The sequence below is a fragment of the Thalia democratica genome, unplaced genomic scaffold, assembly GCF_965202585.1.
Source record: "Thalia democratica unplaced genomic scaffold, ktThaDemo2.hap1.1 HAP1_SCAFFOLD_480, whole genome shotgun sequence".
Classification (NCBI taxonomy): domain Eukaryota; kingdom Metazoa; phylum Chordata; class Thaliacea; order Salpida; family Salpidae; genus Thalia; species Thalia democratica.
Genome location: NW_028139527.1, coordinates 1 through 65,630, shown reverse-complemented (window position 1 = coordinate 65,630; position 65,630 = coordinate 1). Strand labels below are relative to the sequence as shown.

The 65,630-nt window shown below is 26.0% G+C and overlaps 2 protein-coding genes across 5 annotated transcripts; one reads left to right on the top strand and one right to left on the bottom strand.

The window, feature by feature from the left end:
* Window positions 1-4,509: 4,509 nt before the first annotated feature.
* Window positions 4,510-18,902, bottom strand: LOC145846489 (serine/threonine-protein kinase DCLK1-like). Of its 4 annotated transcripts, none has more exons than XM_082953247.1 (14): window positions 18,784-18,902; window positions 15,108-15,201; window positions 13,568-13,772; window positions 12,573-12,706; window positions 11,402-11,605; window positions 10,394-10,516; window positions 10,043-10,142; window positions 8,426-8,637; window positions 7,565-7,819; window positions 7,265-7,384; window positions 6,867-7,021; window positions 6,340-6,465; window positions 5,865-6,123; window positions 4,510-5,595 (listed from the first exon to the last, which is right to left on the bottom strand). In XM_082953247.1, exons 1-14 carry the CDS (start codon window positions 18,846-18,848, stop codon window positions 5,434-5,436), a joined length of 2,214 nt encoding a protein of 737 aa, XP_082809373.1. In that variant the 5' UTR covers window positions 18,849-18,902; the 3' UTR covers window positions 4,510-5,433. The 4 variants fall into 4 exon arrangements, with proteins under 4 accessions (XP_082809373.1, XP_082809372.1, XP_082809374.1 ...); XM_082953246.1 differs by having other exon boundaries at window positions 6,340-6,476; window positions 6,875-7,021; XM_082953248.1 differs by lacking the exon at window positions 18,784-18,902 and adding an exon at window positions 14,510-14,557 and having other exon boundaries at window positions 6,340-6,476; window positions 6,875-7,021; window positions 15,108-15,187.
* A 12,207-nt stretch (window positions 18,903-31,109) lies between these two features.
* On the top strand, window positions 31,110-60,763 carry LOC145846491 (spectrin alpha chain, non-erythrocytic 1-like). The gene is given in 49 exon segments (XM_082953250.1): window positions 31,110-31,199; window positions 31,541-31,696; window positions 32,247-32,372; window positions 33,434-33,578; window positions 35,109-35,176; window positions 35,301-35,443; window positions 35,652-35,802; window positions 37,138-37,323; window positions 37,576-37,704; window positions 38,224-38,366; window positions 38,652-38,832; window positions 39,002-39,193; window positions 39,327-39,482; window positions 39,793-39,982; window positions 40,222-40,403; window positions 40,649-40,765; window positions 40,911-41,037; window positions 41,178-41,300; window positions 41,694-41,854; window positions 41,990-42,142; window positions 42,211-42,342; window positions 42,443-42,591; window positions 44,172-44,406; window positions 44,755-44,967; window positions 46,928-47,019; window positions 47,140-47,227; window positions 47,536-47,874; window positions 48,093-48,241; window positions 48,401-48,525; window positions 50,259-50,439; window positions 50,959-51,100; window positions 51,816-51,950; window positions 52,901-53,038; window positions 53,218-53,465; window positions 53,527-53,634; window positions 54,594-54,723; window positions 54,901-55,076; window positions 55,377-55,569; window positions 55,638-55,874; window positions 56,210-56,349; window positions 56,460-56,649; window positions 56,762-57,104; window positions 57,208-57,290; window positions 57,431-57,597; window positions 57,868-58,010; window positions 58,068-58,125; window positions 60,214-60,299; window positions 60,302-60,360; window positions 60,561-60,763. Coding segments are annotated over 49 exon segments (7,524 nt in total). The 3' UTR covers window positions 60,687-60,763.
* The last annotated feature ends 4,867 nt before the right edge of the window (window positions 60,764-65,630 follow it).

The following is a 65,630-nucleotide window of genomic DNA, read 5'->3' as shown; positions in this document are numbered from 1 at the left end:
TCTACATAGGGAGTTTTAAGCATTCTTACAAGTGTTAAGGAATAAAAATTAATGTTTCTTTTTCGGAAAACCAAGAATAAATTTTTAAAGTACGAAGGTAGAGGAGAAAATGTACCGCTAGGCGGTAATTGTCTCTTTTTTTACTTTCTTCTTTTTTCTCAAGCGAGTATAAACTCAATAGGCTCGAGTAATTTACAGTTCAGTACAGTTCAGTTTTTCTAGTTTCTACTTCATTGAGCGGTCTGAACTCAGTGCAGCTTTTTGCTGCACTTAAGTTTTAATGGTTTCAATCTTGTTGAAGTTATTTCGATTTTAGAATGTTTTTTGAGTTTGGTTTAAACATGTAGTGTTTAGTTTCTGTTATTCTAGTGTAATGTTGTACAGTTTTTTATCATCTTTTCGTTTCGCAAATTCATTGTAAATATATTCATGATCACAAATTCGAACTCAGTTTAAATTAAGTAACTGATTTATTAAACATTTAGTAAATGGTAAGTAATTCATATTAGTTTATTTAAACAAATACAATTTTAAGCGTTGATAGCGACAATTTGAAAAATAATGATAAGCTTGAAAAAATTTAATAACGTTATAAAACCTAGTTATATAATTCTGTTAAAAATAAAAATTAATTTAAAAAAAATTTACTTTTGCTATAAAACCATGTAAAAAAAGAACCAAAACTGTGCGTATTTGGAACTTTTCTGAAAAATTTATTTAAGCCCATGTTATAAAAAAAATTTTTTATAACAATTTTGAAAAAAAAATTAATAACTTTTTAAAAATCAATTTAATAAGTATGTTAATAATAAAAAAAATAAAAAAAAAAATTTGATGAAAAACAACGTAAAGTAAAAAAATGCTAAAAAACATTAAATTTTTAAAGGGGCCCCACTACAAAACTAATACCCCAATTCGATGAAAATTATTGTAAAAAGCTAAGTAAAAGCACGTTCTTTAGAATAAAAAAAGTTCCAAGTTAGCATTAAAGAATTTGAAAATAGTTGGTTTTAGAGTTTGGCTAAAAAATAAAATTACAAAAAAAGCCAAGTTCACCCTCGTTAATATTTTAGGTAAAGTCTTGAATTTTTTTTTTTTTTTTTTTAAGCTATTTTTAATTAAATTTCAATTTTTAAGTTTTATATAAAAGAGAAATTTACGTGATATAGCTGGTAAAAGTAAATAGGAATAAATAACGTTTTCTGGTCTTGAGCAAAACATAAATAATCTATTAATGTCTCTCCAGAGTTATTTTTCAGGAATTAAGATTCAAATATGGACAATAGATTAATCCAACTAAAATATTTTTACTGCTTTTAATATTAAATCATACTGATATTTATAACCATATTGATCCAAAACTAACACAGATAACATTTTTATCCTGTCTAACTGAATATGTTATTGAGTTTTTCACATATAAATTTATCCCCAGTATTTGACATAGAGTTAACAAAATTTAAATTGTATCGGACTGATGATTAAAAGTTTCTATTGATTTAAAAAAATGTTACACTGATACCTATTATGTTAGGAATAATTTTGTATGATGACTCTAGTTTCTTAAGCTTCCATTTAAGCTTCTTAAGTTTACATGTATCGGAAGCCAACAACCTCTTTACAAAAGATAAGTTGATTTTTTATTATACGACTAATAAATAAAAATATTTATGTCTAACTTGATTAAATAAAAAAAAATTACAGTATTAATTACATATTTACTTTTTTTATGACTAAAATAAATAAGGGTTTTAATTTTAGTATTAATATTTAAGCTAAATGGCATTTATTTTAACAAATATTATTTATAAACCATAACTAGTTTTTTTTATCTTTATCGTTTCTTATAGTTTTAATATTATTCAATTAAAAGGTAAGGAGGAATATATGAGGTCTGCAAGACTTTACTGAAGACATGAATGTGAATATTACTTCAAAAAAACCAGTATTAAAAATGATCTTCAACTGTTTTTATACCAAACGAGGTACCTCTCACCAGACCAAAGAACGCAATACTCAAAAAGGCAAAAGTTTTTCTTAGAGAATTGAAAGTTGACACGGTAGAACAAAAGATTGTTTACTCTAATAAGAAAATGTTTTCATCAGAAATTGCTGTTAACAATCTAAATGACGAATTGTTAACAAAGTTTACGATTTTGTAGTCATTGATGACTCAATGAGAATAGTCTACTGCCAAAAAAAAGTCGTTTTATTTTGTGGAGTATGACTGGAGTCGCGAAATCTTGTAAATCACCTATGATCTTAGAGCAAAGCGTCAGGTATAAAACATATTTCTAAATTAACAACACTTCCGTTTCGATATTTGAAAGTACGAATAAATTTTTGATTAGCCTGTAATATTTCAGTAAAGATATAGAACGATAACAGAACTGAAAAATAATTCAAAATTTGTGCAAATGTGATTTTAAATATATTTGGACACTACCTCATCGCCTGATTTAAACTTAATAGTTTTTTAGTATTTTCTTGTAAAAGCTTGGCTCTTTTTTATAATTGTTGATGACTTATAAACATCCCTCCTGGGTAATAGGCTTAAAATATGTTGATAAGTTAAAAGTTTCCCGTTTGGATATTTTAGAATGAAAATTTGAATTATAATCGAAAAAAAAAGAGACATCACATTGAACAAAAAATAAATTTATTTTAGCTTTACTTACTTACAAAATGCAAAGAATAACTTCTTAAATGCTATTTCCTTTAAATAAAAAAAATCCCAATGCGGCTATTTCACAATGGTCTGAAAACGAGGTTCAAGCGGCCATTGACTATAATCAATTAATTTTGCTGAAAAAAAATTAAACTAAGTGTTAAACATGAATAAACAAAACTTGATGTCTTTGTTTAAAATTGGTTTTCTTATTTTTCAGCTTTAAGTATTTAAAAAGTTATGTAAGTTTAAATCCAACCAGTTTTTACCTTTGATGGTTTAAAAACTATTAAAAATTCTTCATAGCTTTTGTCAAAAATTGTTTGCAGAAAGTTACAAGAAATACTTGTGAAACTTATTTAGAATTTTTTTTAACCATTTTTCTTAAGTTCGGTTTAATTTGTATGGGAAACTACAATAAGTTGTTTAAAAATTTAAAACTTTTTTTTTGCTTTTAAAATTCGATATTTTTTCAAAAAAAAAAAGAAAATAGGCATCAAATTATTGCTTGTATAAACCTAAAAAATAGTTGTCTGCCTAATGATAGATGTTTTTGTAAATTTGTATATAGAATCCTCGTCATACTTGCTAAAACTTAGAAAAAGGATATTTCAGCAATATGCAATTAAGATATTCTTTCCAAAAAATACCCTTCATTGCCCTAAATCAGGGTTTCCCAAAATAAGCCAAGTGGCCCCCTTAGGTGCCATGAGCAGAAAAGAGGGGCATGAGCAGTAAAGGGCCACAGGGGGCCTATGAGGTCGTAATTTGAAACTTACAAAAGATATTCCGGAGTTGATGATGAAGAGAAAAAAAAAAAGATGTTAGGCGATTCTAATGGTAGTTTTTTGAGAAATCTTTTTAAAGGGGGCCATAGCTTTTTTAATTTCTTTAAAGTGGGCCCTTTGAAAAAAAAAATTGGGAAATCCTGCCCTAGATACACCAATAAAGTTTTCGAAAGAATAGCAGTTTTTAAATGAGAGAAAAACTAGTCTTTTTTAATTTTCAAAGAATTTTAATTTTTTTAATTAACAATAAACTAAAGATTTTTTTTATAAAAGCTTAAAGGTATATTTTAGCAGTTGCTGTAGGCCTTAATTTGAGGTTTTTTTTCAATTTACTTTTATTAACATTTAAGCTTACATAACTTCTAGTATACTTAAAGCAGAATATAACCAAACTCAATTTTTAAAAGAGGAAGCCCAGCTCTAAACAACTCAATAATTCTCTTGGTTTAAGTCACTAATATGGTAAATTGCCACTGGCCAGCCCACTGTGTATTTATTTTAATCAGGCACTTAAATTTTCATTGTTTATGAATAAATATACTATGCTTCTCCAAATTTCAGAGTCGTAAACAAAAAATGCATTTTTCTTTAGAATCACCAAGTCTTGTATAAAGGTTTTATTTAAACAAAAAAAATAAATTGACGATTTGTAGAATACCTGTTAATCAGCTGATCAACTAAATAGGTCAACTAAATGAATTTAATAAGCGAAGTTACGCGGCAGATTACTGAGCTTACAAACTAAAAATATTTACTACAAGTTTTTTTATCAAAATATTAAAAATATTATATTAGTATGTTTATAAAAGAACTCTTAGAATTTTCATAGTTTGAAATAAAATTTATGTTTGATCAAATACTTACTGTAAAAAAGTTATAAACTTGGGTGAGGCAATTATTTTCATAACATTTTTTACTATTTTAGTTTACCATTTTTTTAAAATAAATAAATTGATTAAAATAAAAATATATTTCGAAAGTATAAATAACTAAAACTTTAACAATAACAAGTAATCTAGCATCTCAAGCAATGATGTCACTATCAATAATGATGATGCAGCCATTTAAATAGCTGCGATAACTTTATTTACAGTATTTAAGTAGTCATCACGGAGTCTAAAAGAAATTGAAATATTTGAAATTAAATGTAGTTTAGTTTATATTGGCATTAAAAAATATAATACGTGTTCGAACATGCAAGTAGATAAATAGAGCTTACTGGTTACAGAAGTTTCAAATAGCTTGTGCTGTATTTTTGTTACATCATCTAAATTTCACAATTAATTTCTCAAACAACTACTTTATAAAGACTATTGCAGATAAGTTCTTTGCTGAGATTACAACAAATTTAGTTTTCTAGTAGTTATGGACAGTAATAATAAATTCATTTTCAACTTATAAAAAATTGTAAACATAAAAAGTTCAACTGTGTGAAAATTAAAGTTTATTAAAAATGATATAAAGATTTCAAATAGTAGACAATCATTTAACTTGATTTTAAGGGTTAAAAATGATACAACATGCAAAATTCAACATATAGAAACAAAATTTGACAAAAATATAAATTAAAACATGTAAACATAAGAACTACATGCACAAAGGTAAAAGTTCAAAGCAGCATAGTTCTCAAAAACAAAATCACTGTGTCACTTCCATATTTCAATGTGTGCTTAAAATGTCGCCAAAAATCATCAATGTAAAAATAGGCAAGATATTCAAAAACGGGACAGATTTCTTTTAGGCGATAAAACAAAAACTACTGCTTCAAATTAAAGTCACAAGTTAATTTAATAATCTCGAGTCTTTTTTACTTCAATGCAGTTTTAATAGTTTGGTTAAATTAAGAAGAAACAAATTTTTTTTTAGAAAGCTAACTAAAGAAACAGTTGAAAGTTATACTAAATAGAGGATGTCCAGGCTTTACAAAACTTAAAAAATGTATATACAAATCGTTACTAAAATAAATAATTTTTTCTATCAAGACTTGGCATCATCTTTAAAGGTTTTATTGTTTTGTTGCAGTTTTCTGGCGCGACTGTTGACTCGTTTCTTTTTGGGAAAAGTGGCTGGGGAATTCATTTGTGGCTTTTTCGAAGATGACGCCATCATTTTTCTCACTTCACGTTCCTGGTGCCTGATCTGTAGACGATAGTAATTTATAGATATATAACATTTCTTTTTATTTATTATTTATACCTACTTGACGAAAAAGTTTGTTATAATTAAAATCTGTTTAAATAAAATATCGAAATTTTGTTTCCTTGTGTATACACAAGTTTATTAACTATAATTGTTCAATACAAAACTAAAATAAGATTAATAAAAACAAAAATAAGACTAATTTAAATATTTGTTGTTTACAAGTTATTTTTAATACTCAACAAAAAAGTTTGGTCAACACAAATTACCTGTATGAGCCACTGATTTGCTAGTAATTGTCTGGCGGTTGGCCTCTCCGAAGGTTGAGATTTCAGCATGAGATGGATTATTTGAAAGGCCGATGGCGAGACATCTTCCCAGTGCTTCGTCGGATAATCGAGATTGTTTTTAAGGATTTCGTCGAAAAGTTGCTCCTGATCGTTGTTGTTGGAGCGAAACGGAGGATATCCGCACAGCATTATGTACGTGATGATTCCTGCCGCCCATATATCCACTTCTTTTCCGTATCTAAAATATATTTGCTTAATAAGTTAAAAAACTTATTTTAAAAGGATTTTTTGATACCGATTTAATTTTTTATACTAGAAAATATACACAACTTAAAACTGATGATAACCAAAAAATATAATTGAATGGTATAAAAACAAAATCTGATTAACAAAACATTAATTCGTTAAAACATTTTTGGAACAAAAATATTTTCTTTATTTTTGAAAAACAAACCCATTGTTAATAATAATTTCAGGAGCCACATAAGTTGGTGTACCGCAAACAGTGTACAAAGGATTATTGATAATGGTAGCCATTCCAAAATCTGCTAATTTCAAACAACGCTTGCCAGTTGACACACTAGTCGACACCTATGGTATTAAAAGTAGTTAAACCTAAATATAAAGCTTACTCATTTTGATACTTATTTGCACATAATGGTAGTAAAGTATTTTTAAGTGAACTGTTCCTGAAACTTTTATCCCGTTTTAACAATCTGATGTAAATTTAAATTAATTTTACCGCAGGAAAGTTATTCAGAAGGAAACAATATAAAACTATTTATAATTGTATATTGGGCAACTAACTTACTTTACTCATAACTAATTTTTATGTAAAATTGTTCATATTGTTCACAAAAAGATATATTCTAACACAAGCTAGAATTTACATGTAATATACAAAAACATTTTATTTTTTAAGAAAGCAATAGATATATATATATATAGATATACTATTCAAATACTACAATATGATTGAACAAACATACGAGCAAGTTTTCTGGCTTGACATCACGATGAACGATCGACTGGGAGTGAAGGTAATGCAGGGCCGACATAATATCGAACAAGTACAATGACGAGTCAATTTCTGACAAATATCCTGCTGATGATATCACCTCGAATAAATCTCCACCCTGGCAGTTACAAAACTTATTTGTAAAATATTAGGTGCAAAAAATACTTTCTTGCATTAGGTAAAAAAAAAAAATTAATAGTATACTTGCTAGCTTTCATAAACAAAAAAAAGTATATTTGTGATAACAATTTATGGAACAAAATTACATTTAAGAGCTTTGAATGTCAAATGATAAACAATATAACACATAAAATGATTTTAATTATTAAATTTTATTATTAATTTTTAAAACATAACTTACATTGGCATATTCAAGGACCATGTAAATGTCATGAGGAGTGGTCAAGTCTCTGATCAATCTTATAATATTTTTGTGGCGAATTGATCTCAGCAAGTTTACTTCGTTTATGGCTAAATTTTCCTTTCAAATAATTTCTTTATTGATATGTTATAACTATCACAAATACAAACATCAGTTTTAAATACATTTATTAAACAATTTCAGTACTAAAACACTATTTTTATACTAATTGAAATTTTAGTCTACCACTTGTAGATTAAAAATCATCAAACTTAGTTCATTACAACCTCACACACAAACCTTGCCTACATATTTCGATCTGTCCACAATTTTCAGTGCAAACTTATTTCCATTATTGCGATCGAAACACTTTCTCACTTCAGCATACGTGCCATCGCCAATCACTTCTCCAACGTCATACGCCGAATTGACAGCTTGTGGCCACTTGCTGTCGCCCTGCAAGCTGTTGATGCGGGAGGTTACCATGGAAGCGACGTCCTGGTTGACTGTTGTCATCGGCGAATTGCGGGCTGATTGCGATGAACTCATCATTCGCTATGCAAAGTTAATAATACATTATTTACTAAGTTAAATTGTTTGATTAACAATCTTTTGAATTAATGCAAAAAAAAAAAAATTACTTAATTAATCCTTATTTAAATTTAAAAAAATTATTTGTATAAAAATTTAAGATTTTTTCATTAATTATCCTTTAATTTTACTGAGCAGTTATGATAGAATGAGTACTTAGTAATTACTATAATATTTACTATGTCAAAATAAATTCTAAACATTTAAAAATTTCAGTTTAATACAATACTATAATTAATTTACATATGATTCAAGTTATTTTATAGATGGACTAAAAATAAAACTGTCTAATTTAGAAAAAACTAAAATAAAAATTGGCTCATTTAATTTTATTTTGTAAACTTTTTCACAAAGCTTATTTTTAATGCGGCATTTGGCTACGAAAACGTTGTTTGCAGTACAAAGTATGTTCAACTAAGCATTTAAAAAATAACTTTGATATGGTAACTTACGGTGTAATATTTAATCTTTCATATAATAATAACAAACATGTGAATTTCTTAAAGAGTTCAAAAATAATTGAAGATCCAAGACAAAGTGTAAAAGACTAAACTAGTAAACTGCAACAACCTGGTTGTGTTTGTTTTGTTGGAGCTGCTGTTTATACAGAGCGGAGTGGGATGGCATACTTATGGGTCTCGGGTTCCTACGTGGAGTTCCGTTGCTACCCGTGAAAACTTTGGAGCTTGTCTGACTTGAATTTGAATATTTTCGTTGCAGTTTCACCCGTCTTTTGTCACTGCTCGATGGCGTGTTGGAATAAGGACGTATTCTTTGCACTTCTGAAAGTTTCTTATTATAAATTAAAAGCTTAAAAAGAAAAAACCAAAATGTTTGGAATCATTCAAATTATCAATTTGTGCTAATTACTGGCAGTACAACAATAACTATTTTTTACAAATAAATATTTTTTCATTAACATGTTATTTGATTTTTACATTTATTAGTTATTTAAATAGGTTTTCTAAAAGGGAGTGATATCGTCCTCTTACTTTGAAAACTTGGATAAAAAAAGAAGTACTTTATATAACTAGTAAAAGAACAGCTACTTATTAGTCTGCTTATGATCAGTGAATAATAATATATAACATAAAATACATAATTTACAATAAAAATTTTAAAAACTCAAATTTGTAAAATAACCTAAACAAAGTTCTAATTTTTTTGAACTTTTTATATACAGGGTTGCAAAAGTTTTTTTTTCTAGTTTTTTTGTTTATTTTTTGAACAAAATTAAATTTAAGGTAAAAAATGTCTTAAATAGTATAAAAAGATTGAAAATATACTGTAATGCTACTTTAAAAGTGCTTTATATTGAATAAAACTCTTAAGAATACATAAAAAATTATTGTATGTGATAAAATTTTTTGTATATATTCTAAAATTCATTAATTTACATGTAAAAATAGTTAAAAACTCTAGGTTTTTCCAGGTTATTTACAATTTTTGTTGAAAATTAGTTATTTGCCAACCCTGTATATATTCTAAAGTTTTAATTAAAAAAATAAATTATACTATATTTTAGCTGAATTAACAGCTTTCCTCTAAACACAGCAGAAAAAAAAATTGTCTTTGTAAAAAGTTTACAATCAAATTTTAATTAACTTTTTATTGTAAAGTGTTAAAAACTTAATAAGTTAATAAGTTTTTACAAGCTTTTTGTTTTTTCAAATAACTAAAAGGGTTTTAATATATAAAAAGTTGAGAACTTTATAAGGAAGTAGTTAAAAAAATTATTAACTTTTAATTCTCCTTATTAATAACCAAAGACGATCATGCAGCATTAGTCATAAACTAAACTTAAACTTGATACTTTTATACGAAAACTAAACTTTTTTAATTGCATAAAAATAATTACCTAATTAGCACTAATTTAATAGTCAATCTCTTTATATTACTAACATATAAAGCATAAACTAAAAGGTTAAGAATAGAAATATTGTTTTCAGCATAAATTTTAAAAAGTTGTATTAAAGCATTAAATTTTTTTTTGCTAATCTAGAACATGCATTTTACAAATAAGTGAAGAGAAAAGTAACTTTAATGCTAACAATTGTTTGTAAACTAATCAAAAAGAAACTTTTTATTTAAATAAAAAAACCAACAAAATTTAATTTTAAACGTTACTGTTAACTAAGAATACTTTTTAGTTAAGGTAAATTTAAAACTAAAGATGTTAAACTAAACCTTGAGGAACGACAATAAAATCATCTTGAGAAGTTTTTTCATGACTGCCATATGCTATAAAAGTTTCATCTTCACCGAAAAAATCTTGCAAAGACAATACCTAGTTTCAAAAAGACAATGTTACAAATAAAAAACATTTATTTAATACTTTGAAAGCACATTCATAATTTTTTTAACTTAAAAAATCTAACCTTATAAAAGTATCTAAAAATCGAAACAAAGACAACTTAATGTCCATTACCAAGTTTTATAAAAGTGTTAAAATCAAAATCTTTTATCTATTAATTTGTTGTCCAAAACAATCATAAACATTTTACAGTTTTAACAAATAAAATTTTAAAATATGTTTACCTGTTTTCCAGATAACATAAAAACCTTTCTAACAGCACCACTATCTAATTTGATTTCTTGCGTGATATCATTAAACACTTGTTCTAATGAGTGACATGTTTTCTTATTCAATAAAATACGAACCTTAAATAAAAATCTTTATAAACAAAAAAAAAACTAAACTACAAATACTTCTTTTAAAAAAAATAGTGCTATAAAAATTTCAATAACTAAAGTTTAAACTTGTTAGGAGCGTTAGTTAAACATTATTTTGAAATTTATTTACTTTACAAACTACACTAATTGTTTTAAAACAGATTTATTTAAACTCTTAAAATCTTTTAACAATATAGTTAAATCTAAAAAAAATATTTTCATTAAAGTATTTATTATCTGGTAAAAAACACATTAATATAACAATGAAAACTCTTAAGTTTTATGAAAGCTAGAATAATTGTGACGTCACATATAAAGCTTCTTTATACTTGAGAAGAATTTGCATGTGGCCGCTTTAAATAAAAATTTTACTTTGGAATTCTTACAGTCACGAACAAGGCAACGTTTGTTAAGTTTAAGGTTCAAATTCAAATATTTACACTGCTTTGAATTTCATACTTCGAAGTGAACTTTAAAAAACTTTTGTTTTGGATACTGACATGTAAACAGTTGTGTCGTTTAAATAAGCGTTAGAAATTAAACTAGTGTTATGAAAAATTAGAAAATATTGAATATTTCATTTATATTAAAACTTTTAAAATATCTAAGTACGTATTTCAACTAACAGCAGCATAACATAATTTTTATTTGAAAATATTAAAACTTTATTATAAAAAGTATTTATTGAAAAACAACTGAACTAATAAAACTACGATAGTACTAGCTTATACGACTATAACTTGATAAAAAGCGTTATGAATTCGAATTAAAAAAGTGAATAGAAATAGTAAAACAAACTTAGTTTATCTATAAAAAGTAGCATGAGTCTAAAATTATAGGTTTTTAACTGTTTCAAACACTCCAATCACTAACGGATTTTCTTGGTTTTATACCATTTCTGATTACCGTAACAAGTCTAGGTCGAATAATGTCCCTGTCAAAGTTCTGAGAAAGACGCTGTTGGTTGTTAGGAGCGCAATTTCCTTGTTGTGAAAGTCTCGACAAACTCCTGTGTAGCTGCTCGTGTGATGTGCAACTTCGCATTTCGTGTTCATTCATCTGAAACGTCCTATATGCCTATGACGTCATAACCATGCTCAATGTTTATTTTGAGAAAAATCAAATTATATTGAAAATTGTCAAATTATATAAAAATCTTTTAAATTTGAGTTTGCAAACATGTGAAGATAAAAAGATAATGTAACAAATTTGTGACTTCAGCTACGCTTAATTAGATTAAACTATTAATTTCAGCTGCATTTAACACATGGTTTAATAAAAAATTTGTAGACGTAAAAAAAGCTTTAGTTATCAAGTACTTTGTAACAAGCTATTAGTCAAAACCTTATACTTGATAAGCTTTGAGTAAATAATATGTAAAAGTTATTTTTATTTAAATTCAAAAATGTTTAATTGACATCGTTTTAAGAACTTTGGTATTTAAAAGTGTAAAATACCTTACATGATTTATTTAAACAGTTTATTGTCTTATAAATATTCATTACAACACTTAAAACAATAAGATTCAAACAAAGTTTAGTTGTAAAAACAGGTAAATTATTTAAATACACTATTTGTTTTATCTTATCAAGTTAAAAAACTTTTAATTCCTAAAAAGCCTACGATATAAAAACAATAAAATTAGTTTAAATAACTTTTATGGTTTTTGACATAAATTTTCTAAAGAAGTAACACTTTTATATAAAATAACATACTGTTTTTAACTAACTAGCATATAATTTACTTGGTTAGTTATAAACACTTTTTAAATAAATAGTACTTTAATTTTTAAACTCTTAAAAAAACAACAGACAATAATTTACAAAATTTTTCAACATAAGATTGGTGGCTAAACTAAAATGTTAAATTATTTAACATTTTAGAGTTATGACAAGCAAAAACAAATAAAATAAAAAGTGTATACTACGCTTTTCTTTTACTTTATTTAAACATAAAACTTAAAGTATATAAAATTATTCCAAAAAGTTTAAGAAATTGAATAAATGTCTAAGTTTTGACTTTTACACAATATAGTTTTACAAACTTGATTTTTTCCAATGTTGATGTTCATAGAAGTAGAACTGGCAGCGCGAACGTTAGTGCACCATTCTGGCGTTACTTTGTTGCCATAATCAACTCTTTTGTATGAATCAAAAGACGAGCACACATAACTTGCTCCTGTACAACCAATTAGGAAGCATGTAGTATTATGAAAAATGATCACGGCTTTTTAATATCAAACATAAGATTAAAGCTTCTTATTGCATTTATGAACACTATAACAATAATTTAAGTCAAATTATCAAACAAATACATCATTATTAGTTAAGTATTTACAACAAAGTACTCAACTCACTACCTCTAATTTCTCAAAATGTACTTTAAATTTTAACTTACACATAAAAGTATTCAATAGTTTGCAAAAAAAAATAGGAACAAAAATTTGATTTAGGTCAAACTACTCGATAAACTAAATCACACATTAGTTAAGAATTCAAAATGTGTAAGATGTAAACATTAAGTGACAAACACGTTTAGCTAACACAACTGATTTAAAAGTAAAAACGTATCTAAAGAGCTGTGAGTATACTTAATAACTCAAAAACAATTACTAAAAACAAAATAAATAAAACAGTGTTAAAGCATATTAGTAAAATATTGTAAAAATTGACAAGATTCACTATATTGAAAAACTATTATTTACTTTTATTCTTTTTTAATAAAACTTTGAATTTAAAAAATCTTATTATAAAATAAAAATAGTACCTCAAATATTACTAAGTTTTGTTAAGTTTTTACTATTTAAAAAGATTTATAAAGAACTACTGGTGATTTTCTTTTTATAACAGCCTATCAAAAAAAATCCATATAGAACAACTAACTTATACCCTTAAACATGTAAAAAATTAAAACGTAGTGACTCATACTTAATACTTTATCTACCAAAGCTACAATCTAAAGATAAACAGCTTATACAGTTTACAAGAATTTAACTATAAACCATGCGGTTAAATTTGTTTAAAATGTTTTTAGTCTTACCTTCTTGTAAATGGTCCAAGCTGGTAATTTTGTTCTTGCCATCCGAGCTAAATACAAATCGAACACCTTTAGGCAAGTTGCCAGAATTATCAGATAGTTTTTTTGTTAGGTCCATCAGTAAAGAGTCAAAAGTTCTGAATCTGCCAGACGAAACTGCCAAAACTATTCCTTGATGAAATTTGTCTCCATTGCGGTAGAATCTTACCTGTAATATACTAATTTTGGCTATTTTTCTCATAACTAACAAACTGATGGTGTTACGAAATTTGTTTTTGTCAATACCGTTTAAGAAACTATATTTTTATGAAATTTATATATTCATTATTACTTATTTTGACTCTAAAGTATAAAAATTATAACTAAGTTATTTTAAATGTTTACATGACTAAAAAGATACCATGTTTTACCGCTTATTGTAGTTAAACTCAAAAATAATTTAAATACTAGGAAAAACTTGTTACTCACTTTCAATATTTCAGTATAAACCTTTTTATCTCTTACAAATATATTATTTATTAGTTTATTTAAATGATAGTTACGAAAATTCTTAGAAATGCTTTAATTTTTTTTAATGCTGTTCTAGAAGTACTTTACTTATATTTAAAATAACCTTATTAAAAACAAAGGTTTTCATTATTATTTAAGAAGAAGATTATGTAAACAAATAAAGATAATACAAAAACAAATTAAATTATTTAATTAATTCAACAATTAATTAAATTATCTTTTAAAAACTTAATTTTTTTTTTAACGATTTACTTAGTTTCAGCTTTAAATTATCAAGTGTTACATTAAAATATGTACCTACATCTATATTTTTTGTTTAAATTTCTAAAAAAATAACAAACCATTTTCTTTTATAATTCTTATAATAAAACTCTGAGTATATCTTAAAACGCTTTTCTTAACCAACAAACTTAATTAACCAAACAAACAACAAACCATTAGATGTAAGTGAATGTTAAAAAAACTTCAAGGACCACTTGAATGCTGTTGAAAGAAATCAAGAAGTAAGAGGAAAAGTAAAAACGTTAAGATTTAAATTCGAGAGAATTGGAACAAATAGATTTATGCTAAAAGAATATTAAAAAACTTAATTTATATCTAAACAAATTTGCAGTAAAAATTTACAACAAATAAATGATAACATCAATATTTATATAGAAAAAATTTATAATACAGAGATTAGGTTCATTTTTTAAATACTAGTAGTACAAATGTATTTTACATCAGATAACTTAAACAATACCATATTAAAGTTTTTTAAAACTTATTTAAATAAATCTTTTCCATAGGATTAGTTATATTATTTTTAATCTTCCATTATTCTATATATTTACTATACATTTTATAGTAACCATATTTCAGGGATACCACTCTTTGAGGCAAAAACATGCGTAGTGATCAAAAACTAGCCTGATATGACCTGAGCTTAAACAAAAAAAAAACAATAATAATATAAAGAGAAGATGACATTTAATTTTTTTTTTCTTATAAACGCAATTATTTATCAACTCTTAAACAAAAATGTAAGACTTACTTTTATTGATCTTGACTTTTCCAAGGCTTTCTGTAAAGACTGTGTTCTGTACAAACCAGGTTTACTGTATGATTTTCCAGTTGTTGTGCTTGACCTGAATTAATTTTTAATTGAAAACCTATCTAAAAATAATAATCTGCACACTGGTTTTAATATATGCTATTTAAAAAACATAAAAAACGCCAATTGAATATTTAAAAGTGAAAAAAAAAACATCTAAAATCATTTAAAAAATTTGTTGGTAATGAACTTTTATGACTAAACTTCAATCAAGTAGTTAGCTAAAGTAAATATCAAATTTATCAAAAAGTTTTTGTATCAAACAGAAATAGCAACAACAAAATTGTTCAAACCAAATACAGTAACCTGCTAACTAGGTACGCACTTTGAAAACAGTTTATAAGTGCATACCTAGGATACTTTGGTCTTTAATTACCTACAACAAGCCTAATACAAACATGTTTTATATGTTTGTATATTTATATTTAGATTCAGCCCAAAGTTTTTTAATCTTTTTTTTTCCTTGTACCTTTAAAATTTAAATTGTACATATAACTAACTAATAATTAAAAAAAATAAAGCTTTATGAAAAAAGAGAAAAAAATTATTTATATTTATTCAAAAAACATAGTTTACGGTTATAAATTGTACTCGTGCTTACTTATTATTTTTGAACTCTTTGCATTCTAACTGGTTGTCTTAGTAGAAAACAACAGTAAAGAATAAAATGGTGTGGTGCTCATAGTAGACTGTGGTTTCTACAGTTGATATTGACAGTAGCGGATTTAGGAAAGAGTGTTTAAAAGTTTAATTGATTTTATAAGATTCCTTTTTACTTATTTTATTTTTATGTATTTATCATGGTTACCACAATCTCAGATCACTCATGCTAAATGTTAATTGCACTGTTCATTATTTTCTTTTTAAGTATTTTCTATTCCTATGCTTTAATCATGTCTATGCAAAATTGAATTCCACTGGTTGTTAATTTTGTAAAAAAAACTTTAACTTGTTTTTTATTAATATTTGATGTGATATACAATTTCTAAGTTCATAACTTATTTTCTGGTTTCTTTAGTTTTTATTTATCAAAATTCTATACAATATAATTTGTTTAAATGTATAATAGTTTTGTTTAAGTAACTTAAGGTTTTTTTTTTTCAAATTAAAACAAAATGGCATTTTGAACACAGTGTTTTTCAGCTAGAAAGTGAATACCATACCAGTAGGGCGTACCTAAGAAGAGTGTACCTAGTTGACAGGTTACTGTAATTAAACATTTAATGTATTTGTTATCTAACTAACATTTTTCCTATGTGGCTTTAAAAAATAGCACTTATGTTTAGTGATCTACCAGATCCTATATTTTAGGATCCGGATATTTATTTTAATTAAAGATCCAGTCTGATCCGAATCTTTTTTTTATTTTAAGTTCGGCCAGAACCAGATGTGAACCTTATTTTTAAATTAGGATTCTAAATGTTTTAAGTTTTTATGTTGTTTTAATAGAGAACAAACTTAAAATTTAGTTATTAAAATACCATTAATTAGTAAAAAATGTTTAATACAAATATTATGTTAAAAATCAATCTTATTGTCTAAATATTTTTTTGAACACTAGGAAAAAACGTTTAAAAAAAATCTAACAATACGAAATCTCAGTTTTAATGTTAAATTTTAAGCTGCTACTTATACGACTAAACTTTAATTTTGTACCTTGTTTGACACTAAAGAAAAATGATTTAAATGTTAAAATGCTTTAAAAAATAACGAACTATATTTATTTTTTCAACAATAAGCTTTACATTATACTTTTATTTACAAAAGCTCAAACTATAAGATGAAGAATATCTTCCATAGCAACTGTTTTACATATACAAAAGTAACTAATTTATTAAATAACATTTACTCATATCAGCATTAAGCTACAAAGAAATCTAATCTTATTTTTTAAGTTGAGATGACGAAATAAAAAAAATTTTGCCGGTTTTTTGAAGCCATCAGTTCTGCTTTAAATAGTACAAGTTACCAGCTTCTGAATAAACCTTTCAGTATAAACAAAGATGGTAGTTCTGAAAGATACCTTCTTGCAAACCTGGAACAAGATGTGTGTACGTTTTTCTTGTTTGAGTTTCACCAAAATAAGACTTCAGCTTCTTTAACTTCTTCAGGAGATAAATTTTCTTAAGCCAAAAAAAAATATGTCTCAATCTCTTGATCAACTGAATATTGTTGCTCACTTTCGTGAGTGTTTGCACTTGTTTCCAATTTAAATGTAGAATAGAACAAGAAAAAATTTTTGCAAACACCAATTTTAGGTAGTTGAGATTTAGGTTATTAGGCGGTACTAGAGGAACTTGACCACTTTGACCAGTCTCACAACAACTATGACTTTTTTACTTCTGGTTTCAGTAGTTTTACAACCTTTTGTTTGAGATTAGCAGAGAAAATTCAAGTCAATACCATGGATCAATAGCTGTTGTGAGTTAAAACAAGTCGTTATCATGAAGGTTTATTCATGTGAGATTATTAATAGTATAAAACCTTCTTTAAAAACCTCTTCTATATTTTCTGCAAAGGTTGTTGAGCTACTTTGATCTAGACGTGGTGAACTATTAGCTTTATGATTAAAAACCTTTTCTAGTACTGCTGCATGCGGGATTACACTTGACAGCAATGCGTTGTTTTTACTACACTGCTGTGTTACTATGTAAAAAGATTCAAGCAGTTCATAAAGGAGGCTAACAAGTTTCCATTATATCAGCTGTAAAAAAAAATTTAAGACTAAATTTGTTGTTAGCCACATAGTTCTGGACATATGTTTTAGGTTTTTCTAATCTTTTCAGCATTAGGTAGGTTAAGTTCCACCTTGTTTCAACATCTTGCACAAGTAAAAAGGCTTTTTGCATTTACACTGATGAACGTAAAGTGACCTGGATTTTTTTTTAGTTTCTCGCACACTGTAGAAGAATGGTTTAAGTGGCCAATAGTTTGACAAGCCTTGGCTATTAACACACTTATTTCACTTTCTGAAAAAATTGAACCTTTAATTATCAGTTGAAGCATGTGAATGAAACAGGGTGCTGTAGAGGATTCTAGCAACAACATACGAGCTTTCATGTTATGGGCATAGGAGGTAGTTATCTCAAAAAACGTTGGAAAAGATAGGTTTTTTAGTGATTTCTAGTTATTTTCTGTTTAGTTTGTGCCTTGCATAAGGAACTTGTTGTAGTCTCCAACTTTGACAAGCTATATCTCAAAAATTATTTTGAGTTTTCAAAATCTGTATAAAGCAATCTGTAGCTTAATTAAAATAAGCCTCCTCCCCTGATCTTTTTTTTGAATTTAGGGTCCAGCCAAATCCTTTTTTTTAGTTAGGATCCAATGGACCACTGGTTATGTTTTAAAATAACACAGGGTTGCTACTAGTTTTTAGAAATTTCTTCCAGGTTTTTGAAAGTACACATTTTTGGGTCTATATTAAATTTATAAAAGAACTATAAAAATAACTACCAAATACAAAGCACTAGTTTTTTTTTCTCTCAAATAATACATATAGCATTGTTGATATTAACATCAAATTATGGTGTAAATTTCAAAAATGAATGTTTAAGTATCAAAGTTATTTTTTTAATAAAAGTAGTAGTTAAGTTTGTTTGTATTATAAACAAAAAACCTTCTGGGACGATTGTAGCTTTTTGTTGGTGTTGAAAATGAGCTATCTCTACTTGATAGAGTCATCTTATCTGCTTTTTATCAATTAAAACTATATACAATCATAAAACAATTATACCTATAATTATAAAAACTAGTTTAATTTATTAGGTAAATTATTCTTTTTTTACAGTGATAACAAAAACTATGTAAATGTTTTGATCATTAATAAAAATAATTCGTTACATATTAAAAAAAAAAGTTGTTTCATTTTATTATATACATTAAAGTATACATACATTTTAAAAACAAAAAATAAATACTACCCAACTATAAAAGACTATTAATCATATTTTAGTCAGTTTTTTAAAGCACTTTATAAACTTACAGTTACTTTAAAAGAAGTAAAAACAAAAGCAGACAAACTGTAAAGAAAAAATTCTCTATAGTTTTCTAATTTATACCTTTATCTAAATTACAAACATAATGAATATAACAAATGCATGATAAACATGTATAAAACAAGTAACGTAGAAGATCATAGTCAAAAAATAATTACATATACTGTTCTTATTTACTTAGACACAAGTTAATTAGTTAACTATTAAAGTTTTTTTTTTTTTTTTGGGAATGTTTATTCATCAAACCCTAATAACAATAGCTTAATAAAATTCACATAAATAAATGTTCAATTTTTTTTATATAATTTTAATAGAGATCCTAACAAAACAAGATTGTAAAAAGATAACAGTAAAAACAATTTGCAAAGTTCTTGATTTATTAAAGTAAAATTGTTTCAATATGCTATACTAATAAGATTGTTCTACAGAGTTTTGAAAATAATCACTTTAAAGAATATAAAATTGGTGTATATTTTCTATAAATGTATACATATATAAACTAAAATTATGAGTAAACAAGTTTAAGCTAGTACTTATACTTTTACTATGAATCTTAGTTGTCTATATTTTATTTTGATGATTAATCTGTTTTATGATTATATTATTTAATTCATTTAAAAAAATTATAAGTAATTTTTTAAAGTAATATTGCACAACTTTCATTTAATCTTTTAAAATACTGTAGTTTTATCTCATTAATAAATGTTTGCAAACTGATAATTTAATGAATTGATGTTTATTGTAATTAAAATTAGTTATTATATGGATTACTTTATATTTTTACTTTATTATTTAAACCAAGGATTGGCAGGTCTTAAAAGGAACATTTTTATGTGCTTAAAAGACATACCTTTAAAAATACAGACAATAGATTATCTTTCAAAGATAACACTATTTTTTTTTAACATTTATTTTAAACAAAATTTTACAAAATAAGTCAAAATAAAACTTTGCCGACCCCTGATTTAAACAGCATACAAAAAAGTTAGCTGTTTTTTTACAAACATTTTCCGTAACTTTTGTTGGTCAGCACCCAGTTGAGCTTCTAACTAGTTTAAACAAATTAGCCTATAACTTAAAGGGATTAAAAGAAAGTTTAACAGAACTTAATCTTCTCAAACAATTCAAATTATTCATTCAAAACTACAGAAAATCAAAAAAAGCTTTAGTGAAACTTTCTTCAAATTGTCTTAAATTCTGCACAATGTGTTTTTGTGATAATTGACACATTTAAAAAAATATACAGCTAAACAAATATTGCATTTTTTAAGCCCCATACAGTTTATATTGAGGTTGTTTTTAGAAAATCAAAAAATACTTTACTTACGTTTCTTTAGACTATCTTAACAAATTTACTTTTTTTTGTTATATTTCTTAAATGCAAAGTTTTTCCAGCTAAAAATTCAAAGTTACTATTTTCATACACTTTTTAGTGGCCACTGGTTGGCATAATGGCATTTTTTTATTTCTAGAAAAAATTTCACACCTAAGCATAGATTATTTAGTAAATAATTATTCGACACTACTCTTATAGTCAAAATGGCAACTTGACTATTAGTTGAATTGACATTGTTTTAAAGCAAAAAAAACATACAAATATAAAGTTTAAAATATGAGGCAGAAAAAATTTGGGAACTTTTAAACAGAGTTTCCGCTATTTTAGGCAATAAAAAACTGAGTTACCAAAAGCTAAGAAGAATTTATTTAAAAATCTAAAAAAATTTGCATCTTTAGTTTAATTATTTTATATCCAGTAGTGTGCATATAATGCTGACAGGGAATTTAAGATTGAAATCTGTTTAAATATATTTTTAATAAGTTTTGTTCTTTTTACAAACTTATTTTTTCATCATTAAATTTTTCTGTCATGAAATTATAAGTACAAACAAAACTTAAAAAGGATTTTTAAATGATGAAAAAAGCTTTGCAAAAACTTTTACTTAATATTGACTGTACAAGCAGAGTTGTCAATTTTTGTGTCAAAAAACCTTCCCTATGTAACCTTAAACTTCCCTGAGTTTTTTTAAAATCCTTAATTTTTTTTTGCTTCTGGCGCAAATTACTAGTACCTAGTGCTCATTTTTCTTCTTTAATAATAAAAGAAAGGTTGTATGTGTATGCTTCTGCAATAGATGATTACTCAACTTATGAAAAAAAAACTATTTTCATAAATTCAATGTTAAAAGTTTAGATTAAATGAGATCAAAAGAAAAAAAATGTGCACAACTTTGAGTAACTTGTTAGTTAACTTTATACATAATAGAAAATAGTTTAATTTTTTTGACATTTTAATAGGCATACTTTAATTATTCTATAATAATAAGTTCCACATAAAGTACTTTTTTAAATGCATACATAATAACTCCAATGTATGTCTTTTCTAGCAACTGTAATGAATGCAGTAAACAAAATTTAAAATCTTAACATTACTGCAAAAAAAAATAATCTTAAGTTTATCAGCTTTATCCTTAGCAGCTCTTCCCTTATTTTATAATTTTTTCATTGATTCGGAGTCAGATTGTTTGTTGGCATCTGCAGTATATTTGTCATAGTCTTCATTTAAACATTTGAGTTGCTTTGTTAGTTTACTTTTTTGTTCTCCTAACTTGCTCAAAGCATCACCTTTATTTGGAACATCTTTAACAAAACGCTATTGCTCAATATATGCTAAATATTGGGCCCTGAAAGATTTTACAAATTTTGATAAGACAGAAATTGTTCCATTGTGCTTGGTTTTACTCAACACTTGAAACCACCAAGTGAAGGAAAATCATAAAGCTTGAATCCCTAAGCAAATATCTGCCAACGCTGCAACAAATAGTATATCAACAATCCAATAGTGTGAACATTGGTACCAGTGGGAGAATAATGGATATTATATTGTTCAATTCATAATATAGTATAAAATAAAGATACATTTGTTTAAAAAAAATACAATTAGGATTACATGAAAACAATAGTTTTTTTTATGTATTAAATCAAAGTATTGATAAGTTATTAAGAGAAATAAAAATGTGACTGCTCACAACCATTTTCAATTGATTGGTGTGGACACTGTGGAGAATGTCCATTAGCTAAAATAAATAAACTTTTACATTGAAAGCAACTACGTATTTGATAAATATGGTACAACTTTTAAAAATAGTTTTTTAATTAGGACAAAATTTATGATAAATATTATGTATGAATTTTCATTACATAGTATTATTTAAACATAGTAAATAACATGTTTAGAAAACTGTTATAAACAAAGCAAAATGGTCAAATACAAGTATTGATCAATCGCACTTGATGAGATATAATCGGCAACTAACACTTTCTTTTCAATCAACTTTTTCCGATTAGTTTTCGATCTATAAAATTTTTCCACCTACTCAATTCCGATTTTATTTTTTCTCATCCGAGTTATTTTTATCCTACCGATTACTATCTACTAAATCTACTGAATCGACCGATTACCATCTACTAAACACGACCATAGATTTTCAGAATACCTCAATTTTGAAAAGAAATTCGAGGTATTCTGAAAATCTATGGTCGTCTACTAAACTACCAAATGAATTATTTCAAAACTACCTAGAAAACATTAGTTGTTGCAAAAGGTAGAGAGAGTATGACTGTATTGTATAAGATTGAAGTTTTTTTTTAACATAAAAATGTCTATCAAATATTAACTCTTTAAATAATTAAAAAATATTTTTTTTATAAACTAAATGTTTGTTACCTATATGTGTTGTAAATCATAAAAGTTCCTAAGTTTTTATTAAATAAAATAACTCAATAAATTTTATAGTAAAGAAATTTACTGTTTGTACATAGTTTGATTCATCATTTGTAAAAAAAAAATTCTAGTTAAACTCTAACTTTCAGTTGTAGCTTTCGACAACTATATAAGTTTGTTGTCTGTATAATATAAATTTATTTGCAAAGGTTTCAAACTTTGACGGTATTTTAAAACGTACAAAGGTTTATAGGGTTTTATAAGTTGGTATTTTATCTACAATAGCTTAATTGCAAAATTTTTTTAAATATTTAAAATCTACATATCTCATATAGAAAAGTTAAAACCCCTAAATATTCATTCAAAACAAAATACAACTAATATATTTGCTGTAAACTTTTTGTAGAGTAAGCGCTTATACAAAACACTTTTGTAAATAATTTGAGAAAAAAGCAAGTATAAAAAAAAGTAAAAATTTTAGCGGGAAATGCTTCAGATAGAAATAAATCGAATGAAGAAACTGCTGGAAATTGACTGGAATGAACATTAATAAACGAAAATTATTCTAAAAATAGAAGAAATTAAAGTTATTTTTTTGACTTGAAAATTTTAAAACACAATAATTTCTTCGTTTTCTGATCTGAAACAAAGTGTTCACAAAGTTTAATTACTTAATGATACAGATGAAATAAAGTGTGTTTTTTTTTAGTTCAGGCTAATCGGGTCGGTGCTATACTTGCTAGAATTAGATTTTGTCTTAGTTAAAGCTGTAAAAATGAGAAAGTTGTTAAGCACGCGCTGTAGTAAACAAAAATAATAAGTTCAAAAAAAGAGAGAATAAGCTTAAGAAGAATTTAGCAGTGCAGTTTTATGTATTTCTCAACTATATATTTCCTTATTTTTAATCAGTTTAAAATGTTTGAAAAACGTTTGTTCATTAAACATTTCTCTATAGTTTTTTGTGATTGCTTTTCTTAGATCAAAATTGATTAGTTTTAGTAATAAAATTTATTAATAACGATTGAAACATTGAAAATAAATTATTTGTATGAAATAGAAAAATATACATTTTTTATGGTAACTTAAAATTTTAATTTAAAGATGCTTGGTTAAATTTAAAACAACTAGTTCAATTTTATTTAAAATTAACCAATTTATAAAGCCTTTTATTGTACTAAGCGCGATTGTTAACAATTGTTGACCAACCTTAAATAAAGTTTTATTATTATTTAGTAAGATAGATTTAAAATGCGCTTAAATTGACTTGTTTCTACAAAACAGTTAATTAAGTTAAAACAAGAATAAATAAGTGCTGGTTTTTAAATTTTGTTCATGAAAAAAACTTTAAACAATATAAAACTATTATTTTACTAACTAACATATAAGTGGTTAATGTTTACAATTTAAAAATTATCGTATCTATGAACTTACAATTAGTGATCTACAGAATTCAAGATCCGAAACCGCCCGGAACCGGCCATCTTTTGCTTAGAACCGGACCCGGTCGGATCCTAATCAAAATAAAAGATCTGGAACCGGATCTGGCCGGATCTTAATTTAAAAAAATATTCGGAACCGGATCCAGCTGGATCCTAAATTCTAAAAAAGATCCGTACCCGGAACCGGCCAGATCTAAGTTGAAATTTGGCCGGGTCCGTATCCTTTTAGTCTGGATTTGGAAAGACTTCGTTTTCCGCGATCAGCTTCTTTCAGTTTTGTATACTCAGATTATTGTGGTTTGAATATTTAATATATATAAAACTAGTCAAGCGAAACAGACTAATTAAACTTAAGTAAATCAACCATTTGTTTAAAAAATGCAAGTACATACAGCATTTTATCAAAAAGTTATTAAGTTCTCATCTTAATTATGACCATTGTTTAATCTACTTTTAATGAAATTTAAAAAATTTTTGGAGTACAGTATATTTTTTTACTTTTATTATAATAAATTTAGAGAAATACGATTTGGTTCTTCTTTAAAATAATTTGTTAGAACAGGGTTACACACAGTCAGGGTTTTAAGGATAGTTTTGTAAATTTATGATTTTTTTAAGTTTCAGAAAATATATATTCTAGATTTTAATTTAAGCAAGATTTAGTTGAATTTAATTTATTTCTTGTAATTTAACTCTTTGTAACCATATTTTTTGATAAAAACTTGAATCTTAATAATTTTGAAAGGTTAAAAAATAATTTTGTAGCATTTCATAAAACTCAAGATGACTCAGTACAGTACCATTGGCAAAAATATTGGCAACCCTGTAGAAATATTAAAACAATCGTATTACCTTAAGCATAAATAATTTTTAACACTTAATTAGTTTATTTCTACTCAATTAAAAATGTCAATTGCATGGAAGTTTTTAAACGTAAGTGAGGAAGGCCCTGTAAAACTTTTAGTTATTGCAATACACTCATTAAAAGAGGTAATACCAATTCGTACACCCCTTCTTTTTTACTAAAGCATTTAAAATAACATCAAAGAGTAATGAGGATAGAAAATAATTATCATCATCCAATAAAGCAGTCCGTTATAGTTCGTCCCGAAACAAAAGAAGCAAACAGCAATGAACCAAGCTAGTATTGAGAGTTAACGCTCTGTTAAACAATGGAAAATAAACAATCAAAATGCAATCAACAAAAAAAATATAAACATGATTGCTACGGACAACCAACCATTTTCAATTACTTGCGATCAAGGTTCCACAGACCTGTTATCTGCTTTAGAGTCAGGTTGTTTGATATCGAGCACTAAATACTTCACTGATACAATGCTTCCTCAGACTTATGAAAATTCATGATAACGACTTGTTTTTACTCACAATAGCTGTTGATCCACGGTATCGATTTGACTTTTTCCCTGCTAACCTCAAACAGAAGGTTGTAAGGCTACTGAAATCACAAGTAAAAAATCATAGTTGTCGTGAGAGAGGTCAAAGTGGTCAAGTTCTTCTAATACCGCCTAATAATCCTAAAGCTCAAATATCTACAAACGATGTTCCCAAAAAATTTTGTCGTTCTATTCTACATTTAAATCGCAAAGAAGTGCAAACACTCACGAAAGTGAGCAAAAATATTCAGGAAATTGAGATAGAAATTAAGTTTTTTTTTGCTAAGGAAATTCGTCTGCTGAAGAAGTTAAAGAAGCTGAAGTCTTGTTTTGGTGGAACTCAAACAAGAAAAAACACACACATCTTGCCAGATTTGCAAGAAGGTATCTTTCGGAACCACCATATTCTGTTTATTCTGAAAGGTTAATTCAAAAGCTGGTAACTTGTACAATTAAAAGCAAAATAAATTAATTCAAAAAACCGGTGAAAAACTTTTATTTCTTCATCACAACAACAAGATTAGGTTTCTTGTAGCTTAATAGTGCTGATATGAGTAAATGTTATTCAATAAATTAGTTAACTTGTATATTGTTTACTTGAACGATAAAAAAGCGTTTAAAGTTTGGTCTAAGGACCTGGTGTACAAAGGAACCTTTCGGTTATCGAGTTGTTCACCACATGCTTATAAAGTTTCTTACGAGCTATTGCACATAGTTTTTTTATCATTTAAGTATACAAATCTTTAGTAATAAACAATCAATTAAACGAAAAGAAAATGAAAGAAAATAAAACTTAAGGAAAATTAACTGAATTTTGTGTTTAACAATGTACTATGAATCTTGTTTAGTAACATATGAACTAAAAAATTTATATACAACTTTAAATTAACTTTTAAAAGTAGATAAACAACACTAATAACAAACGTGTGAATACTTGAATTATAGGTTACAACTTTTTTAAAGAAAGTAAAATGTAAAACTCTGAAATTAAAAAAAAAAAAAAATTATAAGTATTTTTGTTAAAAAGGTAATTTTTATTTTATTTAATAGTTTAACTTTAACACAAAAAAAATTTTACATTTGATTAGTTAAGTAAACTATTGTAGTATCTTTTTTAAGAATTTTAAAGAAGTGAGTTTTAAAATAACTGAAGTTAACTTTTTTAAATATGAAAATAAATAGTGTAAAACTTATGCTTTTATGAGAAAAAAAGATAAAAACTACAACAATAATGATGTTAACAACAATGTTTCCTTCAATTTTTAAATATTTATTTTATTTTCTTTTTTTTCAATATTTTTCCAAGTCTAAAACTGTAATAATAGAAAGCTATAGCAAATATGTAAATATATGTTAATAGTTGCTAAAGAAGTTGTTGTAAGTTAAAGTTTACTGTAAACCCATCATAAAAAAAGTTCGTTATTTTTTTAAGGCATTGTAACAATCAATTTTTTTTCTTACGTCATACAAGTACAAAAGTCGATAAGTAGCTTTAAATTTAACATTTTAATTGAAATTTCGTAGGGAGACTTTTTTTTACAACCTTCTTTTTACTAGTGTCAAATAAAACATACAGACAATAACATTATGTTATTTTAAAGAAAGTATTTGTATTAAACAATTTGTACTAATTATTTGTATTAATATAACTAAATTTACAAGTTTTTTATTGAAACTGCATAAAACTTAAAACATTCGGGTTTCGAATCCGTCCGGATCTTAAATTAAAAAAAACAGATCCGGAACCGGTCAGATCTTAATTGGAAAGATTAGATCCGGAACCGGATCCGATTGGATCCCAAATTAGAAAAAAGATCTGGAACCGGCCGGATCTTAAATAGGGGATCCGGTAGATTATCACTTAATATTAATGTATTTTTTAACCTTTTTTTACTTGGCTGAAGATGCGTATTGAACGCAGAAACAGTTGTTATGAGTAAAAATTTTTTGGGTATTTTAATTATATATATATTTATTTGTTTTTTTGCTTTCTCAATAATGTATTTAAGTAAAACAATTGATTATAAGTTAAACTATTTTGTACTCAGACTACTAATCAAGTTTAAGACCTAAGTAAAAGTTAAAACTTAGCAACAAAATTTAATTTAAATAACCAGTATTTCTAAACCAGACTTGTTTAATTTAATTTTTTTAAATTTAAGTTGGCTTTAAACAAAGCATTGATAAATTAAACAACATAATTTTTAATAAAAACATACTAAAAGAAAATTTAATCTAAGGAAACTTAACCATGACTTGCTTTAAGTCATAGATTTATCTTTGTTTTCAGAATCTTACAAAATAATATTTTTAGTCGGTTATAAAGCAAAAAATAAAGTTCTTTTTAATTTGATTTTCAGAAAAAAGCATAAATTCTAAGTATACAAATTTAACCTATTATTTAAACTGAAAAAAAAACTTGCAAACTATTTAATGTTTTTAAACAGTTTTTTTTTCTAAACAAAATTTCGACATAAATGTACATTGTACACTGTACTGTACAGTTAACAATTTTCCAGTCAAAAGATCCATTTGATAACAAGATTGTGAGTATTTACACAAATTTAAATTTTGTTTATTACACATACATACATTATTTTACAATTGTTTTACACTTGATACTTTATGAAACCAAATTATCATCACAGTAATATTATTGGCGCAAAAGTATTTTATGTCATAGTCTTATGTTGTTTTTATCTAAACGATCTCTAAAAACTGCTGGCAGTGTTTGAGTTTAAACTGTTTATTCAGTATTAGTATTTTCTAGTTAAGTATTAATAACAAACTTAATTCAAAAATTTTTCTGATGGTAGTGTCTCAATCAATTTTAACAGAAGTAAATAGAAAACAAACGTTTTTATTAATAAAGCTGTAATAGTGTCATACTGGACATCATTTTAGGCGTGTTACGTTTTAATTTCTTAACAACAAAGCTCTTGAACAAGTTTTTGACTCTAAATGTATATTAAAAGATAAAAACTTAATAATCGTTTGTATGTTTTAACTTAAAATCTCATGCTCAAGTTTTTTTGTCTTTACGCTGATCACCACAATGACAAGTTTGATTTAGAGCAGTGGTTCTTACAGTTGGCACCTGCGCACAGTAGAAATAATTTAACGTTAATAAAACGTTTAATAAGGTAAAAAAACTGTTTTATAAATGATATTAATTTAGTATTTGTTATTAGAAAAACTAATGTTAACATAGGTTAATAGTTCTTGAAACGTTATATATTCAACATGACACTCAAAGATTAGAAAATGGATGTTTTATCATGATATATTATATTTTAAAATATACTAGTCTAGTGTGTACAGAATTAAATGTTCAGTATTTTACTGTGCACAGCTTGTAAAAAGTTTAAAAATCTTCATCGTATACTACGCAAATGCTTACTTAGCTTAATAATGGTTTATAAAGTTTTTATTTAGTTCACTAATAACAAAATGTTTGGTACAAGTATTGTAAAGTACTGAATAATGACGAAAATAACAACAACTAATTACAATTAAAATCGTCAAATTGCTTGTAAGTTTTAATGATTTTAGATATTTTCTAAAATTTCCTAATAAATTTTTCATATAAAATTATTTCAAAAACTAAATTTTGTAACTAAAATAATTAAAAATTTTGCATTAAATTTTTACTTTGTTACAAAACGCTTTTAAGTTATATTTTAGTGTTACTATATTTGAAAAGTAGCTTATACAATTTTAGTAAAATACTATACGAGATAACTTAAAAGTTGTTAGTTTAGATAGTCAAAAAATACACAGAATTAGTTGTGAAGACTTGTGTAACTTCGAAATAAATAAAAAACAAAAAATATTAAAAGAAAACACTTGATTTACTTTTTTTATAACAGTGTTAAAGTGTTAAAAAGTATGTAATTTCAGATAGTTTTTTTTAATATACATTTACCATTTGTTTTTTAAAAACACATCCTTTAAAATTTTTAAGCAATATAAAATTTAATTTTTCAATTTATACATAAAACAAACCAATTTCAAACTACATTTTACTATAAAGTAATTATGTATTGCCTTTAATAAAAACCATCGGCTAGCGATAAAATACTTTGAACGCCGTTTTTGTACTTTTTGAATTAAAAACTAAAAATTTTACTAGAGCTGTTTTATAATAAGTTTTATTTAAAACAAATACTTGTTTTAATTAGTTGAAACTTGACAACAATTATTTTGTTTAATTTTTTTTACCTTGTTAAAACGTGTTATAAAGTTGTATGAGTATTTAAAAGAAATTTGTTCAAACATTTAAACCAATTACTTTAGGAAAAACTATTACATTAGTTGTAAACAAGTAATTACAGATTCTGAAAATAATAAGAATTAACAAAAAAAGTGATTGTTTTTCTCGACGATTTAATTAATCTAAGTTTTTTTTCAAAAAAACTTATTTTGATTCCAAATATAAATAACAGAGTCTAATAATTTTTATTTTAGTACAATATATATACTACATGATTCTACTCTTCAGCTTCAATCAACCGTAAAATGTCGCTCTTCTTCTCTTAGAGAAGTGTAATGAAAGCGTGTTTACTCAAGCGCGCTACTTCATAAATAAATAAAGTCACAGTGCTGCTTTTATTTTGTATGCTCTTTTTAACTGTTTGAAAAATGCTAAGTGTTTTCAAGTATTGTTACAAATTCGAATTTAGCGTTGTTAGCCATTATCTGCGTTTACTTTAAGTTTTAGTTAGAATTAGTTTTGTTAGTTTTATAATAAAACGCAATACTTGGTTTGTGTATTTAGAATGAATTTTTATTTTTATTTTCTTTACACTGCTTCGTTTGGTTATAAGTTTACTATTTTACACCTTAAATATTTTAGCTTGACCAAAGACTTGTTTGAGCTGTATTGTACAAAAAAAGTAATTCTTATTTAACATACTTTTGATTTCATAAATTACATTTAAAATATAACAAAAGTTCAAAATAGCAAAAACTTGTTCTTCAATAAAAAATCCAAAGTAGTAAATGCAGTAAAATTTAATTTCAAATACAATTAAACAAAATAAGTAATTTTAATTTAACAATAAAGCACGGTACTTTAAGTTAAAGAATATGTTACTATTAATTTTTTCTTACTTTTGAAATTGAAAACTTTTAACATTATTCTTAGATTTATTAATATATTTATTTTTAACTTAATTTTAACAAAGTATTTATTTAAACATAATAAGTCTTGTACAAGACATTAAATTGTATTCACTGAGTATGCCTCGATAACCAAAAGTTTTTTCCTACATCACGTCCTTAAACCAAACTTTTAAGCGCTTTTTTTTTGTCGCTCAATAAACAACACATGATAATCAATTAAAAAAGTTAAAATTAAGATACTTAATACGGATTGAAATTAATTTGTAACAATGAATTCCCAGTCGAATCAAAATGAAGAAGAAGCTGAATTTTCTAAAGAAATTTCGTTTAAACGACAAGATGTCCTTGGAAAGTACAAGGTAGTTTAAATCAATAAATGTCTTTTTCAACAAAATTTTTATTTAATTAATTATGAAAATATTGATTTCTGCCATTAAAACTTTTTTAAAATGGTAGTACTTTTGTTAAATAGCAAAACCAGCAAAAAAAAGCTATAATTTTTTTGATAAAAAAATATTTAAACATTTTACTTCCTGTTCTAAATTTCACAATATATATTTTTTTTCTATTATATTCATTGATTTACTAAAACATTAAAATAGTTACTGAATCTGTTGCTTGAATAATACTCAGTTCTAAAATTTTCAAAAGTTATAAACTTATGATAAAAATATATTTCCTGAACCTGAACGTTTAATAGGTTTTTCAAGATGGGTTAGAAGAATGTGAAATTAAACTGCAAAACTTGCTCTTGTTTCAAAAGTTTTGTGTTAGCTTTAATGAGTTAGAAGGTTGGATCAGTGAAAGAATGACTCAAGCTCGAGACATTAGCTGGATTGATAAATCAAATTTGCAAGTAAGTTTTTCTTTACTTACTTGTTAGAACTTATATTGCAAAAAATATACAATACTGAATGCTATTGTAAACACCTTTAATATTTAAAGAGTTTTACCTAAACTTTTGCAAAGCCATTTTTGAATAAGTTATAAGACTTTTACTTTGAAAAAAAAAGCGTTTTACAATTTTTTAAAACAACTTTACTTATTTTATTTGTAAAACTAGACAAGATTTTTGTTAAATTAAAGCTTTACTTAATCACGTATACCTTAAAAAAACAAGGACAAAACTAGTTATAAAATCATAAAAAATTTCAGTTTGTTATTTCTACTTTGCTTTTTAAAATTTCTCTTACTTATATTTCTTTAGGCGTAGATACTAGCTTTTACTAAGTTGTAAAGTTTAATAGATTACTTAAATTTTATTATTTTCTTATTTTTCTTATTCTTGAAAAAAAAAACTTAGTTATGTCTAAGTTTTTAATTAATGAAACTTAATCGTGTTTTTTGTAACCTAATTTCATTTGTGTAAAAAATATCTTTATATGTTAAAATGTACTATTATTTAGGTTTACGTACAAAAGCATTCTGCTTTGGAAGCTGAAGTTAATGCGAATGAAGCTAGTTTACAAAAATTAAAAACTGATGGAGCTAATATTATTGACAACAATTTGCCACAAACAGCAGACGTGCAGGTTTTTATCGTTTTATTTTAATATAAGTTTCACAGTTTTTAATAAGTTAGTTAAAGAGCAATCCAAAAGTTCTAAATATGATCAAAAAAAGTTGAAGTTTTTTCTTCGAATTTAATTAACAAAAAACTGTTTAAACCCACTTTAATTTAGAAAATATTTTATTTAATTTCGTTAATCTCTAGTTAAAACTAAAAAAAATAAGATAAAAACTAACTTGATATTTTTCTAATAAAATATTTTTAAAAATGATAGAAAATAACTATGATAAAAGATACATTCCCGTTTTTACAGTATTTTCTCAGGCAAATAAAGACTAATTGAATAATTTTATTTTTATTTTTTTATATGAAGACTTTTGTAGGTATTTATATACCATTTGCAACTAGGAACATATGCATTTAAGTTACTTATTTTATTTGTTTTTTGTTAACAAAAAAAAAAAAAAAACTTAAATTCATTTACTATTAGTTACAAATGGTATATAGTTTTTTCAAAAACACTATAGCTTAAATTGTTTTTAATCAAGTATAGTTTTAGCTTCAATTTATTGAAAACAATCAAAGGTAACAAATTTTTAGAAAACTAACACAAAATATCGTCGAATTTGAATTATCATCTTTTTTTAATAATGTTTTAATGTTTGTTTTTTATTTTATATAAGTAAAAGACTCTACGAATAAAATATTTTTTCACTTTAAAACTTTAAAGATACTTTTTTTCTGTTTAGTATATTATTCAGGTTTTTATAAGTGAATCTCTTTAACTTTTCTTTTAAATTAAAAAAGCTTTTGAACTAAGTTGAAAATTTTGTTAGTATGTCTTTTTTTTTTTAATTAACTAAAAAAAAACTTGTAGTTTTGTTTTATATTTATTTCGTTAAAACTGAAAAAAACTAGTATTATCTTGTGAACAATAACAAACGTTGTATTAGTTTACTAAAAAGTATAAAACTTAAACAACCAAAAGTATAAATTAGCACGTTACATAATGATAGTGTATAAAAGTAGAATCCTAATAAACATATTTGTGACAAAAACATATTAATGTAAGCTTTTTTGTAGACACGCCTTATGGACATTGAACAGCAATGGCAAGAACTCTTAGATGCGTTGAAGTTAAGAGCTAAAAAGTTGTCACAAGCAATCAACCTCACAAACTATCTTCGAAAGTCAAAAGAAATTCTTTACTGGATCGAAGACAAGGCTAGTTTATAGGCAAACGCTTTGAGAGCTTGTATGACAGTTATAGTATAGGATGTTAGTTTCAGAAAACTAAAGACAAATAACGAAAATTAAACTTTAATCTGACCAAAAATTTTGCTAAGTCTTGATTTTTTTTAACTTTTAGAAATATCAATAGGCAGCGGAACATATCAGTTAGTTTTACGTGAATATACTTAGAAAGTATTTAAACAAACATTACCTTTTTAAGATATAACATAAACTATTCTTTTTTACTCTGTTTTAATTTTAAGATATAACGTAAAGCGTTAGATTCTAAAGAATTAACCTCATTTAACAATCAGACCTCATTAGAAAATCAAAGTATTTCTGTTTGCAAATACATTAACAACTTACAGGAGTTTCGCTGCTCATTAGTTATGACAGCTCTACTTTTACAATGTCTTGTTGATGAATAAATTTGAATTTTTAAACCTAGTTTGAAAGTTAGATACAATTTTTCAGCTCGTATTTTACTTCCGAATATGTCTTTATAGTTAATATATTTTCTACATAAATAATTAGTTTTGCATTATTTTTTAAATGTACCTTAATACTTTACAGACTTTGTAAGGCTGTTTATAATTTTTGATCATCGAAACGCCGTAAGTCAAAACAACAGTTTGTAAAACAACAATTGTTTTTATTTAATAAATATAGTATTCTATAAGGTTACACTACTATTTTCAGATAAGGTATGTTTTTAAGTTAGTACTTAACCGTCCTAAACTTTGTATAAAAGCGTTTTTTATTACATGTAATTTTTTTATTTTCTTGTTTTTAAGTTTATAGCTGACTTGATTTCTTGTGTTTAAAAGTGTTCTAGTCTGACTTTTAAAGTTTTTAAATAGTAGAGTTTTAGCTTTTAATAATTGTTGAGCAGAAATATAGCAAACACAAAAAGTATGCTAGTATAAAGCAAATAAAAGTTTTAGACACTTTGTGACGCTATACAGCAATTAAAATAAATTTTACGACATGTATGTATGTTTAAGTTGAAACTGTTATATCCAAGGTTTGGTGTTATTCACTCTTTTGTCCATTAAATTTAGTATTTAAACTACCTCAACAAAACTATGTCTTGAAAACTTATTTTTTCTTAATACTGTTAAACTCAAAAAACCTATCAAACATTTTAATTAAAAAAACTTTATCTGTAAACTTGTGATTAAGTTTGTAAGTATTAATTAATAAATCTTTTTTTTTTCAAATTAAAACATTCTAATACTTCCAGTTAAAGTATAACTTTACAGATATTCTATTTGTATGTGCAAATTTTATACGCTGTTTTATATATTTAAAAGTACTATACGAAGTAAACAACTACTACTGTAAATGTTTTCGAAACGTTATATACTCAATTGAAAGCTACGTTAAAAAAAATAATATTTAATATCCTGTTATTTTAAGTTTCATCAATTATATAAAAAAATAGGAAACTTTGATAAAAGCAAATCAAGAAGAAGGTAAAAATCTACATATTGATGACGTCATGCTACTAAACGGAAAATTTGAGAAAATTTTTCTGAAATAAACACCTATCAAGAAGTTATTGACGACATAAGAGTGGAAGTTAAAAAACTGGTAATAAAAATTTAAACTAACTTTCGACTGTAATACTTAATGTTTAGATAGTAGTAAAAATTAACTTAAATTGTAATATCTAAAGCTATTTACTTACTTTAATAATGAAATGTAACAAAAATAGGTTGAAGACGACAAGCACCCAGAAAACAAGCAAATTATTGAAAAGGAGCAGGAAATAATACAAAAATGGAACAGCTTGAAAGAAGCTGCCGAATCTCGTAAACTAGAACTAAAAAATCTCATTCAAGTTCAATCATTTAAAAAGTTTGCTACTTTATTTGTTTTTATATAAATTGCATCATTATAAAAAGATACTTATTAGTTCAGTTATTTTTAAATATTTGTTTGAGACTGTAGGACTTGAACTGCAAGTTAATTTTTTTTTAATTATTTTCAAAAGCTTTATAAGAGCTTTGAAAAACTTTCACTGAAACATTTTTGTACTTGCTAACAAAAAATCAAAACTTTACAGAGATGTAGAAGAGGCAATTTCTTGGATGGGTGAAAAAGAAGATTTGTTACGTAACAGTAGTAACTTTTATGGTGACGATGTAACGATTGTTGAGAGACTGCAGCGTCGTCATGAAGCTATTGAGAGAGATTTAAATGCTTTACATAACAAAGTTTGCTTCAATTACTTAAGAATATATTTTATTATAACATTTAACTATAAATGTTGTCTGTGATTCGAAATCTAAGTCTAACGTTAATTTTATAAATGTTAGATAAACAAATGCACGAGAAGTCATTGTTGAAAATTAATATATATATAAAAATTTATAGCAAGTTAGGTTATCTTTTTAATCAATGTTAGTGTAATAATAGTCACTGCTTACTTTATAAAAACAAAACTAAATTAGTAATAAAAAAATTGATCACACCAAATAGATAATCGAAATACAAGCTCTAAGTAAACTAAGACAAAAATTTGTTTGTTCAAACTCGACAGCTTATTATAACCGTTGAAGGTTATAATATTTAACCGAAAAATATAATTTATCTTTTACTTTACAGTGTGTCTACCATTTGCGGGTATGATTATAAAATCAAAAAATGTCTACTTAACGTTTATTTTAACCGTTTTTGGATAACAAATAGACCACTAAAAGTTTCTTTAATTTATTTAAATTGATACTAAAAGTCTAAAAGTGTTATTGAGTTTAAATAGATACTAAAACTGAGATCTTGAAAACCGAAAGTCTAAGAAAAGTAATCAAAAATTTATTATTAACTAAAGTTTTAATTTTATTAAACAAATTTTAGCTTGTTCTTAAAATTTTTTTTATAATATTTACTTTAATAACATGGGAGTCGTAAAAAAAATAGTTGCAGCTAACAAAAACATTTTGTTTTAGAATTATCGATCCAGTTTATAAAACTTTGATGTATTTTTCATAATCAAAAGCCTTAACTAACATTGAATTAAGAAAAAAAAAACGCTCTTTAGTTATCTTCAGCAACTAATCAAAATCTAAGTTCTATTACTATGGTAATTCTGAGAAAAAATATTTCAAAAAAAAATTAAGTATATATTTTAAAACAAGCTATGTTTATTTTTCTCATATACTTGAAATGCTGTTTTAAAACCATCAAATACACACATTTTTAAAAGTCTCATAACTATAGACTACTGAGCAATTATTTTTATTCAATAGTTTTCATGATTAAATAAAATTTAAAGTTATTGCCTAAAACGTTTGACTGACCTTAAGAGACCAGTTTGTGTTGTCTACGTTATTTTAATTCAGTAGGAAATAATTTAAACTATGATATCTAAAAAAACAAGTATTTTTGGATAGGAAGTGACGACTAGAAAATATGATAACATTTATATTAAAAAATAATTACACACAAATTTGGTCTACTTAGATAATATTATTCGATAAGTTTTAGAATTTTACTTTTAATACAAAAAAGTTATCTAGTTTTTATTGTAAAAAGAAACTTAATTTTTATAGATAAAGACACTATTCGAGGAAGCTGACAGTTTAGAAAATCTAAGTGAATCTCGCAAATCCGGTTGTGATGTAATAAAAATGAATGATGTTAAAGAACTAGTGAACTTTATGACGCTCAAATGGAAAGAAGTGAGCAAAATGGCAGCAAATAGAAAAATTAATCTTAACAAGTGTCACCGTATGCAGGTATTTGATTTTTCTGGTTTCATATTTATTTCTGTTTTTGTTACCAAAAAAAAGCAATTGTAATTGAATATAATTTTTGACGAAACTTTGTTTAAAACTAGAAATGACAAACTAATAAAATAACAAGTTAAATAAAAAAATACATACAGAAAGTCTAATTTTTATTGGTATTTGTAAGCTTTTTTTATACCATATACTCATATATATTGGTTACACATTTTTGAATAAGTTCTAAAGCTTAAATAAAAACAGAAATTTTTGTTTGATTGTAACGAGTTGAAATTGTGGTGCACAAACATTAGAACTCGGATGACAGCTGATACACTTGAGTGTGATGTCATAAAAGCTGAAGCACTAAAGGAAAAACACAATGAACATCTTGTTAGTTAAAAATTTTTTTTTGAAAACTGTTTGTATATTTTTATATATTACTTCTTACACAGATATAGTTTTTATTGTTGTTGTTAATCCAAAATGTATGTTAAAACTATGAAAACAATTAGTCGATTTTTCAATTAGTTGCTGTTTAATACTTGGAAATCTTCGCTTGAGTTTAATTTAGTTTTTTCATTTAACTCAAGTATTATATGTTCAGATGTATTAATTTCTTTAATACTAAGTAGAATAGCTTTAAAACGTATCTTAAAATAGCTAATAACTTAAAAAATACTTGATAACTGCTTAGTTAACTTAATACCTAGAGTATACTTAATCAATTTAATTTTGTTAGATTATAAGTTTTTTAAAACTTACATTTCTTTATTGCCAAGTTTAATTTCATTGTATTTTGCTCACCGCAACATTCCCTCATGCAATTTTAATGAGTCTTTAAAACAGACACTTCTTAAATAAAAACCCTAATAAGGTGTTCCTGATAAATTAAGGAAAACTTTATTTCAGAATGAAATAAACGCACAAGAAGGAACTTACAATGACACAATAGAGTGTGGTAAGTTTATTCTTTCAGAAATAAAAGGAAAGAGCAATTCCAGCTCATTAGAATCGCTATCAACTTCTTCGTCTGATACTGACAGCCAAATACTGTGAGATATCAGTTTTTGTATTCATTTCTTTGTAAATTTTAAATAGGAGCACATGAAAAAAGTTATCGAACAGTTCCTACAACCATAATTTAATAACTTTTCATTTTTATAAGACCAAGTTAATCTTTAAGTAACTATCTCGATTAAAGTTGTAATTTTTAAAACTTTTACTCACTTAGTTTTTTTAAAACTCGTCTATAAATAATACATTGTATTTACTAAACAAATTAGTATAAATTACATTTAATTGGCAAAGTAGAATAAATGATTATGTAAATCAAACAGCGCTACGGAGCCAGACATAATTTCAGCTAGTCAGATTGATAACGAGCTAGAGGCAATACAAAGTCTCCATGGACAAGTAACTCAGGTATGGGAAGAAAGAAACCAATTGTATGACCAATGCTTGCATTTTTCGTTGTTTACAAGGGATCTTGAACAGGCACAATCTTGGCTTACAAATCAAGTATGTTAATCAAAATTTAAAACACATAGATAAGATAGATCTTTTAGTAGTAGTAAAACTTCCAAAAATAAGTATTATTGTTTTAAAAGCTTCAAAAAGTACAGTTGAGTAATAATCTTTTTTTTATAAATCTCAGGTTTGTTACTAAAAAAGACTCTGTTTTAAATAGGAAAGAATATTGTCAGATGATAACTTAGGTTACTCACTTGACTCGACAGAAGAACAACTAAAAAAGCACCAGGACTTTATTAAGTCGGTTAAAGCACAAGAAGACAAAATTACTATAGTTAATGATCTAGCTATTCGACTTTGCGAAAAAAATCACTATGCTAAAGATGAAATAGAAGAAAAAAGGCTACAAGTAAAATTTATACAACTTTATTTTTTAGTACAAAATTTTATTTATAGAAATATAAGCAATCAGATAATATTTATCCATTAAACTCTTACACGAGCGTTACTTGACATTTTAAAATAAACGTAATGGTTTCTAGTTGTTAGAAAGACACGCCAAGCTTAAAGATGGAACTGCGAATAAAGATAAGTTGCTAGGGCAGATGTATGAAGTGCGTTTGTATGATAGAGATGTGGAGCAGATTGTAGGTTGGATACAAGACAAAATGATCGTGGCCAAGGATATATCTTACACTGTTTGTAACCTAATAATAGTGCTTAAGCTCACAAAGTCTTAAATTGTCATATAAAAAAATATATATACACTAGTTACTTTAAAAAATATAAAAATTATAATTATTTATTAAGATATTAAGAAATTGTATTAAACAAAAATTATTTTTTCACTAGTCTAACAACTATATAATAACAAAACGTAAAAAAGAAGTTTTTAGTGGAAAACTATTTTTTAGTAATGGTAATAGCAAAAATTTCTATTAGTGTTTTTTTGAATCCTATTCTTTGTTTTGTATTTTATATTTGTAAGTTGCAAGAACAAATTTATAGGGAGAAGTCAACATAAATGAAAAGTTGCAGCGACATCGAATGTTTGAGGTAGAAGTTCAAAATTCGTGGCCAAATGTCGAATCAGTAATTGAAAGAAAGGTTCAAGACGAGAATGAGCAGAAAATATTAATAAAAAAAGAAAAAATAGAAAATCTTTGGTCAGAACTGATTAATCAATCAAAAATTAAAGGTTAAGCATTTTTATTTATTTTTCGGCTCTTATCTTTGAGAAGTAACTTTGAAATATTGTTTTTATAAGTTGTTTGTAGTTTAAAGCTTTTATTTTTGACAGACATAGAGTTTATTTTAATGAACCTCGTATAAATATAAGGCATAAAATTAAAAAAATAACCAAACTGTAGCACGTTTTTTAACTAAAAAATGTAAAGCAAATTTTTATACACTTTAAGAAAACACTAAATATAATAGGTAAAAGATTAGAGGAATGCAGTGCCGAACAAATTTATAACAACCAAGTGAAGGATATTGAGGAATGGATAATTGGAGTGCACAAAAAGTTAGCATCTTCCGATGAAGGGTACGACGTTCCATCAGTTACTCAACTTGTCAAAAACTACCACTTGCTTGAAGTTGAGGTGCAAATGTATAAGGTAAAATTAAACTTTTTATTTTGTAGCTTGGTCTTGTTTTTTATAAGTTTTACAGATAAAGTCTACCATAACTACATTTTGTGCCACTTTTAGTTTTTTTTCTTCTAATTTATTGTTATTTTATAAAGAGACTACGGATAAATAACAAGTATATTTGCCTTGTCCAAAACCTAGAATGAATTGTATAAAGTAATTTTTTGTATTTTAAATTAAGATGAAAAATTATAATTGGTATAAACTTCAAGGACAAACTTGACGGAATAGTAGTTCAAGCTAAAACTTTTGAGGAACAAAATCATTTCAAATGCGAAGCTATAAAAGCAAAAGAAGCTGACTTAACTGGCAAATATCAAAAGCTACAGGTAATTCTTTATAAGTACATCTAATGATAATATTAATTTTTATGAGTAACTTTAAATGATGCAAAAATCATGATAAAGTTTTATATTTTGTTTATCAAATTATTTTTTTTAATTTATGGAAAGTAAACTCTGCTTAAAACAATAGGATCCTTTAGAAGTTAGACAAAAAAATCTATCAAGTTCATTGAAATCGAAACTTTTGTTACGCGACATTATCGATGAAAATGAATGGATATCAGAAAAACACTTTTTAGCCGCTTCACCTTATATTGGTACGGGAAATATAAAGTGTTTTTATCGATTTAATTTTTTATTGATAGCTCAATTTTTTTAAATCAAAGTTGACCTAAAAAATTTTTTAAGTCTAGCTTCTTTTTGTATGTACTATGTAGCTATTCATTTTAAATAATAGGAAAAGATCTATCGATGATTGGTGTTGTCACACGAAAGCATGATCTGTTAAGCTCCGAAATTCTGTCGCATAAAACCGAGGTAGAAGAAATTAAAAATCGTGCTCAGAATTTGATTGATGAAGGCTGGTTATTTCTTTATTTTTTGGTAAACTTAAATTTATAGGGTATTTACATTCAGACAAAATTTAGTAAGTAAAACTTCACACTATTTTTATGTACACACTTAAAGAAAAATTGATTTTTAAGTTGAAATCCGTATAAAGTTTTATTTAACACTTGTTATTATGTCAGAGTGTGTAGTTAATAAAAACTTATTTTGTATGTATATGCAGGTTTTCAAATGTTTTAATTACAATATTAAAATTTATGTAGCAAGTACTGGAAAATACCTGTGTCATTTAGAAATCAGTGTTTAATTTTTTTAATGTTTGCTTTAGTTGTTGTTATTTATGTTATAGCCTGTTTTCCAGATACTTAAACAAAAAGTATCTTCGCTTTAAATTCTATCAATACAGAAAATAATGACAAAGACAAGCTGTCTGAGCAAAAGTTACTAGTAGAAGAAAATTTTGCAAAGTTGTTAGAAGCAGCTGAAAATCGGAAAACTTTACTTAAAGATGCAGCTTCCGCAGCTGATTATATAGAAAATAACAACGACTCTAAAGATTGGATAAATGTACTTGAAACTTTTATACTTTTTTTTTAAGTAACACTAATTTTTTTTTCTTTGAACCAGAAACTTTTTGAGTAAATTAGATTATGTATTTAATAAAATACATGATATAAAAAGAAGTTACCTTTTTACCAAAAGGAAAAACGTCGGGTTATGAACTCCTATGATGCTGTTAAGAAAAATGAAGATTCAGTTGAATCACTAAAGAGAAAGCATGATACCTTACTAAATGACTTAATTAATTACTCAAAAGCTGTGGAGACTCTTAGAGGTCAAGCTGAAAGTTGTAAGGTATATTACTAAGATGTGTTTTTTTAATTATTAGTACTAATAAAAACAATGTTTATTGACAATTTTAGCTGCAATCACCGATGAAGTTGAGTTCAAGCAATGAAGTCATCTTAGTTGTTCATGACTATAGAGCAAAAAATCCACGGGAGTTGAGTTGTCGCGAGAACGACAAGTTGTCATTGATATCTGCCTATAACAAGGTTACAAGATTATTTTGTATATAAAAAAATCATTGCTAAACAAGAAAACAAAGTGTAAGTCTTTGCCTAGCAGCTAGTAAATGTATATATGTAAAAACAGAATTGGTGGAAAGTTGAAAATGATGAAGGGAAAACTGGTTTTGTGCCATCAACTCACGTCAGTAGATTTAATCAAAAAGATCCATCGAAAGAAGACGAAAGTGTAAATGTTCCAACTTTAAAGGATACTCAGAATTGTCTAGAAAAACTGTAAGAGCGTTATTGTTAAAAATGTAACTTATTAGTCTCATTTGATCAACTAAATAAAAAACAATTTTCCTGAAATCTTTAAACTATTTATATTTACTAAAAGGTTTTGATCATAAGTTGTTTAACTTGAAAATAAGTTTAAAAACAGGCAAAATGTATTTTTTATTCAATTTTTCTATATTTTTAGATTTTTTATGGTTTCAAGTTTTAATAGCTTCAAAATGCATTTTGTTCCAAGTTTTACCGTAAAAAACATTTTTTTCAATTAATTTAAATCAAACCTTTATTTAGCACTTGATAGTTTCTTTAGATTATCATACAGTTCTCTATAGAAAATAAGGAGAATTTTGGTTTTAATTTAAAAGAGTTTTAAAAACAACTTCTTAATGTTATTTAACATATCTTGTTTTTATTTAACAATGATAAGTTTAAAATAAGTGTGGTTCAGTACAAACTTTTTATATAATTTTTTATATGATATTAGTATATAATAATATTAATTTAATAAGTATCGTTGTCAGTTGGTTGTACAATTATTAAGTTTTCTGAAAAAATACATTTAAATGTAGAAGTATCAAAACTGTATATAATTACAACAACTTTTAGAAAAAACCTAAAACTTGGTGCTGTTAAACATCAATAAGGTTAATAAAAAAAAAATAATTTATTGCGCTTTATAAGTTTGCTATTACAATGTTTTAAAACAAAAATTCAACTTTTATTAAATTGAAAAAATAAATAAAAAACTTTTTTTCTAAAATATTATTATAATACAAAATACATTCTAAACTTTAGATATGTTGTATGCTTTAAAAATCGTGACCATTTAAAATAAATTTATCATATCAACATAAATATTATTAAACTTTTTTTTTTCAAAATCATCAGTTTAAGCTTAAAAATTTTACAGTCAAACTGATTAGCTGTTAATAAACTTAGACAGCTGTTAAAAGTTAAACGCTGAAACAACTGTGATGAATAAACTCTCATTGCTCCCACCTATGGTCGATTTTAAGCTTCATACCCATAAATAATTCAAACATATGCAGTAGTTACTTTCTAGGACTTAAATCTTAACTTTACATTTTTTCTTTGCATGGTAGTTGGAACTACCACAGAACCGGTCATTTTCAACTTATTATTATTTAAAAAATAACTGAAGCAAAACTCTAATTTTTGAAAAAGATTAACAAAGTATAAAAACAAAATAATGTATAAATGCAGATAATAAAAAAACGAGACATTTTTCCAAGAAAAAAACACAAAAAATTTAGTTTCTTAAAATCAGTTAAGTAAAAAACACAACGATTGGGTAAGCTAATCTAAGTTAGTCATTGACTTAAAAATTATAAAACTATGAAACAGATTTTCAAAAAACAAGTTTTAAGTAGAACTCAAAGTTTCTTAGTCTCAATTCTTTTAAACCTACTACATACATACTGAACTGAGTTTTATACCAAAATTGAACAATAAAAATGAAAGAAGCAAACACGTTTTTATTTTTTTACTACATGTTTCCATGAATAAGTTCAGTGTCAGAGACTAACAAAAGTGTCTAATTGGTTTAAATTTTTTTAAAGGTATGATCAGGTCTTGAAAGAAGCAAAGCGTCGCAGTGAAGAGCTGAAAAATTTTCTTGAAAAATTCGCGTTGCTTCGGGACTGCGACGAGAATTTGGAGTGGTTGGCTCAACAGAAAAACTTGGCAAATCAGTATATGACCATCTCATCTCCAGATGACCATTCAAGCGACGAAGAAGAAGCTGATCTGGAAAAAGTTGAAAAGTTACAACGTCAGCTGGAAGATTTTCAGCGCGTACGTAAACCTCTTTGCAACTAAGATTAGTTATAAAAGTAGCACTTTTTGATGTTTTGTTTTCTATCAAACCTATTTATCCGACAGTTGTTGGATTGAGTAAATCTAAAACTCTAATATATGTCAAGTTTTGTACTTTTCTTTACTTAAAATTATAGATTCGAATAATACTTGCCAAGTTAAATTATAAACTTGTAACTAGTATTGTCTGGAAATTACTCTTATAAACTAAATACAACAAAAAAAAATTATATAAAGAACTCCGTTAATTTATTTACACAAAGTATTTAGCATTTTCAAAATTTTTTATTTTTAAACGTTTTACAACGTAAATAAAATGACCAACAGAACATGCGGGCCTGCGGAAAAAACATCGAACGTTTGAATGAGCGCGCCAAAAGTGTTCAGCAACGCAGTACAAACTCTATTACGTCGTCAAGGTCGTCATCTGTATCTTCTGTTTCCTCATTGAAGCAAGACGAGCATCTGTTAGGAGATGAAGTCATTGTTGCTCAAATTGAAGTACAACCGTTTACTGACGACGTTGCAGATAAAATAAAAGTAAGAAAAAGAGTTAATAATTACAGTTGTTATATCCGATACTTTTGCTAATAAATTACCATTTGCTTTAAAATATTTATACTTAAATAAAAGTTTTAAGAACTTTTTCGCCTGAATTAAAATGTTTGCTTTTTTGGATATTTATAATTTTTTAGTTTTTCTTTTTTTTAAAGCGTCCTAAATTAACATTTAGTAAAAAAAAATCATTAAGAATATTTTTTATTAAGATCTAAAAATTTTTATTAAGGAAAGTATAACTTTTAATATAATTAATTTAAAATACTTTATTTGATAAATACGTTTGGTTTTTTCAACAGTTTCAGAATCAAACAAATCAGTTTTTTAATTAACAAACTTACGTCAGCATTCCTATGTTTCTCTTGAATTATGCAGTACAAAAATATATTTACGAAATAAATTTTTTACTCAAATAACAATTATCTCCAAAACTTTTTTTTTAGATATTAAGCTACTTAAAATTTTTAAAATACGACAAAAAAAAAATGTAGCTTAACATATATTGTTCTGTAACACCAAATTAATGAACTAAATTGCTCAATGCTAACTATAAAAAGAGAAGAAATACTTTTAATATTTATTCACCCAATATTTTCAACTTAATCAACAATGTTTTACTGTATGATATCACAGCTCATCAGATATATGTTAAAATCATAAAAATAAATACTAAAATGTGTGTATAGTCAGCAAAAAAAAATGGATAATAATTAACAAATAATAATAGTAATCAAAGCAAAGGTAATCATTAAATATTAAAATATTGATAATTAACTATTGATCATTAAGTTATCAAGTTATAGTCAATGTTTAGATTGTCACAGTGACATTAAATTGCTATTTCATACAATTTAATACATAAAAATTTAAATAAATGAAGTTTAAGCTTTATGAAATGTTTATAATAAAAAAAACAATAAAAACAAGATATTACATAAAAGTATATAATTACAGTATAAACAAACAAAAATAAGCAGATTTATGATGTGGATAAACAGTAGCTAACTAGTTTTAAATAAACAAAGTTACATGTTTAATTTTTATTGTGGAACGGATGGCAAAAAACGAAGTTGATAAAGATATTTCTTTGAAAATTGAATAACTAACTAAATAGCTACTGTTTGTCCACATCATAAATCTGACATTTATAATACTTGTTAAAAGTATACACTCTTTATCTAAATTTTGTATATTTATATTTAATTTTATTTAGCTAATTTTAATTTAATTAGGATAAAAAATTAATTTATTGTATTTTATTATGAAGTTTTTCAAAGTTTTTGTGTATTTCTTTTACTTTGGTATTAATCTAAATAAAAAAATATATTTTATTTTAGTATTTTGTTTTTAACATTTATCATAATGAACTGTTGAAAACAGTGAAACATTTTTGGTTTAGTAAAACATTTGTTAAATAAATTTTGGAAAATAATGTATTGTATATATTTTATTTGGTCGAACTTTTTTAGTTGAAATTGAAATCAAATACAATATGTTATTTACTTTAATTTCATTGTAGGGTGAAAATAAAATAAATTTTAAAAATTTTGGTTTATTTAATGTTTTCTGCAATAGGTTTTATTTATATTATCTGATTATTAAAATAAAAAATTCTTGTTGTGTACCACATATTTTTACTTTTTATGAGTATGTATTATTATAATTTTTTCAATTTTAACTACACGTAATAGAGCAATTTAACTATATTTTTAATATAATTGTATGAATGACTGTCTTTTAAAAAGTACTTGTGTTTCTTATTAATCATAAGTAGCATGATTTTTGTTAAAAAAAATTCGAACTTTTTTTTTGTCTTATTTATTTGATAAGTATTTAATGTTGGTTCAAAGTACAACAAAATTAGATGTTTCTATTAAGTTTTTTTGAAATATATAACACATAAAAACACTAATAGTCAAATGCAATCCTTTATATTTTAAAGTTGCTTAACGAAGAGCGTAATTCACTCGAGCAACTTATTGAAAACTTGGACAAAAATCTTGGGTCTGCTCATCAAGTTCAACGATTTTTTAGGTTTGTTACATATGTTTGTAGTGTATAGTTTTATAAAGACGTATGGAAACCAATTAAGTAAATATAATATATTTTTTACAACCTAGCTTAACAACTAGCTTTTACTAAATTGGTAAACAGAGATGCGGAAGAAACAGCTGAATGGATTGAGGAAAAAAACTGCATTCTCGATCAAACTGATATCGGAAACGATTTGCAAACTGTGCAGGTGAAAATAACAAATATTTAGTTCTTTTATTTTTACTTAGTATTTGATCTGAGGACATGAATTTTTTAGTAAAATAAGTAATTCTATAAATTTGGTCTAACTAGTAAAAACGTAAACATTTTTTTAACTTTAAATTATATTAAATACTTTAATAACATTAGTTACATTTTTTATTAAGAAGCGTTAAAAGTATCATTTGGTGGTAAATCAGTCTTAATTATATACTTTTCATCATGAAAGTTAAAATTTCTATAAAGTTTTTGTTACATAGTTTATACAACATTATAACTACTAAACTTCCCTCCAAGGCATTACAACGCAAGCATGAGGGTCTTGAACGTGAACTAGCAGCTCTTGACGATCGAATCCATCAAATGGACCAGCAAGCAGCTAACTTGTCTGAGCAACACCCTGAACAGAAAAACAAGATCACAAGCAAGCAAACCGAAATTAATCAGGCTTGGAATGATGTTGTCGAAAAATCAAAGTTGCGCAAGCGAACACTCTCCGACTCGCTAGATCTTTATCGTTTCCTTGCTAATTATGACGTAATAAAGCGGTGGATTACCTCGCTTCAGCAACAATTGGACTCGATCGACATAACAAATGACATCACCAGCACAGAAGCATTGTTGCATCGTCATCAGGTCCCTTTTGTAGTTATTATTTTAATTATTTATAGTATTTAAAAGCTATATGAAATTTAAATGAACCTCTATTTAATTCTACAAGCAATTCAAATAAACAAATGGTTTTCTTTACACAATACAAAAAACAATTCTAATGAATAGTAGACTTAAGATTTTTATAGTTTAGTATAACAAAATAAAAACGTACAAATAAACTCTCAAATTACACTTTCAAGGAATACCGAATGGATATTGACGGAAAAACGGGACAATTTGCACAACTAGAACAACAAGCAGATACTCTTATCCAATCAAATCATTCGAATTCAAACCAAATTGATGACGTTGTGCAGGAAGTGTCTCATCAAAGAGAAGAAATTGAAAAGTATTTTTTTAGTTTAAGTAGTTAAATTAATTATTTTTATTTAAACTTTTTAGATATAAACTGTAAATCACAATACTCAAACTCGACAAACAATAGTATACTAAACTTCTTTACTAACATTAAACACCTGGTAATATAAACATTGTTTTTTTTTTGTAGAACTTGGGCATCAAAACATGTTTTGTTGGAACAGTGCTTAAAGTTTCATATTTTCATTCAAGACTGCACTGTTGCTGAAAATTGGATGCAATCTCGTGAGGACTTTTTGAAAAACGAACAAGCAGGTATATTATCGTTTTATAAATGTTATTCATATGTACCACTAATCTGTTCACGTCTGTTTAAGTTTAAACTTAAAACTTAAACTGTTCTAGTTTAATTTTACTTTTTAGTCACGTTTTTATGTTTTAATGAGTAAGTGTTTGAGAAGACGTTCTGAGTTACGAGGGTGACAAGTACAATGTCAAAAATATAAACTTTATTTTTCAAAATAAAGTAACATCATTGTGTGTTGAAAACACACTTATGAGCAGCTGTTAGTTAGTTTTAATTGAGTTAGATCCAGCATATAAAAGAGACAAAGTTTATCAGTGAGTGTGTTTAAACAAGGCGGCTAATAGTCTCAGTTTATCGTTTGATTTTAGTACTGACTTTTGAACTACCATGTTGGAAATTTTCGTATTGTTATATTTTAATAGGTTTTTTCTGTTATTTGTAAATTTAACTTTTTCTATATTTTAGGTTCTTCGCCTAATTTAAAAACTATCAAATGAATTAGTATGTCAAGTTGTAACTTGTTAATCTGAAATTTTATTTAAGGTTCTTATTTATGAATTTGTGTTAGTTTTTTTTTTTTTGCTTTATTTTATTCTCCTTATTAAACTTAGTGAAAAAGCTTGGCTAAAATGTTTTTATTATTCCTTTAAAACAAGGTATGTTTGCTTTATCTATAGGTAATATAAACAATGCCGAATAAGTCTTTCCTTTCAAGTAGGGAAACTCCGACGCCACGGTGGTCAGCCCGTCTGATAGCAGGCAATAGTAAAGAGGAAGTAACCCTTCGTTTTAATATTAACATGTTTTCGTTTTAGTTATTAACGAAATTAAAGGTGTAATCAAAACCCTTATCCAGAAGAAATAAATGATTGTTTGTATAGTTATAACCGACAATGTATGTGGGTTACTTAAATAGTCAACTTATATGGTTATAGTATACTTTAAATTCTAACTATTAACATATAATTAATTTTAAACTTTACTTGGAACTTGTTGATATCGAATACCTCCTTTACATAATTATATAAACTATACATAACAATTAGTGGTTATATTTTAGATAGATAACAGATGCAAGTACTAACAAATACATAAAGAACATCATACTTTAGAAAATACTTTAAATGTGATTAAAACTTTTACACAAGAATTAAATCTAACAGAAAAATACTTTAAGAACGTATAATTAAATTAAGGATTAAATACTTGGAATTCAAATCAAAAACATCAATTATATAAGTAATAAACATTGTTTAAAAAAATACTTTTCAACAAACTATATAATAACACTTAAGTTCAGTTTTGGAACTACATTTAGGAAGTTTTAGAACCGCATATCTCCACAAACTCTCTGTGTGGAAACTAAATAGCTATATCTTAAAAATTCATTTGCATCAACTTTCTTTCTGGTTTACTGGCCTTATATTATTTAATATTCAAATAAATGGAACACCAGTGAAACTGACATTCTATTAAACTGTATAATTTATGTACGAAGTTTTAAATTCTGTTTAATGAAACTTTTATAAACTTGCTAAATTGTTAACCAGGTTTTGAAATTAGTATTTTAATACAAGTAAAGTATGCTAATTCTCTATATATCACTGTGTAGCTAAATTTAAAGTCGATCAAAACTAAATTATTTTTATATAAAGTTTCTGATGAGTTAAACGGTACTGCTAGCATATGTTTGGTAAAATTTACAAGTAGCAAAATTACGTTCAATAAGAAAAAAAATTAGGGGACAGCTTAGACTCTGTGGAAAAGTTGATCAAGAAGCATGAAGATTTTGACCGAGCTATAAACATTCAAGAAACGAAGATTAGCTCGCTTAAAAACACTTGCGATAGACTGCTTAGCTCCACACCTTCTCACTATGCTCACAATGAAATCGATGATAGAATGAAAGCATTGCATGAACGGTTTGTTTAAAATTACTGACATTGATAAATAATTAACGAGCATTATATCAGCAAAAAGGGGCAAGATTTAAAGCTATAATGTTTGTTAATTTCTAAGTTAGGCTAAAAAAAATACTTGTAACAGTAGTTCATAGCAATATGTTTAACACTAGCTTTTATTTCACTAGTTAAATTTTAAAATATTGTTGCTATAAAGACTTTCTAAACAAGTATATTTAATAAAGATCCTAGCATTTACTACGTAAATTTTTACAGAGAAAAAGTATAACTTTTTGCCTAGATATTTAAGGCTTTAATTAGTATTTTTTTAGTTTTAGTTCATGATAGTTGAGACTCTTACGCTAAAAATAATTTGAGTATATTAGTATAAGGCCCACTTAATTTCAATAAAACGAATTCTTATAATTTTAAAATAAATGCTTTAAAACAAAGTTCAGAATGGTTTTAACTTTTTAAACTATGTTTAATTTACTGTTTTTGCAAATTAGTATAACTAATTGTAAATAATGTTCGTTCTAGATGGGAAAAATTGAAAGTTGCATTAATTGAAAAGCGAAACAAGTTAGGAGAAAGTCATAACTTGCAGCAGTTTAGCAGAGATGCAGATGAATTCGAGGGATGGATTTGTGACAAACTGCAGTATGCTACTTCTACCCACGAAGTGAGAATCTAAATTATTTGGCTTTTGTTTTACAAGTACGAGTTTAGTTTTCTGATTTAAATGTTCTTTTTAAATTTTATATAAAAATTTATTAAATGATGTATCTAATCTTTTTATCAAACAAGTGATTTAAAAAAATATTTTATACGGACTGTGTACACAGTAAAATTATCACAGTAAATAGTACACAGTAAAATTATCACATTATGGTTTTATTTTTTATGAAATGTAATTGGAAAATTGTATAGAAAAAAAAAACTTAAACGAGTTTGTTTAGTAAAAAAAATCAAAAAGTATTAGCATGGTTAATTAAGAAACTTTAATTAAGTATTAAAAATGAAAATCTGTGTCTGAGAACTACTTTGTGTTATAAATGTATGTGTTGTATATTGTACAGGATGGTCTTTACAATGATAATTATAAAACTAAAATAAACAAAAAATTAAAATTTGTATGAAATGCTGAAAAACAGTGTTTAAGTCTCATATATCAACAAGCTACGTTTAGAAAACTGCGATTATTATAATTAAATAAATTCCAAAAGAACACATATCTTCAAATAAGTGAAGGTTGTCTCAACAGAAAATTTTAGTTTGTTAACAAAAAATAAATAAAAGTTATGTAGCAGGTTAATTAACTACATTTGAAATATAAAGTTTTTTGTGAAGTTTTGAGCGTTTGTCTCCTTTATTTAAAAGCAATTAACTTTTTTTAGAGCAAGCATCAAAAATATGAAGCATTTAAAGCAGAGCTGGATACAAACAAGGAAAGGTTGAAGCAAATAATGAAAGCTGGAGAACAACTCATTAACTCAGATCAGTTACCATCTGAGTCACAGAGTGCTATAAAAGTCAGTATAATAAATTAAGAAAATTAACAAGTTTAAATAGTAAAGCATGACTTTAAATTTGTTAGTTCGGTCGTCTAATCACGTAATTTAGAAAAGGCACGTAGGTTGAAAAAATCTTCAGTATTTTGAATTATATAAAAAAGGGCTTTTGAATTGTATGTCCTATTTAGTAATTTATTTGAAGTAGTTTAATGTGTCAAAAACTCTAGTAAAGATTTCTTCAAATTAGGATGAGAAACTTTTCTAGTGGGTTAAAAAATTACCTAAAAATATTTTTCGTCTCGGACTTTTTAAGAAAAAGCGGGCCGCCTAACTAAAAAGAAGTGTACTATGGAAATTAAAAAAGATTTAACAGTAAAATTGAATTAAAATAACCATTTGATAAGCATTACCGTGTAATTAAACAACATTAACATAATTTTTAAATTATTTGTTATTAAAATGCACAGTTTTACTTAACTACCTCAAGATATTTTATAGCTAATAATAAGTCGCGGGAAAAAAAATGTCGGCGGACCGTAGACCAACCCCTATTTCAAACCATGAAAAAAAAAACGATATAACTTATAAAAAAAACTTAGTGCTGAAAAATTGTTAGTGCTGCTTAGTACTACCAGCATAGTAAATAATCTCATAGTTTGTTGTAAAAAAGTTTAACACTGTTTGGAAATTTTACAAGTAACTATTTTATTACTTCTAATCTATGATTCATCTTCCTATTTGAATGTTAATGTATAATATATTGTTTCGTTAAAGTTTCTTTGAATTTTAAGGGACGGCACGAAGTAATTTCAAAAGGTAGTTATAGAAACGGTATAATATTTTAAAACTTTTTTTAATAGCTCAAAAAATGTATATAACTTTGATTGCCCTTACAACGTTAATTAATCATTTTAAGGATATTACTATTGAGTATTTTAATACATTTTTAATGGAAATTGTTTTAAAAGGCCAGAATAGAAAGATTGGAGTCTGAATGGGACAACTTAATAGAGAAATCAAAAGAGAAAGGGTTAAAACTAGAAAACGAAAACAAGAAAAACGAATTCGTTACTTCTGTTAAGGATATCAATCTATGGATATCAGAGGTTTAAATATATGTTTAAGCACTTATTTATGATCAGTATTTTGTTAAAGTTTTACAGATTAAGATTAAAAAAATGTATTTATACTTTATTTCTTTATTTTAACCACAGAGGTAGTGCATGGTGTAAGTAATGCCTTTACTTTAATCTAAACTTTTAAATTTAAACAAAAAACAAACTAGGTTGAGACCCTTCTTGACAATAAAGATCTAGGAAAGGATCTCTCTTCAGTGGAAAAACTTCTAAAGAAGCAGGATAAAATTGAGGATGACGTTGTTATACATGATGATGTCATAAGCATGATAGGAAAGAATGTTGAGAACCTCAAGTTTTCAAAATGTTCAAGTGATGCTTCAGATTCCGAGTCACTTCCTGAAGAAAATGAAGACCAGAAAATGATTCGTGAAAAGCGGCAGGAAGTTGATGAAAAGTTAGTTTTATTCAAAAAGTTACTGTTGAATGCCTAGGTTTTTAATAAGAGTTTGTTACAGTTTATCGAAATTGAAAAAAAAGTTGAAAAAAAGGCGGTCAAATTTGCAACTTTCACTGAAAATATACCAGTTTTTGTATGATGTTTCTGAAGAAGAATCATGGATAAAGTTTGTAGTGAAAATATTTTGGAACTAAATAATAGCTATTTTTATAACTTACTTATCCTTATAGACTAGGGTTTCTCAAACTCATTTTCATAATACCCCCTTCGAAATAGTTTAAAAAATGATCGCCCTCCTTTATAAAAAGTATTAATCCTTAATAGCTTATTACCTATTTACTTTTTCGCCTCCTTACTAGTTATTTTCCGCTTTCGGAAACCCTGGTATAGATAGACTAATGGGTAACTAATGTAGTAATAAATAAAACAACTTTTATAACTAATTACTTTATAAGAAAAAGTAGTTCCTAGTTATTACCAGTATCAAGTTAACTTTAAACCGCTGTGAAGTTTAAAAAAAAAGCTTTAGCTTTAGTATATACTGTGCATTAGTCATAATTGATTTAATTAAGTTAAAAAATAATCTTTTTTAAATTTTTTTAATTTTTTAAAGCTTATATACTTAGTTTAATTGTTTTTTAACTTAATTATGCTACTATCATTTATTTTTAAACAACCTAATAAACTAAATTAAAGTGCTAGTTTAGTAACGAAGTCAATGAAATCTGTTTACCCTACTTAGTTAACGCTTTATAAAGTTGTCGACTCATCCTATTTCGGAACGTTACTGACATTTTATTCATTTAAATGAATTAAAGAATAACCGGGAAAGTACAATGTAGTTTGTCTCGTTAACTGTTGTTAGTAAGAGTATGATGTCTTCTAGATTAGTTTTGTATAAATTTTCAATTAGTTAATGATAAAATAAATATTTGCTAAAACTGCTATACCATTTTAACTAATCAAAATATAAAATTAATCGTTTGCTAATTAAAAATTCATATATAGCTAATATTAAATCTATTTGACATTATAATAAATCTTAGCTAAGAAAATAGTTTGCTAACCATAAGATTTTAAACCTAAGGCGGATTTTTTTGTCTTGTTATTCTAAACATTTTTCAGTGAAAAGAAGTTAATTACTTCAAATAAAGATTGTGGTATAGACTTGACAAGTTGTAGCAGATCTCAAAAGAAGCACAAAAGAATTGAAAATGAAATTGAAGCCCACCAACAAAGTATTGAACGAATCAAGGTACATCTTAATTTAAGCTATAGTTATCCTTTTAGCTTCTATAATAGTTTTGTCACTTTTATTTTTTGTTAAAAATAACTCTGTATTTTTTGTGTAAATAGTATTTTATTTTATAAGCTTATGAACAAGCGTTGTTTCGAATTTATTTTACAAGTTTAAATTTTTTGTTCTATATAGAATTTCGGGCAAGATTTAAAAGAAGAAATCGTGGAGCATGCCGAAGATGAAGATGATAAAGTGAAACAAATAGATGAAAACATTTTGAAATTAATTGAGAAGTGGGATGAACTCAATAAAATTTGTGAGGATAAAAAGACCATGCTTAATGAAGCTTATGAATTTCAGAAGTTTAAGTAAATAGCCTAAACTTTTTACTTCTATTTTGACCTGTGTTTAAACGTCGTACCTACCTAAAAAAAGTTTTTAGCATTAAAAAATTAATATAAAAACATTGTATTCATAAAATTTTGTTGTGTAAGAAATAGTTTTTCATCAATAAATTTAAATATATCTATTCAATTTATAAAGGTACTTAACAAAACTAAATTTTTATAAAACTTTGTTTAATTTTTTTACCACAACCGCTGAAAATTTTTTTTGTTAACTTTATTTTGTATACTTTAAAATACAAAAGATATAATTCAATTAAACAGGTTTGATGCCGATGAAGAAATAAGCTGGCTTGTTGTAAAGATCAACCTGTTTGATTCAGTTAGCTACCATCATAGTGGCGATGTTTCTCCATTGAAACTTCTGAACAAGTTTCAAGCTTTCCATACGGATTTGAACGTGCATCATGATAAAATTGATAACATTTGTACCCTTGGTAGACTACTAATTGAAGAAGTTAATTTTTTTTTAGTACACTATTGTAATGTTTCATAACTAATTTTTTAAACTTATTTCTATTTTAGAAAAACTCAAACTCAGATCAAATAGAAATTAAAGTGGCTGAATTAGAAGAAAACGAAGAATCCCTAAAGTCTTTGGTTGACCTTCGTATACTGAATCTTAAAAAGGAAAATGAAAAGTTTCAATTTAACTGGAAGACGGGACTGATTATTCACTGGATCGAAGAAAAATTTTCTTTGTTAAAAAGTGAACAGATTGCAAAAAGTCCGCAGAGTGTAAAAAATCAGGCTTCAAAAATGGTAATTATTTTTAGTTTTACATGGCAGAATTGATCTTATTTTTATAATGTAAATTGTTGCAACAGTTAAATTATATGAAGTAGTTTTCAATTTTTAGTACAACTTAATTACATTTGTAATCAAGTTTTAGTTTTTATTATTCAAAAATCACAAACAATATATTCTTTCGTTTGTCTAAATATTCTTAATTCTTTTATTTACAGTTTAAAACTTTTATTCATAACTAATTTTATTAATATGGTTATTAATTACGTTGGTTATCGAAGTGATTTTATTTTAACTGCTTTAATGCTAAAAAGTTCTACGGGAGAGTTTCTGTTAACTTGTCATAACAGGAAACTTTTGAAGCTAGTCTTAAAGCATTTGAAAATGAAGACATTGAAAATATCAAAAGTTTAAAAGAAAACATTTGTAATGAAAATGAAGGAGATAGTGTGCTAAAAGTAGAAAAGAAGTTTGAGGAATTGATGAACAAGTGCGTTTAATTTTGTTGGTGTTAATTTTTTTTAAGTTGTTTGTATTTCGTTTTCAGTTCAAACTAAAACTATTTTAATAAAAACATACTCACTTAATACACATTTAAAGGTGGCAAGATTTGAAAGAAGAAACGGAAATGCGAAAGCAAAAACTGAAGGAAAACAAAAACAAGTTGAAAGAAATTGATGATTTGTATTTGAGATTTGCCAAGTCGGCATCCGGTTTCAATTCTTGGTTTGAAAATGTCGAAGAAGATTTGACTGATCCCATCAAGTGTTATTCCTTGCAAGAAATAAGTGTAAGTAGAAAAAAATTACAAAATAAGTTTCTTTGAAATACAAGCTGTACAAATTCTTCTCTTAATAAATTTTAAGTCAGACGTGCTAACACGTTTTTACAAACAATTTTAGGTTCTGATACAGGAGCAGAACAACTTCAAAGAAACTTTAAAAGACGCGAAAAACGAGCTGGACCAGCTTGAAGCAATCGACTGTAAGCTCGATGAGCTCGGCTCGCCAGGAAAGGACACAGACCTACCCAACGTGTCCACTAATCCATACACGTGGTTCACTCAACCAACTTTATCGGACACTTGGACGGTAGTGCAGAAATTGGTCAACGAGAAGGATCAGGAGTTGAAGAAGGAAGAAGAAAAGCAGAAAAAAAATGAAAACCTGAGAATTGAGTTTGCTGCATGTGCTAATCAGTTTCATGATTGGCTTCACAAATCTCGGTAATTTTAATCAAAAACACGTGTTCATTTTTTTATAACCGTAAACTAAACCAAATAGTTATAATATACGATAAAACTAATTGTTATTCGAACAAATTAGATAAAAAAGTAAACATTACAGAGTACAAATGTTATCTGAAGAAGGAACTCTAGAAGCTCAACTTGAAAGTATGAAGGAGTTAAATAGATCTGTTCAAAACAAAAAGGTAACTAAATTAAAAAGTAATATATTTATGCAACTAGTTTTTGTAGTTTTACTTGAACTTACCTTAAGTTAGTAAAAATCTCATTACAAGTATTGATGTTTTTCATCCACATTGAATGGTCAATAATATTAATTGAACAGAGTGAATTAGTTAAAATAGAAGAGTTGGGTACTCGTTTAGAAGAAAAACTGATATTCGACAACACACATACTGAACATGGCAGAATTGATGTTGCTCAAAAATTCAACCAACTTGAGCAGTTGAATATGAGAATGCAGCACAACCTTGAAGAGCAAATACAAGTGAGGTAAATAAAATTTTAAGTTATGATTTTCTTTTTTCTAGTAAAGTTTTTTCGGTTTTTTTACTCGTAGAAACTTGTTTTGACGTAGTTTTTGTAAAAAGATTTTCCTACATAAACTACATTCCGTAGATAAACACTTGTTTGTTGCAAAATTTAAACATTGGACTATAAAAGTAAAGTATAAAACGTAGTTATTTACTTTAGAATTAAATTATTACTTCAAAAATTTGTGCTTTGCTATAGGTAGTTATTAAATTGACTTTTTTTGAAAAGGAATATGACGGGTGTGAGTGAAGATACAATGAACGAGTTTTCAATTATGTTCAAGCATTTCGACAAAAATCAGACGGGTAAACTTGAACATGAGGAGTTCAGAAGTTGCCTTCGTTCTCTTGGTTACGATCTTCGAGGAAGCAGTAACCATAATGATGAAAAGATGTCTCAGGATTCAAATGTTACTCAAGACTCCCAAGAAGTTGCTAGTCAAGATCATGAATTCCAGGCAATACTCGACATAGTTGATCCAAACCAGTATGTTGTTAACCTTTTTTTATATTCCTATTAATTAAATACTCACGTATGATTTAATACACTACCATCTTTTTTTCTTTACCCAATGTTTTAGTTAAACAAAAAAAAAGTAATATAAGTAAGGGTAAACTTAAAACTAAAACATAAACAAAAAAATAAAAGTATAATCCTATGCTACTGCATCTGTCTCCCGTAACATGTTCAAGTGTTGTTGTTAGCTCGGAATTACTTGCTCGATATGTTTACTATCAGGCTTTTTATAATCCTTTTCAGCTGTTTAAGCATGCACAGCTTACTTGGTAACCACTTTAGATATGCTACTAGCTGACAAAGGCATAGGTTTCGTGCTATTAGTCGGTAATAGGAATTAGTACTACCGATAATGGTAAATTAGGTTTTATTTACTGAAACTTAATCTACAAAAACCTTACTATAGTATAATAATCTACTGAATAAGTACTAAGAATATAACTTTTTTTAATTAAGTTAAATTGTAATTAATAAATCGAAAATGGCTATAAGCACTCAACCTTTATATTACACTGTAATACAGTAGCAACTAGAAAAAAATACTCACACTTTATATAGTTTAGATCAGGGTTTCCTAAAAGTTTTTCTCAAATGGCCCTCTTTAGAGAAATTAAAAAAGCTATGGCTCCCTTCAACAAGATTACCAAAAAAACTATAAACACCTAAGACCTTTTTTTCTTCTCTTTATCTGCATCTCCAGAATATCTAGTCTAAGTTTCAGATTATGACCTCATGGTGTCCCTGTGGCTCATTGACTGCTCATGCCCTCCCACTCTTTGGCCCCTTTGCTGCTCATGGCTCCCTGAATATCTAGCATGGCCCCCAAGGGGGCTACTTGGCCCACTTTGGTAAACCCTGGTTAAGAGCTTGTAGGTCGCTTAAAAGGGCGAGTACGAACTAGATGTATTAGGACTACTTTCGTTTCTCAACAACTCGTTCTGATATTGATTTTAAGGATCGAGCGAACTATCACTTCACGTATGAGGACTTAAAATTTCCTTGGTTGTTCAACAATCGAGACTAGGTTGTTTAGTATATCGAGCAGACGGAAAAAAAATCTGAATTAATTATTACTCTTCAACCTTTTCTTTCCAAACATAATCAAGTGACTTTAACAAAAAAGACATTATTCAAAGTACTTGCAAAACGTATTTAGTTCAGATGAGCCGTTGAGTCAGTCTAGATACAGTTCTAACAAGTGAACTTTCTTCTGAGTAAAACTCAGAACGCGCGCCCAGCCTTTGTTGTGGTCGCACTTAAAATGTTTGGAGAAAGTATAATTCTTTTTTCCCAATTCTCTCAGAACGAAAACAAGCATCAGCTTAGAAAAGATATAATATAAATAAAAAAGAAAATATTTAATAAATTTAAGGGTATTTTATGAAGTATTTCTGGAAATACTTTTAGTATAGTTATTAATTCAAAGAACTGATTTTAGACTACGAGGAAATGTATTTTTTAATGAACTTTCACAGAGTCAAGACAACAATTAATTTTTTTATATAGAATATTTAAAAGTTATTAGCTGGTAGTGTTTTTTTTCAAATTTATATTGTTAGTCATATGTTTTACTTTCATTGATACTATAAAGCTAAAAATTGACGACTAATACAAAAGTTCTTAAATTTTTTTTAATACTTAAAAAAAAAAAGCAAGTTTATCAAATAATATTCTTGTTAAAAAAAAATAATTTTAACTCTTTTTTAACTAAAAAATACGTAAAGAAAAATGTTTAATATTATTTTGTTCACACTTTTTTTTACAATTATCTAGTAACTTGAAAAGTTTAATTTATCTTTTCTCACGGAAGTGTTTTACTTTAGTTTTGATTTGCAGTTTTAATTACAATCGTTTAAAACTTGTATTTGTTTTGATATTTTGAGATGTATAAAAGTAAAATGGTTTAAATAAGACTGTTAAAAATTAGTCTATTATTTAAGACTTAGTAGCTGTAAAATAAAAATAAATGTTGTTTATAGCATTATTTTTAAAATAATTCTTTTTTTAATGTAAAATATTTTATACCTCAAATATAGTTTTACTTAATTACTTTTACAGTGATGGTTTCGTTTCACTACAAGAATATATGAGTTTCATGATAAGCAGAGAAACTGAAAATGTAACATCAATACAAGAGGTTGAAAACGCTTTAAAGCTCTAAGTGAAGAGGGAAAGCCTTACCTTACCAAACAAGAAATATACCAAGTATGTTATATAAGTTAAAATATGACCATACTTTTGTCGATAGGAGCTAAGCGTTTAAATAAGAATTTATAATGATTTCTTGAGTCTTTTTTGACTTGCTTAAGGTTTAAATCACCTTAATTTCTATAGTTTATTTGTATTTAAAGTAACTAAAAACCTATATTTTTCTAGCTTTTATCTAACTTATCATCATTTTTTAGAACATGACCAAAGCACAAGCAGATTTCTGTATGAAAGAAATGAAGCCCTACTATGACAGACATGGAATTGAAATGTTAAATGCGTTTGATTATGTTGAGTTCACTAAAAGAGTTTTTTCCATTTAGTTTTTTCATATTTTAAAACGTGATCATGTTATTTTATAGTTTTATTTATCAATGATATCAGTTTGAATATGTCTGGTGCTGTCTGTTGTTTATATTATATTTTATAGTTTGTTAGCGTTTAATAAAATATTTTAATTTTAATATATTTTGAATACATTACATTTTTTTTAATTTAATTACGCTTCTAAATATATCTAATAACGATTAAGCACATTTCTTTATGAGCTTGTGAAGATTTTAAAATTAGTTATTTTTACAAAAATAACTTTAACAAAATTATTTTTAGCCTTGAAATAGGTAATAAATATTCATATTTTGCTTGCTAAACAGTATGTATAGTTTATTGACCGACAAAAAACAAGACGCTCAAAATGTTTGGTCCTAGGACCTGGTGCACGAAAAACCTTTTGGTTATCGAGCCGCACACCACTTGGATATGTTTTTACGTCTTGTCCAGGACGTAAAACAAAAAAAAAATTATTAAAAGGAAAGTGATTGTAAAACTTAAGAAAACTACACAAAAAATGATCGTCCAAGAAAAGTATAACTATTTAAAATAATATTAATAATGTTTGCTATTTTGTTTGAAAGAGTAGCTATTTTCCTACAATGACCAAAAATTTGAAGTGAATTAGAATTGCTATTTGTAAAACTAATTTTTTTTGATATAAATCATGTATTTATATTAAAATACTTTGTTTCTAAGTTTAAGTAAGTGTAAATAAAGATATTATAATAAAAACTTTATAAATATTATACTATAAAATTACATTCTATAAAAAACTTTTTTATTTCCTCAAAAATTTTTAAGCAAACTAAGCTTTGCTCAAAGAGCTCGTCAGTAATAAAAATGCTTATAAAAAAGTTAATAAAAAAAAAGTTCTGGAAAAATATAAATCTTTTTGAAAGTAACATTTAACTGAACAAAAAGTTTAGATATAGACAAAAATTTAGGAACTACAAAATGTTGATTACTTTCTAAGAAGTAGAAATCTCTAACTTTTTCTTTGAAGAATTAAGCCTATAGTTCATAAAACATATTTACGTTAATTATAATTTATCTTGCTAAATATTACTAAAATTCAATTAGTTAACCAATCGACTAATCAACTAATTACTTATCTAAAACTATATAAAATGTTTGTCCGTTGCAACTTATTAGTTTGTTTACTTTTTTACTTGTGATAATCGCACTAGCGTTAAACATTTGTTAAGTAATAAACTTTTTAACAATTTAACTTTTGTCATATAGTTCATAAAATGCTAAAGAAAGCTTTATAATATATTTTCATATAAGCTATACAGCTGTAAATCTTCACAACTATTATTTTATACAAAATAACTATGAATACTTACTTTTAATATTCATATAAAAAAAAGAAGGATTCCAAAAAACATCAGCTGCAAATTTAAGACGTTTCTGATTGGCCATTATTTTACTTACTTTTATTTAAAGTTTTAAATGATAATTTTTTTCTGATTAATTTTTTTTACATTTAGGGTAAGGTGGGTTAAATATGTTCATAATATATACTGCTGTACTATCACTTTATCACATTTGCATAATGATACGAACGAAAAACTTCCGAATTTTTACAACTCTAGCCGACCCTTCCATGAAGTAGGAGATATTGCTCTCATGAGAAAAATTTTACTATCATGGGCAATAACTATTCGGGGTAAGAAAGTAAATGTATAAGTAAAGACGTAAGGAGCAATATCTAATAAAGAAATCCATATTTTATTAATTTCTGCCAAGTAAACTGTTATCAAAATTAGTTAGGGAAACCCTGATTTGGAACATTTATTATGAATAGTTACGTTACATTAACAAAATTTTAAAAAGAAATCACTAGATTAAGGATCAGTATTTTACAATTAGAACGGACCGAATTAGTAACAAAAATTATTTTGTAAGCTGCTGTCAAAATTTTATTAAGAAAAAAATATAAATCAAAAATTAAAGACAATAACATTATCATGTAATTACCACTATAAGTTACTTACAATTAAGCTAAAATCATATAGGTAGATTTTGATCACAAGTACTTTAATGTGTGATTTTTAGACTAATTGTTTTTACAAAACAAAAAAATGCAAGCAAAATATTTTCGCTTTTCAATTTACTATTTTCTGTCGATTCTGTAGTAAATAATAAAGCATAATATTTTTCTTTTAGTTATTCTAACTTACTTTTTACTGTGTTAGTAAATATGATGTTACCTTAACAGGTGTGCGTAGTTGTTTAAGTAAAACAAATACAAGGTATATAAAAAAAACTTATACTGGATTCTAGGCTGTAGATTTCGTTCTCTCTTTTTACATCGTTTCAAAACTTTAAAGTTTTCTACTATTTCAAGAGTTTTGAAAGTGTGCGCAACTAAATAGGTAGTCTGCAACTAAACAGTCAGCAACTGAATATAGTCTGTAACTGATAGGTCGGTCTGCAACTAGTTCGATCTGTAACAGTGGTTTGAGTGTGACACACACTCTCAAAACTCTGTTATCGTAAAAATACTTTAAAGTTTTGAAACGACGTAGGCAGAGCGAACTATATAGCCTGGACGAGAAGTTAAAATGTGGTGTGTAAATCAAAAACCGAAAGGTTCTTCCTCTTCGTGCACCAGGTCCTAGTAACAAATATTTTGAGTGTCTTTTTTGTCGTTTGATAAACCAAAATAGCATATAATCAATTCAATACTGATTAAGAAAGGAAGGCCGAAGTTAAACACGCTAATAACAATAACTAAAAAAAAAAAAGTAATTGACATGATTTATTCAAACTTTTTAGCTACATTCAAAATTTCGTGTTAGTTTAAATAGTATATTCATACGTCATATAACAATAAACTTTTTTTTAATTATCTTAGTATATATATTTTTTCTAAATCTTTATTTATTTATTGAAAAGGAAACTTTGTGTAGTTTTAAAAACATTTGTGAAAAAAAAAGTACGCTAAGTTTATATATTCTTAGTTGCAAACAGTATACAAAAACTTACAATAGTGTTCTTCAATACTATAATAACTGAGTTTAATTTATCTTAACTTAATTTTAGTAAGTTTTAGTCTTAATTATTTGGTTATAAGTTGATAAACTTTCAGTGAGTAAACTAATCCATTTATTTATTTAACAGTGTTAGAATGATAAACTTAATTATATTTCATTTGTCTCTTACACTGTTAAGTTAACAAATATTTTAGCATCCCTGCTTAGAATTTGTCAAAATTTACAATAATTTGTAGTTGAAATGTAAACTATTTCGAAATTCAAAAACTTAAGCATTCAATTGCTAGAAACAGCCAGAGCAATGTTTAATAATAAGTTTAATGAACAAAAAATAAAACAAAAGTGCTCAAAAAGTTTGGTCCATTGACCTGGGTGCACAAAAGAGCTTTAGGTAATCGAGTCGCACACCAAAATTAAATAAAAATATTAACTAACAATCAACAAATATTTTAAAATAAGTGTTGTTTAATATTTGGCATAATTTTTCTTGAGTAATGTTTAAAGTTAAAAAAACTTCTTTACTATATTAGTTTTTAAAGATAAATTGTTTTATGAAATTTGTATCTACACTTGAGTGTCTAAATTGTTGTGGTATCTCTTTGGACTACATTTATTTTTTGAACTGATTGCTGTTAGGTGTAAGTAGAGCTGGATTGGTCTAAGTTGATTTTTATTTTATTTATTGGTTATTTATGATAATCAAAAGATTTTTTTATACACCAGGTCCTTGGACCAAACTTATTGGCGCCTTTTTATCCAATAAACAATATATACTAAAAACTTGAAGACACTATTTAAAAATACATGATGCTTTTAAAGTATTATGGTTATATTAAATATTTTATTTATAGTGAGTTACCAATTCTCCTCTCTTATTTATTTTTGAGTTATTTGTTGCATTTTTTTGTGGTTGCTCTTGTAGAAAGGGCAACAAGAAAAATGTGAACATAAATGATCATAAACATTGAAATCTGGGGAGTTGACGGTGTGGAGCCTACGGTCAATATTGGCAGTATGGGTGATTACCATTTTTAAACTCAATATTTTTACTTAAATAGTATTATTTTTATGTATATATAATTACAGTACACTACCGCTTAAGTACGCAAATTGAACCTGACCAAAAAGTGCGTACTTAGCACGGGTAGTGCGTACTTTTTGACGATATAGTATAATATGAAATTTAGTTGTTTGTTTTCTTTCTTACAACTAGCCACCAAATAATTAAGCCAAATAAACAAGTCATTTATTTTAAATAACATTTAAAACATAATTCTAATTTGCAATTTTTTTTAATAGATTTTAAAATGATTTATTTTTTCTATAAAAAGCTTCTACATAATTATTACATACAATAAATATAGAAAGTCAATGTCAGTCAATGATTTAAAAAAGTATTAAGCTACATTTTGTTTTTTAGAGGCAAAGTACCAAACTACTTTGTGTTTACCAAACATTTTCAAAACATCAATGTATGTACATTTAAAGTAAATTATGACTTAACTATTTTGTATATGTAGGTTTTTTCAACTTTTTCATCTAGATTTATTTATTTAATAGCATTACAGCTCAAATATCATTATTCTTTTTACTTTTCTGCAACCACTACATAATGATTTAGTTTGTTAACATTTAATAACAGAACTGTCACAATCTCAGGCCACTTGGCCTACTCAGGATTACTCACCCTAGTTTAAAAGTTGTGAAAGTATCAGGCTAACTCAGCAGGTTGGCCATTCTACCTGGAAACATAAAATAGTCTGGAAAAACTTGATGATTGAAAATTTAGGCAAAAAAACTGGAATTTTTTGAAGTTCTAGTATAACATCCTTTACTTTGTCTTTCTGGATAAGTGCGTACTTAAGGCGTGATGCGTACCAAAAAAAGTGCGTACTTAAGCGGTAGTATACTGTACTTTTAAAGTTTTTCTGTTTG

What these genes read in the sequence shown, in the direction of transcription:
- LOC145846489 (XM_082953246.1), bottom strand. Translation starts at nt 18,848, where the DNA reads ATGACTCTATCAAGTAGAGATAGCTCATTTTCAACACCAACAAAAAGC. An exon ending in CTTGGACCATTTACAAGAAG is followed by an intron (nt 12,707 to 13,567) that starts GTAAGACTAAAA and finishes TTGGTTGTACAG; the next exon opens with GAGCAAGTTATGTGTGCTCG. An exon ending in TGGTCCTTGAATATGCCAAT is followed by an intron (nt 7,022 to 7,264) that starts GTAAGTTATGTT and finishes TGTAACTGCCAG; the next exon opens with GGTGGAGATTTATTCGAGGT.